This window comes from Talpa europaea (assembly GCF_964194135.1).
Source record: "Talpa europaea genome assembly, chromosome: 2".
NCBI classification, from domain to species: domain Eukaryota; kingdom Metazoa; phylum Chordata; class Mammalia; order Eulipotyphla; family Talpidae; genus Talpa; species Talpa europaea.
Window position 1 is genome coordinate 155,232,690 of NC_140068.1, and position 69,051 is coordinate 155,301,740.

General features: G+C 62.8%; 1 protein-coding gene across 3 annotated transcripts; it reads left to right on the top strand.

Moving 5' to 3' along the window:
- Positions 1 to 25,039: 25,039 nt before the first annotated feature.
- TFAP2A (transcription factor AP-2 alpha) lies at positions 25,040 to 44,442 on the top strand (the record flags this gene model as incomplete). 3 transcript variants are annotated; one of them, XM_084228272.1, is made up of 7 exons in its annotated part: positions 25,040 to 25,072; positions 32,795 to 33,229; positions 36,269 to 36,320; positions 38,089 to 38,320; positions 39,939 to 40,057; positions 41,813 to 41,954; positions 43,601 to 44,442. In XM_084228272.1, the coding sequence occupies 7 exons, from the start codon at positions 25,040 to 25,042 to the stop codon at positions 43,887 to 43,889; spliced, it is 1,302 nt and encodes a 433-aa protein (XP_084084398.1). In that variant the 3' UTR covers positions 43,890 to 44,442. The 3 variants fall into 3 exon arrangements, with proteins under 3 accessions (XP_084084398.1, XP_084084397.1, XP_084084399.1); XM_084228271.1 differs by lacking the exon at positions 25,040 to 25,072 and adding an exon at positions 28,897 to 28,947; XM_084228273.1 differs by lacking the exon at positions 25,040 to 25,072 and adding an exon at positions 31,750 to 31,776.
- Between the last annotated feature and the right edge of the window lie 24,609 nt (positions 44,443 to 69,051).

Here is a 69,051-nt window from a genome sequence, read left to right on the forward strand (position 1 = left end):
GGGCTTGGAGGTGCAAGGCACCCACGAGAGAGGCCCGGACCCCTCGTGAGGCGTGCAGGCTTGACACCGGGCGGCGCTCGGGACCGCTGAGCACGAGAGGGGAGACCCCACCCCCCCACCTCTCTCCCAAGCTCACAGGGGATGTGGGAGGCAGGTCCTCCCCCAGTCTCACCCCCAGGGGCTCCTCCTGACAGCCCTGGGGTCATCCCCACACCCTCAGAGGAGTGCTTTGTCTCACACGCTGATAAGCAAAGTGAAGACTCAGCTCGGAAGGAATGTGCCAGGCTAAGGGGGGTTCTGCGAAACAGCCTTCCACTCACACACACCCCCTGGGCACACCCCCCGGGGAGCGAGGGGGGGGGCCCCACCCTGGCCGGCACGACGACTCTTTTAGGGGGACTGACTGTCCCTTCCAGAGGTTTCGAGGGAAGGAACAAGGTGCTGAAAATCCCGCTTCCCCGATGACACTTAAGCCCCAGACACTGGGATTCCTCCTCCTCCCCCAATCAGAGTGGACTCCTCCAGGCGCCCTCTCCGGCTCGAGCCCCCGGCTTCCCCTGCGCACCCCCACGCACCCCACGTCCAGTCCGGGCCCCCCCTCGCTTCCTCCACCCCACACTCCATGCAGCGCTCGAGAGTGGGTCATGGTGTCCCTGCCAGGCTGCAGGCCCCCCCCCCCACCCCGGCCCAGCCCCGGCGCCCACAGCTGTTCGTTGGCACTTGGCGCCCTGAGAGCTTGTTGAGTGTAAGATTCCAGGGCTGTGATGCGGAGCCTGGGGGCCACAGATATCAGCGGCATTTAAATATCTCTGCATAAGTCTGTCCCCTTAGCATGTGCCTTGGACAGATAAAGCAGTATTTGTCTTGTTCCAATGGTAATTTGGGGGCCTCCCTGGTGGCACAAGGGGTTAAGATGCAACCTATGAAGCTATCTGCAGCCACTGCAGCACGAGTTCAATCCCCAGCCAGGGAGCAACCCACATGGAGCAGCAGACCTCTCCTGTTTCCCTGCTGCTCCCCTCAGCAGTGTGTTTCAGCCAGTCTGCCTGTTCTGCTCCCCACTCTGTCTCTGGTGAGTCCTCTTACCCCCTGAACCTCTCGCCTGTACCCCAGCTCTTGCATGCATAAATAAATAAATCTTAAAAAAAAGAGTAGTTCGGTCTTCTCAGATGCATAACCGCTTGCAATTTGGCTGAAACTGGATGCGTGTCATCAAGGCAGGGTGCAAACCCAGAGCTCCCAGCAAACCTGGATGCCGCAGACTCTGGTGACAAGGGTGACGGAGCAGGGTCACCCAGGTGACCTGCACGCCCTCTGGTGGGGACGCTGGTGCTGTGCAAGGGGCTCACCAGGTGACCAGCACGCCCCCTGGTGAGGATACTGGTGATGTGCAAGGGGTCAGGGTACCTCTCATGCACTGCACCTCCGGTCTGCGCCCCAGTTCTTGTATGCATGCATAAATAAATCTCTAAAAAATAAAATAAAACTGCTCTGAAAGAAGTCTCAGAAGCAAAGTTTCCACCTCTCCTCCTATGTGATTTCTTATGAAATTATTTATCTATATCTATTTTTTAAAAAGATTTATTTATTCATGCATGCAAGAGCTGGGGTACAGGCCAGAGGTGCGGGGGTGGTGAAAGGATTCACCGGAGACAGAGTGGGGAGCAGAACACGCAGACCGATGAAATACACTGCTGAGGGGAGCAGTGGAGAGTCAGGAGAGGTCTGCTGTGCCATTTGGGTAGCTCCCTGGCCAGGGATTGAACTCGTGTTGTAGAAGCTTCTCTAAGCACAGCGGGTCGGAGACAGGACACACATCCCACAGGCAAGAAGCCAGGGCTGGGCCCTGGCTTCTGACAGGAAGGGGAGGACACAGGAGCCAATGTGACCTCTGGGGAGGGACGCCCTGTATCTGGAGGGACCTCCTCGTCTCTTTAATAAATGGTTCTGGGGGCCTCCCTGGTGGTGCAAGAGGTTAAGATGCAGCACCATGAAGCTATCGTCAGCCTCCGCAGCACGAGTGACCCACAAGGTGCAGCAGACCTCTCCTGTCTCCCCGCTGCTCCCCTCAGCAGTGTACTTCAGTCAGTCTGCCTGTTCTGCTCCCTACTCTGTCTCTAGGGAATCTTCTCACCACACCTCCCGCACCTCTGGCCTGCACCCCAGCTCTTGTATACATAAATAAATACATCTTTAAAAAAAAGAAACAATAGCGTGATACAAAGGGCTGGACCACATGACCTTAATGAACACGCACAGGGCAGTACATCCCCCAAGCTGATACACATTCTCCTCAGGTGCAGAGGAGGCATTCTGCAGGATGGACCACGTGTTGGGCCACAAAACACGTATCAGCAAACTCATGAAGACTGAAATCCTATCAGGTATCTTCTCTGATCACGACGGTATCAAACCAGAAAACAACCAGCAAAAGAAAGCAGGACAACCCTCTAATACGCAGACACTTAACATGCCCCTGAATGACTTTTGGGTGTGAGGAAATCAAAGGTGAAATTACAGAAATACCTGGATGCAAATGAGAATGAGGACACACTCTACAGAAGCGACGGGGCGCAGCAAACACAGTGCTAAGGGCGGTGGAGACCGCGACACAGCCCCAGCGAGAAATGACAGAGGGCTCGAGTAGATAACCTCATCTCTTTTTTTAAAGATTTATTTATTTATGCACACAAGAGCTGGGGTGCAGGCCAGAGGTGGGGGGTGAGAGGACTCACCAGAAACAGAGCGGGGAGCAGAACAGGCAGACTGACGAAGTACACTGCTGAGGGGAGCAGCGGGGAGACAGGAGGGGTCTGCTGCGCCCTGTGGGCAGTGGGCGGGGGATTGTTCTCGAGCTGCAGAGGCTGGCAGTAGCTTCCTAGTGCTGAGACTTAACCCCTGCGCCACCAGGGAGGCCCAATAATCTTATCTCTTCCCTCAGGGAACTAGAAAGAGCTGAACAAGCAAAACAAGAGGTAGTAGAAGGAAGGAAACAATCAAAATCAGAGCGGAAATAAGCGAAACAGCAATCGAAAAGGCAGTCCAAAGGCTTCATGAAACTAAATAAAACAGTCAAGCCTCTAGCTTGGCTCGCAAAGAGAAAGGGAGAAAATGCAAATAAATAGAATCAGAAACGACAGAGGAGAAATGACCACAGACGTCTCAGGAATTCGGAGGGCCGTGATAGGCTGCCATGGACCTTCCGTGCCAGGAAGCTGAGCAACCTAGATGGGACAGTTACCAGAAAGCACAGCCTGCTGAGGCGGAACCAGGAAGAAACAGAAAAGCCGAACAGCCAATCACAAGCAAGGACGTCGAAACAGTCATGGAAAGTTTCCCGAGAAACTGAAGTCCAGGAGCAGACGAGGGTCACACAACCCAACTCTCAGCGATGACCTTCCGCCTGTCCTTCCCAAGCGCTTCCAAAATTTGGAGAAGGAGGGACTCCTGCAAACATGTTTCAGGAGGCCAACATGGCCGCGGTGCCAAACCAAAGAGATAAAAAAGGCAGTGACAGCCCAGTACTCCCGGGGAACGCACAGGCAAAAGTCCTCAACAAAACCGGAGCAAAGCCGGATGCAACCGAGCTTCAGAGGCTCAGACACGGTGGCCTCAGGTGGAGTCCCAGGTTCGCACCACTGCGGCCCGAGTGCCATCCCGGCCAGGGAGCTACCCACACGGCGCGGCAGACTCTCCTGTCTCCCCGCTGCTCCCCTCAGCAGTGGATTTCAATAGATCTGCCTGTGCTGCTCCCCGCTCTGTCTCTGGGGAGTCCTCTCACCCCCCCTACCTCTGGCCCGCACCCCAGCTCTTGTGTGCATAAATAAATCTTTAAAAAAATAAAGAAAAGAAATAAAGAAAAATAAAGGCCCAGGTAGTAGACCTGCGGTTTCTCTATCTCCGTGTAATTAGGGCCCCCCCACCCCCGCACACACCAGGGCACACTCGTGGGGACAGATGTGAGCACAGGAGCAGGACCACACGGCCTGCCGGGGGGGCGGGGAGGGGCAGGCCCAGAAAACCAGGCACAGCTGGGCCTACCTGGGCCAGGGCTCGTCCGCTGGGCCCCTGCGAACCCACCGCCTGTGGGCACAGCTGCGGCCTGTGGAGCCCGTGATTCCGCGGCGTCCTCACCGCGGGCTGAGAGCGCGCCCAGCTACCCCACAGCGCGGGGGCCGCCCAGGAAGCTGGCGGGTCTGGCTCACCTGGCGGGTCTGGCTCACCTGGTGGGTCCAGCTCACCGTGGAGGGTCCAGCTCACCGTGGCGGGTCCGGCTCACCTGGCGGGTCAGGCCAGGCGCCGGCGCCGCCGTGAGGGCCATCTGCCCGCCTCTCCGCCCGGGAAGCCTGTGGCCGCTGCTTCCAGGACCACCTCTCCTGAGGGGTTGTGCTCTCAGGCCTGACCTTCAAGCCGGCCTTTGCCGAGGCGGAAATGAGCAATCCCGCGACGGCGCGGACCTGCCCACGAGACGGGCGGGGGTGGGTGTGTGTGTGCGTGCGTGCGTGCGTGCGTGTGTGTGTGTGTGTGTGTAGCTGTGCTCGTCTTCAGGGGCCTTTCCCGGGAGGAGCCTGGCACCGGCCGCCTTCCCGGGCCTCCCCTGAGGGGACGCGGTGCCCTCGGGGCCTGAGCTCATGTGGCTTCTGAGCTCATGTGGCTTCTGACTGACTTTCAGAAAATTTTTTTTAAAATAAGTATTTGCTAATTCCTTTTTTTAAATTTATTTGTGTATTTATTTATTTATACAAGAGCTGGGGTACAGGCCAGAGATGCAGGGGATGAGGACTCCCCAGAGACAGAGTGGGGAGCAGAACAGGCAGACTGACTGACATACACTGCTGCGGGGAGCAGCGGGGAGACAGGAGAGGGCTGCCGCGCCATGCGGGTAGCTCCCTGGCCGGCTGGTGAATGGAGCTCGTGCTGCAGCGGCTGGCGACAGCTTGACAGTGCTGTGTCTTAGCCCCTTGCGCCCCCAGGGAGGCCCCGGCTTTTAGAACTCTCCACGGTTGTCTGAAGTCCGTCTGCAGTGGGGTGGCGCCAGGAATTTAAATGCTGAAGATCTGAGCGTGGCTTTTCTCTGCTGAGAGGGCAACGTGCTTCCCCCGGCGGGGACATGGTGGCCGGGACGCTCCAAGGCCACCGGCAGGAGGGGCTCATCGGCCGAGTTCCTGTAGTGCAGAAACCCACAGGCACGGCTCCTTCGGGGAAGGCCGGCCCAGCAGCCTGAGCAGCGTCACCCCGCGCTCCGCCTGCGTCTGCCCTCGCTGGGGCGGCCCGGGCACAGGGACTCCCGGGCGCCCTGGCCCCTCGCTGGGCTCGCCTCTGTGGTGGCAAAATGGCCCCCAGCAGCCCACACTGCTCACTCCCACTCTGTTTCATCCCGCAAGAGAGCAAGACTCTCCCGCGGGCGCTCCCCTCCACTCCCGGGCCCCGGCTGCTGACCCACCTGGGCCTCTACCCATCCCTGAGCCACCCTGTGGGGGCAGCGGTGGGATTTCCCGAGCTCCCGGGGGCAGTGGCTCTGCTTGACCCGTCCACACACCCGGGGAGGGAGGAGCCCACCCCGTCGCCCCGGGAAAGCCGACTCCCGGAAACCCGGGTACAGGCACGCAGCGGGGGGGACCCAAACGAGGGGAGTGAGGGGAGAGACGCCCCGCGGGCAGCTCCCAGGTCCAGCACCCATTCCCGCGTCCTCGAGGCCGCCTGCTGCCCGCCGCGCACCCTCTCCCTCAGGTCTCCTCGATGGCCGGGAGCTGAGGACACCGGCGGGCCTCACAATGGAGCCCTGGCCTGCTGCTCTGCCAAGACGGTTCTCAGGTGTATCGGGGCGCAGCTGGGCTTGCCATGACTCTGGCGGCGCAGGGGACACCGCCTGGCGCTGGTTCCCGCGCGGGGCTCCATCCTGGGAGGGCAGGGGCCTGCCTGTGGGACTTTCCACCCCTCACCTACCAACTGTCCATCACCTACCGTCCATCACCTACCTCCTGTCCATCACCTACCACCCATCACCTCCCACCCCTCACCTACCTACCGTCCATCACCTACCACCTATCACCTACCTACCGTCCATCACCTACCACCTATCACCTACCTACTGTCCATCACCTACCACCCCTCACCTACCTACTGCCCATCACCTACCTACTGTCCATCACCTACCACCCCTCACCTACCTACTGTCCATCACCTACCACCTATCACCTACCTACTGCCCATCACCTACCTACTGTCCATCACCTACCACCCCTCACCTACCTACTGCCCATCACCTACCACCTATCACCTACCTACTGTCCATCACCTACCACCCCTCACCTACCTACTGCCCATCACCTACCTACTGTCCATCACCTACCACCTATCACCTACCTACTGTCCATCACCTACCACCCCTCACCTACCTACTGCCCATCACCTACCTACTGTCCATCACCTACCTACTGTCCATCACCTACCACCCCTCACCTACCTACTGTCCATCACCTACCACCCCTCACCTACCTACTGTCCATCACCTACCACCTATCACCTACCTACTGTCCATCACCTACCACCCCTCACCTACCTACTGTCCATCACCTACCACCCCTCACCTACCTACTGTCCATCACCTACCACCTATCACCTACCTACTGTCCATCACCTACCACCTATCACCTACCTACTGTCCATCACCTACCACCCCTCACCTACCTACTGTCCATCACCTACCACCTATCACCTACCTACTGTCCATCACCTACCACCTATCACCTACCTACTGCCCATCACCTACCTCCTGTACATCACCCACCTACCGTTCATCACCTACCACCCCTCACCTACCTACTGTCCATCACCTACCACCCCTCACCTACCTACTGCCCATCACCTACCTACTGTCCATCACCTACCTACTGTCCATCACCTACCACCCCTCACCTACCTACTGCCCATCACCTACCTCCTGTACATCACCCACCTACCGTTCATCACCTACCACCCCTCACTTACCTACTGTCTATCACCTACCACCCATCACCTACCTCCTGTCCATCACCTACCTACCGTTCATCACCTACCACCCCTCACCTACCTACTATCCATCACCTACCAACTGTCCATCACCTACCACCCCTCACCTACCTACTATCCATCACCTACCAACTGTCCATCACCTACCACCCCTCACCTACCTACTGTCCATCACCTACCAACTGTCCATCACCTACCACCCCTCACTTACCTACTGTCCATCACCTACCACCCATCACCTACCTCCTGTCCATCACCTACCTACCGTTCATCACCTACCACCCCTCACCTACCTACTATCCATCACCTACCAACTGTCCATCACCTACCACCCCTCACCTACCTACTGTCCATCACCTACCAACTGTCCATCACCTACCACCCCTCACCTACCTACTGTCCATCACCTACCACCCATCACCTACCTCCTGTCCATCACCTACCTACCGTTCATCACCTACCACCCCTCACCTACCTACTATCCATCACCTACCAACTGTCCATCACCTACCACCCCTCACCTACCTACTGTCCATCACCTACCACCCATCACCTACCAACTGTCCATCACCTACCACCCATCACCTACCTACTGTCCATCACCTACCAACTGTCCATCACCTACCGTCCATCACCTACTACCCATCACCTACCTACTATCCATCACCTACCTACTGTCCATCACCTACCGTCCATCACCTACCTACTGTCCATCACCTACCACCCATCACCTACCACCCCTCACCTGCCATCTACAGACACACACAAGCGCATACACAGGTGTGCACATGCGCCACGCACACGCACACAGCAAACATGGTGAAGGACCAGCGGTTATCGCCGGCGAGGCTATGTGGGTGTCTGGACATCGTCTTCCAGCCTTTTGGATTCCTTGAGTTTCCCTCCTGGCAAGGCCGGGGGCACGGACGGCCTCACTGGAGCGTGAGGACAGGGCAGGGGGCTGAGGGGCCTTGTCTTCGGCTGTGGCACAAAAGCAGACTCCGGGCCAGTAAATACTTGTCATTAAGAAGTTCTGTACTGGGGCCTCCCTGGGCGCAGGGTTAAGTCTCAGCACTAGGGAGCAGTCTGCGGCCTCTGCCCCACGAGTTCCACCCCCGGCCAGGGAGCTGCCCACAGGGCGCGGCAGACTCTCCCATCTCCCTGCTCCCCGCAGCAGTGGGTCTCAGTGGGTCCTCCTGCTCTGTTCTGGGTCTGTGTATGTGTTCTGCATCCTCTGTGTCTGGTGAGTCCTCTCACCCCGCACCTCCGGGCTGTACCCCCGTCTCGTAGGCAGAAATAAATCTTTGAAAAAAAAAAAGAATTCTGTATTTGTCAAAAAGCAAGAAAGAAAAAAGGAAGAAAGGAAAGAAGATGGGGGAGGGAGGAGGAGGAGGGAGTAGGAAGAGGGAGGAGGGTGGTCGGGAGGAGGGAGAGGGAGGGAGGAGGGAGGAGGAGGGGGAGGGGGTGGGGTGGAGGGGAAGGAGGGAGGAGGGAGGAAAAGGGAGGAGGAGGGAGGAGAAAGTGGGAGGAGGGAAGGAGCAGGAGGAGGGAGGAGGATGGCAGGGAGGAGGGAGGGGGAGGGAGGGAGAAGGGTGAGGTAGGAGGGAGGGATGGGGCGGGATGGAGGGGGGAGGAGGAGGGAGGAGAAAGTGGGAGGACAAAGGGAGTAAGAGGAGGGAGGAGGGTGGTAGGGAGGAGGGGGGGAGGGATGGAGGGAGGGGGAGGGATGGAGGGAGGAGGAAGGAGGGAGGAAGGAGGAGGGTGAAGAGGAGGGAGGAGGGTGGGGAGGAGGGAGGGGAGGAGGGAGGAGGAGGAGGGAAGAGGAGGGGGCAGAGGAGCAGGAAGGGGGGAAGGAGGCGGGCCGGGGACGTCGAGGCAGGGGAGGAAGGTGAGGCGGGGTGGGGGGCAGGCGGGGGTCTGTGCCGAGGCCCGGCAGCGGGGGGCCGGGAGGGCCAGTGCTGAGACGGCTGAGAGCGAGGCGTCCTGGCTGGGCCGCGCGGGCGCGGAGGGGAGGCCGCGGCGTCTCCAGGAGCAGGGGGTCCCCACGGGTCCGTTCAGGGGGAAGAGGCCAGGCGGGGTCTCCTCCCAGGCTCCGCACGTGGCGGGCCCTGCCACCCCCCCAGAAGGAGCCGGTGGGACCCCAAGGCGCGCACGCCAGGCCCTGTCCCGGAGCCCGTCCCGGAGCCCGCCAGGACCGGCTCTGACAGCCGCCACAGCCCGCGCCAGTGTCGCCGGGGCGCCCCCTGGGGAGGTCCTTGGGGCTGGCCCTGCCCGCGGCTCCGGCCGCTCCACCGAGGCTGCCGCGGGCCCTGCAGCCAGCCAGGCTCCGGGCCACCCCGCACCGCAGCCGGGGAAAGCGTGCGGCCCCCGTGTCTCCGGTGCTCAGCCGCGGCGCCCCAGCGGCGCTGGCGGGACAGCGGGGTCCAGCGGGGGACTCCCCCAAGCCACTGGGCGTGCAGGAGCCGAGGCGGACGGGCCCCGGGTCACAGACGGTCAGCGCGGGCCAGACCCTGGGCAGACGTGCCCGCGCCGGGCCAGCGGGGCCTCGGTCTGCTCGTGCGCCCACGGCCAGCGGCGCCCCCTGAGCCGTTCCTGGGGTCCCCCCCACCCCTCCTCCCGGACGCTGCGCGGGTGGCCAGGTGAGGGCCGCGGCTTCGGGGGACACGCGCCCGGGCCAACCAGACCCCGGTCCCTCAGACCGCCGGGGTCTGCACGAGGAGGGCGCGGCTGAGAGACTGTGCCCGGAGGCCGCGTCCTCTGTCCCGCGGGTCCTGGGCCAGCGCAGGCGAGCAGGCGGGGGATCCGGGGCTCCAGGCCCTGGCGCCTTCCATCCCGCAGCCGCCTGCTCCCAGCCCCAGCAGCGGCCCCTGACCGGCCGGCCGGGGCACAGCCCGGACTGAGCCCCAGGCCTGCGGGCTGCAGGTCAGGCGCTGGGCTGGGGCTCTCCCCTCCCTTCCCTTCCTCTCTCCTCCCTTCCCTCCCCCCCTTCCCTTCCCCTCCCCTTCCCTCCCCTCCCGCCCGCCATCCCTCAGGGTCTGGCCCGGACGGACGGTGCTCCACGATCTGGTCTGCAGGTCGCCCTTCTCGACCTGCCCCCTTTCCGTGGAGGGCCGTGTCCCCTGCGGCCTCCCCAGGTCCGCCCGGCCCTGCCTGGCTAACCTCCGCCCTGAGGCTCTCGGGCCTGCGCTCCCCGGCCTTCCACCCCTCGCGGGGCTTGTGGCGGACGTCAGGCCCCTGTCCAGGCGCGGAAGGACAGGCTTCTCCCGCGTGCCCGCATGCTCAGGCGCCGGCGAGCAGGGGCGCAGGCCAGTGCAGACAGCGTCCGGCTGCCACCAGACAGCCTGACCCTGCAGGCAGTGGGGGTGCTGGTCAGCTGGGGGCCCCTCCGGTCTTCCCAGGCCCCCAGCTCCCCAGGCCCTTCGTCCTCTCCCCGCGGCTTCACCCCCAGGGGTGAGTGCGGAACCCCCAGCCCGGGGCTTCCCCTCCGCATCTGACTCTGGAGGGGGCCGAAGGGGGGCCCGTGTGGCTGCAGCTCAGGGAGCTTAGCTCACGCCTTTCTGAACGGCCGCACGCTCAACTGCTCAACCCCAAAGACGCCCGCGGGTACGCCCCGCTGCCGGCCCCTCTCTCCGTGCCCTCCACCCCCTGATCTCCGCCAGGAGCCCATTTCTCCATATTCCACACGGCTCCGAACAAACGCATGTTAGTCCTTCATGCCCCGGTCTCCAGCCTTCGCTAGTACGTTTTTAGCCAGTCACGTTGGCTCCTAAGCGAGGAGGGAAACGGGGGTGGGAGGAGGAGGAGGGAGGAGGAGGAGGAGGGAGGAGGAGGCACAGCACCTGCTCTCCCCGCTCCCTCCTTTCCGCAGCCGGGAAGAGTGCTTGGTGGCTGGAGCCGGAGCAGCTTCCTCAGGCCATGGCACCACCCGCGCAGGATGGCAGAGCCAGAGGGGCGGGAAGCCAGGCCGAGCCTCAGGGGTCCCCTCACAAGCCACGACCTGCGCGTATCTGAGTCCAGCTCTAGGCCCAGGGGCTTCCCTGTAGGTGACACGACACCGCCATGCGCCAGCCCGCGTCTCACCACCAGCGTCACCTCCCACGGTAAAGCCGGAGGTGCCGAGTCCACCCACGAGTCACGCCCTGGCCACCCCACCCTTAGGACGCGTGGCCACGGCGGACGCCCGGGGAGGGTTCTGGGGCACCACATGCTCATCTGGGTGAATGTCGGGGCAGCCATGCCATCTTACTGTGCATGGACCCCGCGGGTTTTGCCCCCACGGCAGCTTTTCTCTGCCAGTCTGAGCCGGAATCTGTCCCAGGAGCCAGCGGCGGGGCCGGCTCCTTCCCAACTGTCCCCACCAGGCGCCTGGGCCAGCGCGCTGGCTCGTGGACTCCGTGGGCAGAACAGCAGAGGCGGTGGCTGAGAAATGCAGCCCGAGCGAGTACTAAGGAGGGGTTTAGAGTCCCTCGACGCCCGCGTTGCTCCGCGTCACAGTCCCAGAAGGACAGAGCCAGCTCCCACGCTGGAGTCTTTGCGTATCTCCTAGAAAACCGCTCGTGGGGTTACATGGAGAAAAAGCACCCCGTGTCACACTCGTAGAAAGAAAAGGCTGAGGGCCTCCCTGGTGGCGCAAGGGGTTAAGCACCGCACTGTGAAGCTGTCCGCAGCCTCTGCAGCAGGAGTTTGATTGCTGGCCGGCCAGGGAGCTACCCACACGGCGCAGCAGACCTCTCCTGTCTCCCCGCTGCTCCCCGCAGCAGTGTCTTAGGTCCATTTGCCAACTCTGCTCCCCACTCTGTCTCTGGGGAGTCCTCTCACCCCCTGCACCTCTGGCCTGTACCCCAGCTCTTGTGTGCATAAATAAATAAATCTTTTAAAGAGAGAGAGAGAGAGAGAGAGAGAGAGAGAGAGAGAGAGAGAGAGAGAGAGAGAGAGAGAGAGAGAGAGAGAGAGAGAGAGAGAGAAGGCTGAGCTGGCAGCTGGGCCAACCCGCCAGGGATGGACACCAGGGATGGACACTGGCCAGGGACGGATGCGGGGTCCAGCAGGCGCGCTGCACACACTGCCCAGTAGATGGCAGTGTCGGCCAACATTTTCCTTTCAGAGACATTCAGGCCCCTAAGTCACCGGGACAGCAACTTGGGCATCTCGCAGGGGCATCTCCTCTTACTGCTTGTGCTCACCTGTAAGAATAAAAAGCCTTGGGGTCTCCCTGGTGGCGCAAGGGGTTAAGATGCTACCTATGAAGCTGTCCGCAGCCTCTGCAGCGCGATTCGAGCCCTGGCCAGGGAGCTACCCACGTGGCGCAGCAGACCTGTCCTGTCTCGCCCGCTGCTCCCCTCAGCAGTGTATCTCAGTGGATCCGCCTGTTCTGCTCCCCGCTCTGTCTCTGGTGAATCCTCTCACCCCTGCATCTCTGGCCTGCACCCCAACTCTTGTGTGCATACATAAATACATCTTGAAAAAAAAGAAAAGAAAAAGAACAGAAAGCCTTTGAGTGGAGACCACAACAGCTGCTTGAGAACTCAGGGCCAGGTGCACTGTGAGCGCTGAGGCGCCTCCTGCTGTGGACTGGGTGGGGTGCGGGGTGCCCAGGGGGGTCGTGTGCTGTAGTCCTGGCCTCCACCGAGTGCATTTGGATCTGGGGTCTTTCGGGAGATAATTAAGGTCAAGCAAGATCACAGGGGACCCTGAGCCACCCAGACCGGTGCGTCGGGGTCTGTCTCCCTCCCTCCTGACAGGGCGGGCGTGCCTTGTCTCTATTCCAGGAAGAACAGCGGCGAGCCCGGGCTGCGGCTCCTGGAGGCCCGCCCCCCTCCGGTGTCCACTCAGCCCCCCGCCCCAGGCCTCTGTCCTGCTGGCGTCACCTGGCGGGCAGAGGTCACGCCGCCTAAACACCCGTCACACACCCTCTCGGGCTCTGCCCCGCTCGCAGAGTGGACGCAGGTGTCCTGTTTCTTACCTGTAACCCCTACCCCAGCGCAAGCCCCACAGGGCGGGGATCCTCCTTGTCCTCTCTGTTCTAGTCCCAGCCCCAGAAGAGTCTGTGCGGGGGCGGAAGCCAGAGCTTGCTGCCTCCCTCCCTGCAGGGTCAGCGGGCCGGCACCCCCCAGAGGACCCGGGCCAGCGTGAAAAGTGCCCAGAGGGGCAGTTCCCGGGGCTACCGAGAAACACCCGCAGCCGGCCGCAGAGATGCGGGAGTCGGGCGGTGCCTGCACTTGCTGTCCACGTGGACAGTCTCCGTCCAGGGAAGGGCAGGCCGCATCCCATCTCCCGACCCCTGGCCACAGCTGGACCCAGGACTCCTGCGCAGTCAAAGCCACGCTCCGTATTCCCAGCTCTCAGGATCGCGGCGCCCGTGGGGAGCAAGGCCACGCTGCTTCTAGAAGACAGGACGGCAGCCCCTCCCCGGAGGTTATGACCTGGGGTCCCCTGCGGGCCCGGAGCCGCCCCAGGACAAGCCGCATGGGCTCCGCAGCCAAATGCTGTGGCTGGGCGGGCTCCTGGGGCGCCTCGGCGGGAGGGGGGCAGCGCCCCTGCACGGGCACCAGCCTTTAGCAGACGTTCAGAAAGTGAGGGCTGTGAGTTCACCGAGGAGAGAATTCTCAATATCTCTGGTGAAAACAAAGACATAATCCCCAAAATTAAAATTAAAAATATTTCTGGTAAAGATATAGCCCTACATCTGATGATATTCATCAATGTGGGATGACAAGAGCTTATATTTTGTGTCTTCATCGAAGAAGAGATTGTAAATTTATTTCATCCAGGCTGTTCAGAGAATCACTGAATGATTTAAAATCACTGAATGATCTAATCACTGAACGATTTCAGAAGTTGGGACATAGATACAAAGACTAGACAGAAGGGGAGACCTGGTGGCCTAGGGGTTGAGGCTCAGGCTATCTCTGCTGCAGCCTGGGTTCGATCCCCGGCTAGCCAGGGAGCTACCCACATGGCACAGCAGACCTATTCTGCCTTGCCCGCTGCTCCCCTCAGCAGTGGATTTCAGTAGATCTGCCTGTTCTGCTCCCCACTCTGTCTCTGGTGAATCCTCTCGCCCCTGTACCTCTGGCCAGTACCCCAGCTCTTGTATGCATAAATAAATAAAAATAAATCTTCTTTCAAAAGAGAATTATCAGTGTATCTGCTAGATGTTTTGGCACACAGGCAGCTACAGGGTCAGTTACTTCAGCACATCCTGGGGCAACTTCCTTCTTCCCATCCACTATACCTGACATGCAGGGGCTTTCCTCATGCTCACAAGGTGGCTGCAGCAGCAACGGACATCACCTTCTACTCCCACAGGGTCACAACTTAAACCTGCAAGAGCAGATAAGGACAGGAGTTCACCTTCCATCCCTGAGAATGAGTTCAACTAGCCCAGGTACCCCACACCACCCAGATTCCATCTTGTAAGGCTAGAAATTTCATCGCGAGCTGATCCCAAGCCCATCGCGAGAGAGGGAGCGGCATCATCGTCCTTGGTGTAGACAGTAGCTCCCAGCAGGCCTGCTCGCTGACTGGCATCTTGCTAGACTCCTGTGTGCCGCTCCTGGGGCTTCTGCATGCTCGGGGGCTCCTTGCAGGACGCCATCAACAGTGAGCACAGAGTTTGTGGTTTGTCAAGATGACGGGGCGGGGGGGCTCTCTGGTGGTGCAAGGGGTTAAGACGCAGCACTATGTAGCTGTCTGCAGCCTCTGCAGCACGAATTCCATCCCCGCCAGGGAGCTACCAACCATATGGTGCAGTAGATCTGCCTGTTCTGCTCCCCACTCTGTCTCTGGGAAGTCCTCTCACCCCCCACACCTCTGGCCTGTTCCCCAGCTCTTGTGTGCATAATAAATATTTTTTTAAAGATTTATTTATTTATTTATTTATTTATACAAGAACTGGGGTACAGGCCAGAGGTGCAGGAGGGTGAGAGCATTCCCCAGAGACAGAGTGGGGAGCAGAACAGGCAGACTGATGAAGTGCACTGCTGAGGGGAGCAGCGGGCGGCAGGAGAGGCCTGTGCGCCATGTGGGACTCTCGCCGGTGGCCGGGGATTGAACCAGCGCTGCAGAGGCTGTGGGCAGCTTCACAGCGTGGTGATGAACCGCCTGCGCCACAAGGGGAGGCCCATAAATAAATCTTAAAAAAAAAAAAAGATGACAGGGGACCGAGGGGGCATTCCAGGGATGAGGCCGGAAAGCCAGGCATTGTGTGGGCGGATCTCCAACCCGAGACAGCCAGAAACAGGGTGACTCGGTGGTCCTCCCTCTTCTGTCATCCTCAGTGAGAAGAATCGCACAAGAGGGCTGCCTGGGCCACAGGGACAGCCTGCCCCATGGGCTCCCCACCCTGCCTCTTGCCTGTGGGGTGTTTGTTTCTGGAGTCTCTTGGTGTCTCAACCCAGGAGCGGACCCACACCTTTGAGGCTCAGTTTTCTGCAGGGACACATGGGGGCAGCATAGGCTTAAGAAAAGCTCCGGTTGTGCCGGGCACAGGCTGTTTGCAGGCGGAAAGCGTTTGGAAAGGGCCCTGGGGGAGGCTTAATTCCATACAGGTCACCTAAGACGCCCAAGTCCTTCCTTAGAAATAGGGAGACACCTTCTCCCGACGTGTGCTCATGCTCAGCCACAACTTCCTATGGAAAGAGGGTCAATGTGGATTCCACTCCTAGGGATCTACCCAAAGGACACAGAAACATTAATTCTAAAGGGCACCTGCACCCCTATGTTTACAGCAGCACTGTTTACAATAGCGAAGCTTTGGAAACAACCCAAATGCCCAAAAATAGATGACTGGATCAAGAAGATGTGGTCCATATACACCGTGGAATATTACTCAGCATTCAAAAAAGATAAGCACATGCCATTTGCAGCAACATGGATGGAACTGGAAGGATCATGCTCAGTGAAATAAGCCAGAAAGAAAAAGAAAAATACCGGATGGTCTCATTTATAGGACAAATGTAGAGGATCCAAATAAGGAATCAGGGGAGAAAAACTTTTTATAATAAAGTAAAAACCAAAATCAGCAGGATCTATAAACCAGAGACATTCTGCAGGGTGGGAGGAAGGAGTAGGATCAAAACAGGGGAGGGATGAGCACAAGGGACCCTGGTGATGGTCACAGGTGAAGGGGGTGGTGGGAATTCCACGGGGACTATAACGGAAACACTCAGACGGCGGCCTCGCGTCCGGGCTCTCACAGCCCTCGGCGGAGGAGGCTGTCATTTGCGGGAAACAGCCCCCGTGAAAGTCAGCGCAGGCCGAGAGCTATTTCTCCGGCTTCTTGCGGAAGGGGTGTCTGTGATGTGCGCCGGCCATGACACAGCCACACTGAATGCACCCCGTAAGGCCGAGGGCTGCGTAGGCTCCCCGGATACAGCCAAGTTCTGTCACTTGGGTCTTAACCAAGAGCACAGTCCACGGCACAGTTTGTGGGTTGGCTCAGTCCTGAGCAGGTGGCTGCCCACCTGGGCAGACGTCCAGTCTCCAGACACCAACTTCCTATGGAAGTGGTGCTGGCACAGTATTCACACCTGTGCGGACCAGGAGGCACACCTGCACTGGACGCGGAATACACACCTATGTGGACCAGGAGACACGCCTGTGCTGCACGCGGAATGCACACCTATGTGCTCAGGAGACACGCCTGTGCTGGACGCGGAATGCACACCTATGGGCTCAGGAGACACGCCTGTGCTGCACGCGGAATGCACTCCTATGGGCTCAGGAGACACGCCTGTGCTGGACGCGGAATGCACACCTATGGGCTCAGGAGACACGCCTGTGCTGCACGCGGAATGCACACCTATGGGCTCAGGAGACACGCCTGTGCTGCACGCGGAATGCACTCCTATGGGCTCAGGAGACACGCCTGTGCTGCACGCGGAATGCACTCCTATGGGCTCAGGAGACACGCCTGTGCTGCACGCGGAATGCACACCTATGGGCTCAGGAGACACGCCTGTGCTGCACGCGGAATGCACTCCTATGGGTTCAGGAGACACACCCGTGTGGACCGGAATACACACCCCTACTGGACTCAATGTACACACCTGTACAAGGCTGAGGAGGGGCATTTACAGCTCTAAAATCCTGCCATTCTGGGTTCTTCCTCAGGATTCCTGAGGGAAGACACTGAGCCCCAGGTTTTTCCCTGGTGGCAATGCCGGGCACCAAACCGCCAAGGTCAAGGAAGTCCATTTGTTTGCAGAGGCTTTGCTTTGTTAGCTTTTCTGTCTAACAGCAATAGCAAAACAAACAAAAACATGTTTTAAAATCTTGCTAATGGCCTCAGGTTCGGGGGTAAGCATGTGAACCCAGCACGGATGTGTAAACTGGATGTCGGGTTTTCACATTTCTGCTCACCTGAGTTTTAGGTCCTGAGCGCTCCAGCGTGAAAGGAGAAAACGCGTCTCTAAACTGAGTGTTCACCTTTGCTCAGTGCACCGGAGGGTCCTCGGAGGGTTCTCGCCAGCAACTTGCTTGTGTTTAAATTGTAAGAGAAGCAGCCACTGAGGGCAGCCGGGCGCTGCGGGGCGCCGGGACAACGTGCCCGCGAAGGCGCCGCAGCACAGGGAAGCGGGTTTTCCACACTCAGCAACGAAGCCTCCCGGCTGAGAACCACAGCTCGCCTCACACCCTGCGAAGCTGCTCTTTGACAAAGTGGTTCTCCAAGGGGTGAATCGAGTCAGAAAGGAAACTGTGGTCGTTCTGGGTTCGTTTTCAAGGGCTTTCCAAGAAAGCGCTTCCTTTCCTGGCCCTCGGCACCTCCTGCCAAGGAAAACAGTGGCTCCTCACACCCCCACCCGGACGGCGCCGGCCTCCCCAAGGGTGTGGCCTGTGCTCGGAGCGGCTCAGAGGGGCCGCCTGGGATCCGGACAGAGGAAGAGGTGGCGCCTCAGAGCAGGTCCCGCCTCTTCAGGGCCTCCCCGCCCGCGTGCCAGCAGAGGCCGGGCTGACGGAAACGCCCGAAACGCGCGCCCTGGCTGCGGCCTCCCCGAGGCCCCGGGCTGGGCTTAAGGATTGTTTTGTTTTTTGGAGAAACGATGCCAACTTCTCCCCCAAAAGTCTGGCCTGGAAAGCGAGCTCCCCGACGGGGGACGCGGCTGGGCAGCGGGGGGCCGGCCTGGGTGTGCCATCGCCCTGGCTCACCTGGCGCCGCCTCCTCGCGCGCCCCCTCGCTGCGGCGGCCTCGCGCGCACAGGCGGGCGCTGCAAGGTGAGGGATCCCAGGAGACGGAAACCGGGGTTCGCAGGGCCTGCTGAAGCTGCGGAGGCGGGAGTGGCCGCAGCAGTGCGGGGTGCAGGCGCGCCCGGCTGAGCGCGCGCCGGGAGGCGGGAGAGGCGCGGCGAGCCCTGCCCGCTTCTCCAGGGGCGGCCTCACCTCGCGGTTCTGGGCGGAGGGGGCACCCCCGGGAGGCCTGGGAGCGGCCGGGACCACCTGTTGGCGCGGAGCCAGCGGGGGGGACGTCGGACGCATCCCCCACCCCGACGCCACGGCCTCCCACGACCCGGCGCGGCGAGCGCAGGCTCCGAGGCGCCCCCCGCAGCCTTCAGGGGGGCCGCTGGCCCCCCAGCCTCCAAGTTCCGAACGGACTGAGCTGCGGGGCCCGCCCAGACGGCGCGCGCGCCCCCTCCCCGCCCGGCCCGCGAGCTCGGGGCGGCGGGGGAGCCCGGCAGCGCCGGCGGGGGCCCGCGGAGCTCCACGGCCCGGGGGGGAAACAATCGCCGCCCGGGTGGGGGGACCTGGCCCTCCAGGCACCCCCTCCTCCAGGCCTCAAGCCCCGGGCGAGCCCGAGGGGGGACCGCCCCAGACCGGTCCAGGCTGTCCCGCGCGCCCCACCCAGCACCCCGCGGTCGGGTCGCTGCCGCCTGACTCCCCACACCTCTGCCCTGCTGCCCCCCAACTGCAGCCTCGCCCGGGGGAGAGGGCGTCGAGCGGCGGGCGACCGGGCCAGTGCGGCTCTGCAGCCAGCGCCTGGGGTTGGGGGCGAGGCGGGGGCGGGGGAAGAGCCGGCCCGGCCGCAGGCGCTGTTTTGGGACCTGGGATCTGAGAACAGGCCCGAGCGGCGCCCACAGAAGGGTCTCGAGTCGGGAGGCAGAGGGCGGAGTGAAGGGTGCCGCTGGCCCCACTGGGCCTGGCGCCGTCGGGGCAGCTATGAACTCAGCAGACACACCTGCACTGGACGCGGAATGCACACCTGTGGGCTCAGGAGACACACCTGTATTACACTTGGAATGCACACCTATGGGCTCAGGAGACACACCTGTATTACACGTGGAATGCACACCTATGGGCTCAGGAGACACACCAGTACTGGTCGCGGAATGCACACCTGTGGGCTCAGGAGACACACCTGTATTACACTTGGAATGCACACCTATGGGCTCAGGAGACACACCAGTACTGGACGCGGAATGCACACCTATGGCTCAGGAGACACGCCTGTACTGGACTCGGAATGCACACCTATGGCTCAGGAGACACACCTGTACTGGACTCGGAATGCACACCTATGGGCTCAGGAGACACACCTGTACTGGACTCGGAATGCACACCTATGGGCTCAGGAGACACACCTGTACTGGACTCGGAATGCACACCTATGGGCTCAGGAGACACACCTATACTGGACGCGGAATGCACACCTATGGGCTCAGGAGACACCTATACTGGACGTGGAATGCACACCTATGGGCTCAGGAGACACACCTATACTGGACGCGGAATGCACACCTATGGGCTCAGGAGATACACCTGTGCTGGATTTGGAATGCACACCTATGGGCTCAGGAGACACGCCTGTACTGGACGCAGAATGCACACCTGTGGGCTCAGGAGACACACCTGTGCTGGACTCGGAATGCACACCTATGGGCTCAGGAGACACACCTGTACTGGATGCAGAATGCACACCTGTGGGCTCAGGAGACACACCTGTACTGGACGCGCAAGGCACACCTATGGGCTCAGGAGACACGCCTGTACTGGACTCCGAATGCACACCTATAGGCATAGGTTTGCCGGCACTTGTGCACCTGCACCGGGGTGTGCGCGCTTGTTCGGCTGGAGTCAAACTCGCACCTGAGTCGGGTCATTCACTTACAGGGAGGTTGGGTGAGAGCTTTTGCACTTCGCCAAACCCTCCCAGGTTCCCCAAAAGGTGGCGGGGTACCACTGGGGAATGCAGCTTCTCCTGAGGCTGAAGGGGAAGAGAAGCTGGTCCGGCCAGTGAGGGCACAGCAGTTGGCAGCCGCTTCCAGTGGGCCGGGCGCTCTGAGGCTTTCCAGAGAGGGCGTGTGGCCCCGAGTCTGCTCTTCTCACAAGCTCCCGGCCGGTCATCTTGCTGGTCCGCCATCCACTCTGGCCACAGCATTGAGTCTCAAACTTAGCTGCACATCACATCACCTGAGGGGACACGCTAGAGCCTCGTGGGTCCTCACCCACTCTGATTGGGTGATTTGGGGGTCACTTGCACACTTTTAAAGAAACTCTTTAGCTGATTCTTACGGGCAGCAGGGTTTGGACACAGCCTAGTCCATCCCCGTCTGCAGACCCTTTCCAGGGGACGGGCCACTCCCTCTCCCACCCTGCTCCGGGGGATCCTGCTAGCTGCCAGTCTTTGCAAAGGACCCCCCCACACCACCACCCTGGCCATTTCACCTTGCGTCAACCCCAAGGAGTTACAAAGGATGAGTCAGAGCCCCCTCCAGCTTATAAATGCAAATGACAGTTTGGCATTGCTCATTGGGTCTGCCCCAAAGGGGCAAGCGGGTGACCCCTGGCAACTCCCCGCCAGCAGATGCCTTGGGGAGCCCCCTCACCACTGACTTCCCAGGCGGGGCGCTTGCGTCCACACTCACCGCCCAGGGAAGAAATCTCTCTGTAGGCCGGGAGAGTGGGGGGGGGGTGCCCAGGATAACTGGGGTACAAGCCTGATCTGGTTCTAGATGGAGAGTTATGAACCTGGGGGGAGGCAGAGGGGAGCAGGGGGCGGGAGTGCGTTCTCAAGGCCCTTCCTAAGGGCTACGTGAGGCCCCACACTCCAGGGACTCCGGCTTCCCTGCCCCCCTTTGGCTTCCCTGCCCCCCTTCGGAGGAGCAGGTGGGGTGGAGAAGGCTGGGTGCCCGACGGTGTTGCCTGTAACTTCCCAGCACTTCAGCTTCCCCCTCCTGGTCCTTTTTCAGGGGGCGTCTGAGTGTCCTCAGGCCTGCAACAGGTGCTGGGCTAGGGGGCGTGTGCAGGGCATTTAGGGGGGCAAAGCCCTCCTCCCCTGCTCAGGCATTTGTGAGCTCTGTCCTGGGGCCCGAGCTGGCCTTGCTGGGAAAAGGGGCCTCCCAGTTCCCAAGCCCTGGGCCTTCCCAGCTCCGCCCCTGGGGGCCGGGGAGGGTGTGAACCACAAGCAGCCAGGCAGTGGGAGCGCGGATGGGCCGCTTCCCAGCCCCACAGGAGTCGGGGCTTCCCTGCCCAGCCCAGGCTCAGGCGGGCCAGGCCTCACCCCAGCTGCCCACTCCGCTGACCCAGGCCTGGGGGCGCTGTCCCGGGGGGCTCCCCCGGGAGAGCTGGGTGCGCCTCCACGTCCCTGCGCCAGCCTGCGCGGAGCTCCGCTAGGGTTCCCCTGGGGCAGATTACTTTATGACAGGGTGTGATAAGTGGTGATTTTGTTCCTCTTTTGATGGCAGGATTGCTTTGTAAACAGAAGCGCGAACTCGTGGCGATAGTGGTTCCGCACCAGTGCACCGCGGCCCTGGCACGGCGGGCGGGAGGCCCGAGCACCTGCCGGGCACGGGAAGACGCGGGAGAGCTGAGGGCGTGCCGGCGGCTCGTGCTCCTGCGGCCTCCGGGCAGCGCGGGGTCAAGGCCTCTGGGCCTCGGAGCTTTGGCACCCTCTGCTCCAAGCACTCGAGATAAGGTGCGCCCCGGGGCACAGGCAGGCGCAGTCAGGGCCGCCGGTTCCCTCCTGCTCTCTCCCGGGCTCCTAGAGTAGAGGCCAGGGCCGCCAGGTCGCCCTACTCCTTTCCCTGCCCCGCCCGGGAGTGGTCAGCTCAGCTCCCCTGCCTCCCCCAGAGCCCAACCATCCCCGTCCCTACTCCAGCCCCGGGGCCCACTTCATATCCCCAGGACCCCAAGAAAGCCCTGATGTGGGGTTAGATTCCCTCAGGTACACAGGTGGGTACGTGAGCCTCTGTGGGGGCGGGGGTGCGAGTGAGGGGTCACCAACCTTCCCCAGGGCCCCAGAGGCCTCCCAGGAAAGCAAAGCCGAGGCCACCCCCCCAGTGGACACCGCTGCAGTGAACACGCGCCGGGATCTGCCTGATTTCCAGGTGCCTTCGAGGCTGGTGCCCGGCCCTGGGGGAGGGAGCTCTGGGGGTGAAGGTGCCCAAGTGGGGTTTCCCCAGCCTAAGGGAAGGTTGTTCCAACTGCAGCTTTGGAGCCCAGGGAGCTGGGCGGGCCAGCGTCCCCCAAGGGGCCGGTCACCCCTACCAGGTCGCCTGCTCCCGCTGGGTTTGGTGGCCCACACGGAGCCCCACAGCTGCGCAGGGTCCTGGAGGGGGCCCTGTCCGGGCAGGTGGCGGCAGGGCAGGGCCAGGAGGAGCTGCGCTCTGCCTGACCCCCTGTTCCCAGCCTCGCGGGAAGGTCTGTGTTCTCTGGACCTCTAGAAGCCCCAGGCGGCAGACCCGGAGACCTAGTGGCGGGGAGGGTGACCCAGGGCAGAGGGGTGGCCTGGGGCCTGTTCTGATGCCACGGGGCTGGCTCACTGGGGGCCTGGCCGGCTGGAGGGAGGAGAGACCCTCCTCCTGCCCCTCAGGCCCCCGGGGCAGCCCCAGGCTGGTGGGAGCCTGGGAGGAGCAGGGGTGGGGCTGAGGCCCTGGAGTGTAGGGGGCAGAGCACACCTGGGCGCGTGGAGCTTGGAGGGTGTGGGGAAGGGCAGTGACCACAGTGTTCAGGGGTGTCCCAGAGAAGGCCGGGGAGCTGAACCCCTCCTGGAGCTGGGAGGGGAGGAGGAGCCTGGACAGCCTCTGAGGCCGGGCAGGGGCCAGGCGACGGGCTGGCTGGCTGCGCACACGCCCTCCCGGTGGGCCCGTCACCCACTGTCACCGAGGAGGAACCAAGCGAGGCCGCGCTCAGCCCCCAGCCCCGGGGCAGGAGCCCACACGGCGAGGGCGGCTGAGTTTGGGCCCAAGGGTCTCCCTCAGAAGCTAAATTCGAACTCCCGCTGCCCCTCGATCCCTGGGTCTGCCCCCCACCCCACCCCGCCGGGCCCAAGCTCCAAACACACCCAGGGCCCTGGCGCCCCGGCCCGCTGCGGGGCCTCCGAAGGCGCTGGCCTGTCTGCCCGGTGACCAGCCCGGGGCGCGCGCGGCCTCCCTCCCCAGCAGCCGGGCGGGAGAGCGCTCGAGCCCCCGACCCACCCCCCCGGGCCCCCCGCGGACCCCCGCCACCCCGGGTCCGGCGCGGGCGCGGGGGCGAGCAGAAGGCGCGCGGCCGGGGGAGCGCGCAGCGCCTGTGGCCGGAGCGCCGGGAGCCGCGGGCGAGTCCTGCGCTCGCCGTGGACTTTGAAGAATTCGGTTTCGCCACTCTGTTTCGACAGTCTGGAAAGAACCGGGGCGAGCGAGTGTGGACGCTGACGGGTTAAAAACGCCGCACTTGGAATTATTTAGAATTCCTGCCAGAACAACAGAACGCCCACAAGCAGAACCCAGACTTGCCGAACAGGGTTCTGAGGCAGGTCCAGGGCAGTTTCAGCCCAGCAGGGGCATCGGCGCGGGGCCGGCTGCAGCGCGGGGCGCACGGGGGCGCGTGGGGGCGCAGCGGGGGCGCACGGGGGCGCACGGGGGCGCGGGCTGAGGGTTCGGCGCGGGCGCCCCGTCTCCACTCCCCGGCACGCAGCTGACCTTTCACACACATTCGCCCGCGCGTCGGAGGCGATTGGAAACCGGTTTTTTGTTCCTCTCGGGCCCCGCGAGCGACCGCAGCCCGGGGGTCTCCGGACGGGCGCGGCGCCAGGCGGGGCCCTGGGCCGGCGGGTCTCTGGGCGGCGGGCGGGGGCCCGGCGGGGCCCGGGGCGGGGCGCCCCACCTCGCCTCGCGGCCTGCACGCAGGTGTGGCTCCCGACGGAGGTGTGCGCCTCCGAGCCCCAAATCCCGCGGCTTCCTCCAAAGCTGCCTTCTAATTAGAAGCAGCGGTGAAGTCACTGCAGTGATGTTATCTGTCCTGGGAAAGCAAACCCCGGCCCCAGCCCCGACGCCCCCATTCTCCTCGGAAAAGTTTTTCGTGGGCAAGATAAAGAGCGGGGCGCCCCCGCGGTGGGGGCGGGGCGGGGGCGAGCGTGCCAGCGTGCGGTTTGGGGCGCTCTGCGGTGGAGGAGACGCCCCCGAGAAGCCAAAATGAAACCGAATCGCGAAGGGGCGCAGCTCCCGAGCCGCACTTTGATCTGGGGTGCGAGGCCCGAGCGGCCCGGGGGGCGCAGACCCGGGTCCGCGGGCCGGCGGGGAGGCAGGGCGGGGCCCCGCGCGCGCACCCCGGCGTAGAACCTCGGCGGCCGGCCGCGGCCGGGCCCTCCCCACCCCCCACCCCCCCGGGCGGACAAGCTCCCGGCCCCGAAGTTCGGAGGAGGGGGTGCCCGGGCAGCGCCTACGACGCCCCCAATGCCCGAGCGCGGAAACACACCCACCCCCGCGCGCCCCGCGCGCCCCGCGCCCCCGGCCGGCCGTGCGCCCCGGCGCGGGGCCCGGGCCCGAGCGGGCGGCGGGCGGGGGCCGCGGGCAGCGGGGGCCGAGGGCGAGCGCGCCCGGCTGTAAATCCATCACGTCCCGGGGCGGCGCGGCGCGCGCGGGGCCGGGGCTGGCGGAGCGAATTCCTGGGCCAGCGCGCATGCGTCGGCAGGTAGCAGCCCAGCTCTTTATGACCAGGTGAGATGTTGGCGAGCAGGTAAAAAAGGAGGCTCTGCCCGAGCGAGTCCAGGGAGCGGGCCGGCCAGCCCCGCGGCCCCTGCCCGGCGGGGACCCGTCGCCAGGAGCGCCGAGCCGCGATGTCCTTACTCGCCAAAATGGGGGACTGGCAGGTACGGGGGGGTGCGCGGGCCGGGCCGGGTGGGCGGGGGTGGAGCGGGGGAGGGGGCGGGAGGGGCCGGCGGAGGGGGAGCGCGGGCCGGGGCCGGGGCGCCGCGGCGGGGCGCGCCCTCGGCCCGGGAGAGGCCCCCGCGGAGGGAGGCGGCGCGGGCGGGGGCCGGGCGCGGGGGCCACGCGGGGCGCGGGCGGGCCGGGCGCCGGGACTGTCCGGCGCGGGCTCCACAGGTGGCCCGGGTGGGGGGGCTCGACGTGAGGTTCGCGCCCGCGCCGCCCCCCGCCGGGGCAGAAGCGGGGCGGATGACGAGCCGGGGTGGGGGAGGGCCCGGCAGGGTGCGGCGCGGGAGGAGGGATCCCGCTGCTGCTGCCGCGCGGCGTGGACGCCTGGGCTGTGCGCGCGGGGGGGGGGGGGCTGGTGCACCTGTCTCTCTTTGTGTCCCCTGCTTTGGGGGACCTAGGGGGCGCGGGGGCAGAAAGGGACTCCGAGGGGCCGGTCCTGGTGTGGAGCCTGTTCTTTGGGGAAATCCTTACAAGAGTTTGCACAAAGTTTAGCTTCCCGCCTGCTGGGCGGGTGAAGCCTCGGCGGCCCTCTTGGGGTGCGGATGGGGGAGAAGCGTCCTGGTGGCCATGAGGCGCCGGGTCTAGAAGGTGCAGAAGCCTGTGCCTGCCGCGCTGGGCGCTCCTAGGCCCCGGGCACCACCAGGCCACTGGGCCCCAGATCCCTGAGCCCGGACCCCACCGGCGGGGGAGATTGTCTCCCCGCTTCTTCCAAGTCTCTCACCCGCTTTCCTAAAGGAACTGGGGCTCCGGCCAGGGGGGTGAGGGTCGCAGCCTCAGTGGCTGCTTGGATGGTGGCAAGCGGTGGGGGGCATTTTCCACCGGGCCTGCGGGCCTGGTTAGGAGGATGGTGGCCGAGGCCAGAGGAAGGGGCAGGCCCTGCTCCCGGGGCCGGCTCGGCTCCATTCAACAGTGAGCCACTCCGAGGAAAGGTCAGACTCCCTCTCGCCGCTCCCTGCCGTTTCCCTTCCTTGGGATGCCTGGTGGGGAACGGTGACCTCTCCTGTCCCTGCCCCCGAGGACCCACCTAGCCCAACTCCATGCGCACAGTCGCAGCAAGGTGTGGTCTGGGGCTGCAAATCCCGGGGCAAACTCGAGCCCCAGCCGGCCCTCCCTAGCCTGCGGGCCTGGGGCCTAATGCAGTCTTTTCTCTGGGGTCTGGCCGGGGCTGGGGTGCGAGCGCTTTGCTGCCGAGGGCCCGGCAGTGAGAGGCCGGCAGGCGGCCTGGGCCCCGGGCCTGGGTTCCCGGCCGTGAGGCCAGGGCAGGAGAGGCCTGGGCCTACCTCCCAAGGGCGCGGGGTTCGGTGCTGGCTGAAGCCTGGCTCTCCAGTTGGGCTGGAGCCTGGGGGGCCGGGAGCTTAGCCCGAGGCTCCTGGGCCCCAGGATGAAAACAAGAGCAGAGAATGGAGTCTCCCGGCTCCTCGGGTGTCTCTTTGTCTCCCCGGGTGTCTCTGTCTCTTGCGAGTGTACTTGTTCACTCCCTCACCCCAGGCCCCTCCTCGGGCCTAGTCACCCCAACTCCTAGCTCCAAGCCTGGCACTGCTGCTGCCTGAGCCTGCGGTGGGAGCCCCGGCAGGCAGGGAAGCGCCTGGCCCGGTAATGACGCTCTCGCGGCGAGGCTCGGAGGCTCCGTGGGGACCCGGCCTTTGCTCAGCGCCTAGCATGGCCCAGGTGCCGCCCCGGTGCCCTGGGAGGACACTACTCCTGCCCAGCAGCCCGTGGGCGGGGAGCTGCCCTGGGTATGCCGGGCCGGCGGAGAGGATGGAGGCCCAGACGCCTCCCTCAATCCACAAGCAGAAAGAAAGCGAAACTCCCAGTCCCCAGCGCGCCATGGCGTTGCCTGCGGGCCTGCAGCTCGGCTCCCAGGCCTCGTCTGGCCTGCAGCCCTTGCGCTCCACGCAGCCGCCGCCCTAAGGTGCCGGTGCTCCTGCTGACGTCCCCCAGCGTCCAGCTGCTGGCCAGTGGCAGCCCCGCCGGGCGCGAGGTGCAGCCGGGAAGCTGCCCCTTTTCTGGGTGGGCCGTGGCGTGGCCAGCGCCAGGCTGTGTTCCACCCAGGGCTGTGCTCTGTTCAGGTGGGGGAAGCAGTGCAGGGGCGCCTGCTACTATAGGCTCCTTCTAGCCCTTGGGGGGGGGGGCTATGGCCTACTGTCCCTGGAGTGGGGGATTCGCTGTGGTATGGGAGAAAGGCCCTCCAGAACCTTCCGAGGCAGTGGCCTCTGGCCTTCCTCCACCTGTTAGGGGCGCTGGGATCAGCAACTGCCTCTTCCCTGCCGAGGTACTGACACACTGTGGAAACTTGGGGGGCGGGGGTGGGTTGGGGGGGCGGGCTGCAGATCTGTGAGGAGGGTCCAGGAGGGCTCAGGGGCGCTTACTGAAGGGACTCTGAGCAGGAGCGGCACCGACCCCAGTTGGGGAGTTGGGGCGCTCAAGAGGGAGAAAGACAGAAACTTTTTCATGGACGAAATGAGAAAGTTCAGCCCGAGAAATCGATTCGCTCTACTGCGGAGGATCACAGTCTGCTTTTCTCTTTTCTTTCTTACTTAAAAAATTCGCTGCAACAGAAGAGAAAGCGGTGAAGTCCCAGCGGGGCAGCAGGCCCTGTGCAGCGCCGGCCCATGCCTGCCCGGAGGACGGTGGCCCAGGCCCACGGCTCCCGCCGGCCGGGCCCTGCACCCGGGGCGCCCGCCTCAGAAACATCACCAAATCATGAAGGGCCTCGCCCTGTTTTAATTAAAAAGGGGGATCTTGGGAAAACGGAGCAGATGAGCACAGCGAAGAGTTGGTTCCCAGCGATTTATTTGGATGCACGCGCGAGGGCGTCCGCAAGTGCAGGCTCCCAGGTCGGAGCCACCGTGTCTCCGCAGGCGTCCTGTGGGGCTCAGGGCGCGCCTCGAGCGAGCAGCCGAGCGGCCGGGGCCCAGACTCGGGTCCTGCCTCCCCCACACCCCCGAGAGCCCATGTGACCCCTGGCGCTGCCAGGCACCTCTTCTGGGTACACTTTTTATTTTACGCGCGGCAATTAAACGATCGCAAACCCGGAGCCGTTTAGCAAAATCTCCAACCAGGGGGCGAGGCGCGAAACCCATAAACCTCCCCAGGCGCGAGGCGCGAGGCCCGAGGTGGCGCGCGGCAGGCGGAGGCGATCTGTTGTTGCGCAAAGATCCCGGCGTGACCTCGCCACTCTGGGGTCCGCGAAGGGGACCCTTGCGAAGGACCCCCGCGCGGCCGAGGGGACGGCGCGCGCAGCGGCCGCGGGGGCGTCCGAGGGGTGCGGGGCGCCGGGCAGGAGCGGCCGCGCGGGGCGCGCCCGGCGAGGGGGTCTCGCGCGCGGAGGGGCCGGCGGCGGGTGGGCCGGGGCGGGGGCGCGTCGGGGCGCTCGGGCGGGCTCGCGCTGTGGGAGCGCGTCGCGGCTGGGGAGGCCTTTATACCCGGGTTGGAGAGGCCGGCGGCGCCGCGCGGAGCTGGCGAGCAATTGGGCTATTGTTGATATGCTAATGAGGCGATTAGGCTGTCGGTGAAGAGCAGGAAAAGGGAAAAGTTTCTGCCATTAGAGGGAGATCTCCGAGCGCGCACCGGAGCTCCGCGCCGCCCGCCGCCGCCGGCCCCTCGCCCTCCTCCTCCTCCCCCCGTGCTCCCCTCGCCCCCCTCCGCCTCCCGCTGCCCTCCCCGCCCCCGCCCGCGCGGGCCGCCGGCGCTGGGCGCTCACCAGAGAGTCGCTCCACTCTGGTGCGAGGCGGAGGGGCCCGTCCGCGCACGCCGACCCATGAAAATGCTCTGGAAACTGACGGACAACATCAAGTACGAGGACTGCGAGGTACGCGCGGCGCCGGCCCGCACCCCGGGGCGCCGCCAGGCCCGGCCCGCCCGCTCCTCCTCCCGCGCCGGCGGCCGGGACAAAGTTTCCGCCGCGCGCCCGCCTCTCCGACTCGCCCGGGGCCGGGGCGCGGGGCCGGGGGGAGGCGGACCCCCTCTGGCCTCGCGCCCTCCGAGCCCGCGGCCCCCGTCCCCGCCCAGCCTCGCCGAGTCTGGCCGCGCCCGCGCGGGTGGGCGGCGGTGGGCGGCGAGTGGGCGCCCGCGCGCCCCGGGTCTCCCCGCCGGGCTCGGGCCGCCTCCCGGGGCGGCGAGACGGGAGCGAGAAGCCCCTTCCCTTCCCGGCGTCGCCCCGGCCCTCACACCCCTTCCCTGGCTCTCCGTGCGCCCCGCTCCCCAGTCTGGAAAGAAAAGGCGCTTCTGTGCGCCGGGGCTGCGCTTGCCCCGGGCCGCCTCTCCCGGCAGAGGCGCGGGGCCGGCTGCGGCGCCCGCGCGCGATCCCCCAAGTTCTGAGCGACTTCTCCCCGCGGGAGCCGCGGGCGGCGGGGGGCGGGGGCGCTTCCCGCGCGCGCAGCGGGGTCTCCAGGCCTCGGCGCTGGGCTGCGGCGCGCCCGGGGCCGGCCGCGGGCGGTGGCGGCGCCGCCTCGGAGCCGCCTGGAAGCCCGGCTTCTGCGCAGCTCGGCCGGCGGCGCCGCTGGAGCCCGCGCGGCCGCCCCGAGGCCTCGGCAGGGCGGGCGCCGCGGCCCTCGAGCGCGCACAGCCGCCGCGGCGAGGGCTGAGCCACGGGCCGGGGGCGCCGGGATCACCTCGATAAATCGGTGGCTTCTGCGACGCCGTGTTTTTCTCGCTTTCTGGCTCCGGCGCGGGGAGCGGCTGTCGCGGAGACGCCTGGGGCGCGGCGGCGGGACTGGTCTCCGCTGGAAACCGGGGCCCGGGCCTCTGTGGCGGCTGCCTCGCGCCCTCCGGTCCCCTCCGGACTCCCGCCTCGCGCTGTTCCCGGGCCCTCCCCTCTCGCCCCCCCGTGGGTCCGGGGTGCCAACCCGCCGCCACGGCGCTTCTCCGGGTGCCCGCGGCGCGCGGCGCCGTGTGGAGACCCCTCCGGAGCCCGGTCGCTTTGTTTTCGGGCCGTGCGGGGGGCTGGCGAGCAGACGCCGGGCTGGGTCTCCCCGGCGAACTGTTCTGGGCCCGGCCCGGGCTCCGGCCGGCCGGGTGGGCGCAGCCCTGGCGAGCGGGTCTGTGCCTCGGCGCTCCGGGCGCCCACGGGGCCGAGAGGCGAAGCGCAGCGCTCGCACCCCCGAGCGGACGGTCCCCCCGAGGCGTGAGCGCGCGCGGGGCCAGGGACGGCGAGAAAATGAGGGAGCGGCGCGGCCCGGGCGGCTTCGGCAACTTTGGCGGCGGCGGCGCGCCCGGGCAGGGGCTCGGGTGTCTCGCAGCCCGGGTGCTGCAGGGACACGCAGGGGCCGGGGCCGCTTGTTCCGACAGCCCGGCGGGCGGACCGGCCCGGCGGCTGCGTGGGGCGGGGGCGGGGGGGGGCCGGGGCGGCCCAGCCAGTCCGACAGGTTTGCGCCCCGAGCCGGAGCCGGAGCCGGAGCCCCCCGGCGGCGCCCGAGCTGGGCCGCTCGCGTCTCCGCGCGCCCCGCGCCGCGCCGCGCCCTCCCCGCGCCCGCTGCAGAGCCCGAGCGGCCGCCGGCGGAGCGTCCGAACCCGCGTCCCGGGGCGGCTCGAGCGGCGGCCGCGGCCAAGGCCGGCGGCGCGGGCGGGCGGGCGGGCGGCGGGTCCCGGCGGGGCGCGCGGCCGCGGGGGAGCAGCGCGGGGCCCGCCGGATCGCGAGCGCCAGGCGCGGCGGCGGAGCCGGGGAGCCCGGAGCCCGGAGCCCGGCGGAGCGCGGCGCCCGGCGGCCCCCACGGCGAGCCGAGGTCCGCCCGGCCGCGCAGGACTGATTGTCCTCGCCGCGCGCTCCCCTCCCCCGCGGCCCCCTCCGGCGCGCCCCCTCCCCCTCCCGCCGGCGCCCTCCCCCGCCCGCCCCGCTCGGCGCGGCCCCCCCGCGCTCCCCGCCGCCGGCCCCGCGCCCGCGCCTACACTTTCCTCCTCGCGCGCTCGCAGACACACTCCCGCCGCCGCCGGCCTCGCCGCGCGCCCGCTCCGCTGCCTGCGCACTCCGGCCGCGCCGCCGCCCGGAACATGTGGCCCCGGCCCGGCGGCTCGCCAGACGCCGCGCCCCGGCCCCCCGCGCGCTCGCCCGCCCGCGCCCGCGCCCTCGCCCGCTTTGTGTCTCCGGCGCCCGCGCTGCCCGCCGCCGGGCTGCTGCCCTGAGCGCCGGCCGGGACTGCACCGAGCGCCGCCCGCGCCTCGCGCCGGGTCTCCAGGCGTCCTGCCCCGCAGCGCCGGGCGCGCTGACCGCCCGCCCCGCCCGCCGCCCGCAGCCCCGCGCCGCCGCCGCCGAGGACCGAGGGACACGCGGACCCGGGACCCGCGCGCACCGGCGCCCACCCGCGCGCGCACTTTCTCCTTCTTTCGGTGTTTGGGGTTTTGCATTTTACAAGGACCGTCGGGACCGCCCGGCCGCGGCAGGACAGCCCCGCGGGTCGCCCCGGCGGACGGCGCCGCCCGAGTCGGGGCTGCGGCGCGGATGGACCGGAGCGCGGCCCCCGCGCACGGGGCAGCGGCTGCGCCCTGACCGGAGTCCTGGGTGGCGCGGGGCTCGCGGCCCCTTTTGTGCGGGGCGCGCTCGGGCGGCGGGGCGCCGGGGCTCGGCGGGCTTGCTCGGCTTTTTCCACCCTGACTCGTTGCCCCCGACTCCTCGCAGATGTTGGTGCACAGTTTCTCGGCCATGGTGAGTCCCGCCCTCCCGCTCCCGCGGAAATTCCGCCCCGGAGAGCCGGTGCCGGGCGCCCCCGAGGCCTCGGGCTCCGCGCCGGGGCGTCCCCGGCACCCCCTTCCGCGAGCGTCCCGCTCGCCCGCTCTCCTCTCGCGCGCCCCGGTCGGTGCTTCGCCCCCGGCCCCGGCCCCGGCCCCCGCTCGGCCGCGCAGTCCCACCTCGCTGCAGCCGCCACCCGCGTCCTCGCGCCCGGCCCCGGCTCGGCGGCGCCCCATCCGCGCGCGGGCCACGCGGGGGGCGTGCGCCTCCCTCGCCCGCCGGCCGGAGCCCGCGCCTCCCGGGGTCCCCTCCGCGCTCCCGCGTGGCCCGCGGACGGCAGGGGAGGCGCAGGCAGGCGGGCAGGCTTCGCTTCTGCCCCGGAGCCGGGGCGCGAGGCGCGGGGGGCCTCCGCCCGGGGCGCGCCCCTCCGTTTCCAAGCCTGTGAGGGCGAATTTCCTATTGCAACCCGGCCTTGGCGGCCGCCGGCCCACCCGGTGCCGGAAAAGGCTCGTGCCGCGGCCGCGGAGCAGGCAGCGCCGCCTCCCCCTGCAGCCGCCCCGAGGCCGGCGGCCTCCCGGCTGCCCGCCCCGCACACCCTCCTGGCGCGGGGCTCGCCCGCCTCGCGCGCTCCTGGCTGCACAGGAACCGGGCAGGGCAGACGCGAGCGCGGCGCCCGCAGCGGCGAGTCGCGGGGGCGCGAAGGGGCCGCTCCGCGCCTTCCCCTGTGCTAGGAATTCGCGCTTTGCAGGAGGGAGGTTGCTCGCCGCGGCCCGCGCGCTGCGCCGGAGGCCGGTGCTGGTCCCCCCTTGCGGAGAAAGGCCCGGGGCGCGCGTCTTAGCCGCTCGCCGTCCGCCTCCCCTGCGTCTGGGGGTGCGCCCGGGCCACTTCGGGGTGCGCCCCGACGCTAGCGGCTGGGGCCGGGGCGGGAGTGTCGGCGCCCGGCGGGGCGGACGGCGAGCCTGACCGCGCGCGCTTCTCCCTCGCTCTCTTGCAGGACCGTCACGACGGCACCAGCAACGGGACGGCGCGGTTGCCCCAGCTGGGCACTGTAGGTCAATCTCCCTACACGAGCGCCCCGCCGCTGTCCCACACCCCCAATGCCGACTTCCAGCCCCCCTACTTCCCCCCGCCCTACCAGCCTATCTACCCCCAGTCACAAGATCCTTACTCCCACGTCAACGACCCCTACAGCCTGAACCCCCTGCACGCGCAGCCGCAGCCGCAGCACCCGGGCTGGCCCGGCCAGAGGCAGAGCCAAGAGTCCGGGCTCCTGCACCCTCACCGGGGGCTGCCGCACCAGCTGTCCGGCCTGGACCCGCGCAGGGACTACCGGCGGCACGAGGACCTCCTGCACGGCCCGCACGGGCTCGGCTCGGGGCTCGGGGACCTCCCGATCCACTCCTTACCTCACGCCATCGAGGACGTCCCGGTAAGCGCCGCGCGCGCGCGGGGACCCCACCCGCCCGGGACGCGGGACGGGGCTCTGGGCGCCGGGGTGCGCCCTGGCATCTGCTGCCTCGGGATGTCCTCTGACTTGCGGGGAGCGCGCTCTGGGAGCCCGCGGAGAGGGCCGAATTCCGCTGCGAGAGAGTAGTTGAGGGTTCGCCCCTAGAACAAAGGGGCCGGGCGCCCCGGCAGACAATGCCCGCGCGCGGGGCGTCCCCGCCAGGCCGCGGGCTTCGCTCCACCGGGACACGACTCGCTGCGCCGCGGGGCCTGGCCGGGGGGCTTCTCCCTGCGCGTGTGTGTGGGGGGCGCGGGCGCGGGGATCCTAAATCCAGCCGAGCTCGTGCCTTGGCGAGTCAAGAGGAAGCTGAAAAGACCCACTCGGGCGTTATTGTTACCGGACTTTTCGAGGACGAGGGATTTCTGAAAGTTCTGGGAAGGCCGGCCCCGAGGAGAGAATTAGAAGTGGCAATCCGGGCAGAGGGACTGAAAACGCAGCTGTCTCCCTTCCTGGGGTGCTGAGTGGTGACCTCGTAAATCACCGGCCGGGTTCCCAGTGCCTACCAGAACCTGCTGTCCCCCGTAGTAAATTAAACGTCGCGCGACTGTTGGGGAATTCCTTATTTGAGTTCTAATTCAGTTATCAATAACTGCAGCTTGAGATGATTTCGCCACGAGCATGGTATTAGCGCACGTATTATTTACGGCGCACGCCGGGCTATTGATAATTTGAAAATACTTTCTGAAATTAAATTTAAACCAGCATCTCGATGTCAGTTCTACATATTTATGGTTTCCTCACAACCTTCCAGAGATGGAATTAGAACAAGCCAATGATTTCATTAAAGCTGGAAAGGGCCTGTTAATGCTGCTTTTCTTTCGAGAGGAAATGTATCTGGATGTGATTTTTGCTAAAATGCTATTTCAAATTACTGCATCAAATATTGTAGCAATATGTCCTTTGACAGTTTAATGATGACTGCATTAGATTGCAAAGAAAATGGTCAGATGAACTTACCTGCTTGCTCGGTGAATTTAAAGCATTATTTAAGTTCCACAGGAAAATAGAAAATTTATTACAACTCTCATTTGACCCAGTTAATCACTGAAATTTGTTGGCTGTTTCCTAGCCTTGCATGGACAGGAGGGAAGTGAGCAGGAGAGAGCTGCTGCGGGGCTGAGCAGGCGTGTGTGTGTGTGTGTGTGTGTGTGTGTGTGTGTCCGTCCATACATGCTTCTAGAAACCGATGCTAAAAAAATGTCTTTCTTGGGAAGGGAGAGAGGAGAGGCCCCGTGGCGTAGTAGAGACTAATGAAAAGCCAAAACTGGAAGTTAGGAGCGTTTCGGCTGCCCTCGCCTAGGACGCTGCCCCTGCTCCGAGCCGCCCCGTGGAAATCTTTGAATGGTGACACGCCGCGGCAGCAGGCTTTGGGCTCGGCTGTGCGCGAGAGCTGCTGGACTTAGCACGAGCCTTCCAGAGGGACTGGTGTGAATGCTTAGCACCCGCGTAGTCACTCTTTGTGGCCAAATTAGCCTGTAGGAGAAATTAACCAAAAGATCAAATAAAAAAACCAGGAAGCCCCGTGGCCGCTCCTCCCCCACCCTTTAAGCAAAAAAATTCTTTCAAAGGAATTTGGGTCAGGAAAAGGGTTGTTTTCAATTTCCCCACTGCTGCAACTGTGAGCCTTTAATAAGAACGACTGCTAAATGTTTAAGAAAATCAAATCGATGGTGAAAATTATTTAATCATTAATATCTCAGTGGGGTTTTAAACTTAACAGTCCTCCCTGTATGGACAAGGGCTAGAAATAACAGGAATAAAAGTATCCTGCTACACTACATTTACTTTATGGGTTTAGGGTGCGTACATAAAGGGATCATATTTCCCCATATAGTTAAAACACAAGAACTGCAGCAGTAGTCATTTCTGAACATTTCTCAATTTAATTATACTTAAATCCAGAAGCACTTTAGGCAAGTTACAAATGAGAGCATTGAGTATAATAAAACCTGTAATAAAGCAACTTAGTACCATCCACCCGGAATCATTGCGATCACGCGCAATTAACAGGAGCATAAATCCAAGACAGAATGGAAAATGTTGGAATCAGTATTATTGTTGGACAAAGACTAGAGAAGGAAGTAATAGTTTTTTAAATGGTAATGCCTGTGTTTGGTAACGATTGTGAAACCTTCTATCTCAGCAGCCCTGGCGCTAATTTGTAAACACAGCCAGACATTATATTGCCTGTCAGTTTCTGCATTAGAAAACATGATTTCATTTTACTTTCTAATCACGTTTGGACTCTAGCACACATGTATACCCATCCATCTGTAAAGAGAGAGGGAGGGAGGGAGAGAGAGAGAGAGAGAGAATGAGAGAGAGAATGAAAGAATGAGAGAGAGAGAGAGAGAGAGAGAGAGACTGGACAGCCGGCAAACTGCCTGAAAGGTGTTTTGCTTTTGATGGCTCTCGTGCTCCCGCCTGATGCCCAGCTTGGGCAGTGTGGTCTTGGGAGACAGCCTCCGTGCCCGCCCGCGTCAGTGAAGGTGTGCGTGTGCCTCGCCCGCGGCCGAGCTGCCTGCAGTGCTTCCCGGGGTGGCCGGCTCCCGCCGCCTCTGCTGCTTCTATTGTGTTTCTCTGGCTTCTGCAGCGTCCGAAGCCGCCGAGGCGCCAGGCTAAAGCTAGGTGCATTTTTTAAAGGTTGAGCTGCCTGAGAAAGATTAGGTGCTCCGAAAGTAGATTTAATTTCCAAAGAAAGTTTTTATTCCCTCCCCCCACCCCCTGCAAACGCGGATGCTGGGCTGGGGGTTGGGGGGGGGAGGTGGAACCGGCCTGGGCTGCTCAGCGAAACCCCCTCCAGTCGCAAAGCCGGGTTCCAGGAGGCTAGATGAGATGTTTATATATAAATGTCAGCAGGGAGGGGCCTTCCCTGCGGCCCCTCCCCTCCCCCACCCTGCTTGGACTATTCCTTTTGTTTTGATCCCACACTTACATCCATGTGTACCTTTTTTGTTTCAGCATGTGGAAGACCCGGGTATTAACATCCCAGATCAAACTGTAATTAAGAAAGGTAAGCCATTTCCTTCTGCATTCCAAGCGTGTCCTTACAGGCAGGCTGCTATTTAAAAGAACTTGCAGAGTTGTATTTATTTTTTTCAAATAGGATTTCCTAAAGGCTCAGAATTAGCAAATAGACGGTCACAGACCAACCCTGCTAAAACGCTCGGCTTTCAGGACGTCCGTGATGGCAACAGACTAGCTTTGTTCTGAGTCTCCATTTGACCGTTCAGTTTAGTGGTCTCTGGACAAACGTGAAATATGTGCTAGTTGAACTGACTTGGAAGAGGCGTTTCAATTTGGAGATGGTTTCATAGGTTGGTTCAGCCATTGTGTGAGGGGCCGCGAGTGTTCAGAAGTGTACAGTGTTGAAATTGTGCAAATAATTGAATGTTACTGTGAGGGTGGATGAGAAAAGACAGCAGTCCTTAGCAGGGGGGGGGGGGGCCCTTGCATGTCCTCCAATTTAATTTCTCATTAGCTGTTTAAGGGTTTTAAAACTTTGTAAATTAGGTTAACAAAAATTTGGCTTTTGGTTAAAATTAGCATCTTAAAGATGTCAGAATTATTAGCATAATTGTTCTGAGCAATGGTTAGGAAAGTGTCAAGTGGCTTGGGTGGACCTGGAATTTGCATTGTGTGGGGAGAAGTAAAGTTTCCTGCACCCGCTGCGGCCCACAGCGTCTCGCTCCCTCTGGCCGGGGCAGTGTCGTGCCGGGGCGCCGGGCACCGCCAGGGGACAGCGCTCTCGGAGTGCTCTCATTTCTAACCCCAATCAGCATATTGTTAGCGAGTTGAAAGTTTCATTTTTGCATCTGTGAAGTCTTTGTCACGTCAAATTAGATGTGCAAGGGATAAATCTTGAGAGATGCGCTTTCCAAGTCGACATGATAATTGGCTCTTTTATTAGTAATCTCTCAAGAGTTCGTTTAACTCCTATTGTCTCTATTAGCCTCCCCAGAGCTATTAATGTCACAAGTGATCTATCCAAAACCTTAGTGCCCCCACCTCCCCATCCGTCTAGAATATCCCATTAAAGGGGGAGGAGCGGGTGGTGAGGGCCCGGCCTGTCTCCACGTGGAGCTTCACCGAGAGGCGCTCGCCCGCCCGGCTGGGCCCGGGGCGCGGTCACCCACGGGCGCGCACCCTCTGGGGTCTGGGCTGGCCTCTCCCCTCTAAGGATGGCGGGTCCAACAATAAGGCGCTTTGGGATTTTAACCAGGGAGGCCGCACCCCCGGCCCACGCCCGACCCCCCACGGACCGCCTAACCGCAGCAGGGCCATTAAGCACCGGCTCCTCCGGGCGCCCCGCGGCCGGGCCTGCCCCTCTCCCGCGCCCCGGCCGGGCCTGCGGCGGGTTCCGAGTCTCCCCGGCCCAGCGAGCACGGGGCCGGGGTGCGGGCTGCCCCCGCGCCCCGCTTTCCCACGGGGCCCCCCAGGCGCACACGTCCTCTGCCCTCAGCCCCCCAAACTGCTGCAGCGAGCCCTGCCTCGTGCTCCCCAAACTCCCGCAACTGCTCCTGTTGCTCCTGCAAGGGGGACCCCTGCCCCGCGCCCTGCGCCCCGGCTCCCGCGGGCTGCTGAGCGCCGGGGGACCCCGCAGCAGCACCTGCAGCCCCAGAGCCTGGGCCGGGGGTCCCGGCGGCCGCGGCGGGGGGCGCGCGGGGGCGCCGGCCGGGAACGGGGGCTCCCGCCGGGGGCGCCGGGGAGGGGGGCCGGGAGGGGGTCGGGGGGGCCGGGGGGGCCGGGGGGCCCGCGCCCACGCGCCCGTGTCTCCGCAGGCCCCGTGTCCCTGTCCAAGGCCAGCGGCAACGCCGTGTCCGCCCTCCCCATCAACAAGGACAGCCTGTTCGGCGGCGTGGTGAACCCCAACGAGGTGTTCTGTTCAGTTCCGGGTCGCCTGTCGCTGCTCAGCTCCACCTCCAAGTACAAGGTCACGGTGGCGGAAGTGCAGCGGCGCCTGTCCCCGCCCGAGTGCCTCAACGCGTCGCTGCTGGGCGGCGTGCTGCGGAGGTGAGGCCCCGCCCCCCGGCCCCGCCCCGGCCCCGCCCCGGCCCCGCCCCCGCCCGCCGCGCCTGCGCCGCCCGCCCGCCCGCCGCGCCGGGGCGGGGCCTCCCCGGGGCGGGGCCCCGCGCGCCTGCGCGCTGCCCCCCCCGCGCCGCCGCCCCGCCCCCGCGCGCGCACGCGCAGCTCGCCCCGGGCGCACCTGCCCCGCCGGTCGCCGCCCGCTGGGCCCGCGAGTGGGGCGTCCCTCCGCGGGGACCCCCGAGCCGCCGCCGCCCCTCTCCCGGCCCGCCTGCCCGGGCGCCCCCTCACCTGCGCGGGCTCCAGCTGGGCGGCCCGGCGCGGCTCCGGCCCGCGGGCTCCGGTGGGCGGCGCCGGGGGCGGGGCGCGGCGGCCCAGGTGCGGCACCTGCGGGCCACGTGCGGCCCGCGAGGCGCCGCCCAGGTGTGCCCTTTCCTGAGGAAGAGGGGTGGGGGCCTCGCTCCGCGGACAGGGCCTGGCGGCTGCGTGTGGGGCCCCGCGGCCTCTCTGCGGGAACCCCCCTGAGCAGCCCCCCGCCCCCCCCCGCGGTCACTCGCCGGCCGCCCCCCCCCCAGGTCACCTTCCCTGACACCCCGAGGCCGCCCCTGCTGCTCCCCGGCTCCCAGCCCCGTGTGGGAGCCTGTTGACCCGGGGCTAGAACCCGGCCCGCACAGCCACAGAGCCCTGCAGCAGGGAATAAAATCTGAAATTAATTAATTTGCTGTTTTATTTAAGCAATTTGCCTTAACCCCTTCCCGATTCTGGGCGTCTATTTAGACGTCTGTGTAGACCCGCCTGCACTGTCTCTGCCACGGGGGGGGGAGGGGGGGTTCAGAGGCTGATGGCAGCCCCTGACACTTCCAGTCAGGCTGGTGACAGGCGTGTAAACACTTGGCGAAATGAATTTCCCGCCGGGGCCCACGCCCGAGCGGGAACGCGAGATGATGATGACTTTGGTTACTCCGCACAACCTCACAGCAGACCTTGCAAAGAATTTAAAGACCCCACTGGGATTTGTGTAATTGTAACAACAGGGAAAATATACAGTAATCAGTTGAACTCAAAAATACCTCAAACCCCAGAGATGGGAGATGTGTGTGTCTGTTTGTGGTTCTTGCGAGAGCTGGGAAATCAAAACCTTCCAACCTGCCACAGTAATAAGCAGGCACAGTGCAGGGCCGCTTGACAGGGCTTTATCTCCCAGGGCCCTCTGGCATTCCCGGGTTTCCCTCCCGGAATTCTTTTTTAAAGATTTACTTGTTTATGCATACAAGAGCTGGGGTACAGGCCAGAGATGTGGGGGGTGAGAAGCTTCACTAGAGAGAGAGCGGGGAACAGAACAGGCAGACTGACGAAATACGCTGCTGAGGGGAGCAGCGGGGGAGACAGGAGAGGTCTGCCGCGCCATGTGGGTCAGCTCCCTGGCCGGCTGGGGATCGAACTCGCGCTGCAGCAGCTGTGGCTAGCTTCACAGGTTGCGTCTGAACACCACGCGCCAGCAGGGAGGCCCTTTGCTTCCTCATTTTTAAAAGCACATTTTAGGACGCCGTCAGGAGGACAGCCTGGTGTTTTCTAACCCCCTTTCTTGAATATATTTGCGAAACAGGGCGAAGTCTAAAAATGGAGGAAGATCTTTAAGAGAAAAACTGGACAAGATAGGATTAAATCTGCCGGCAGGGAGACGCAAAGCTGCCAACGTCACCCTGCTCACCTCGCTAGTAGAGGGTAAGCGGATAAGAAGGGACGGTCTCCTGGGAAAATGGGCACCCCTTAGTGACCAGAAGTTCGGAAGTATGTGGTGGCAAAGGGGCAGTTTGTTCCCCCACCCCCCAGTACGACAGGGTGGGAGCAGAATTCTTGCAAGTCGAAAAACGGTTTGCATAACAGTACTCCTGTCTTCTCTTTTCCCTCGCCACAAAATTACACCTCCCCAGCCCAGTTCTGAGCTAAACAGCATGAGCATTTAAGAAGTTCCTATTCTCCAAGTTCCTGTTCCTTTAAAGAGCTCAGCAGTAAATCACTTAAGCTATTCTGACATCTGCGTTTGAGAAATGCGTGACCATTACTTCCTGAATTAATTTGGGAATCTTTGACCTGCATCCTGATTTAAGACCATCCTGAAAGCTCAGGGTTAGACGCCCTTTAGGTCTTTGTTTTCCAAACATATGCTGTCTTATCACTCATTTAATTGTTTTTCTCTGCTGGAGGAGAAGGAACAGAAAGCCATTTTAAACTTTGGGTGGTTTGGGAAAGAAAAAAAGAAATACAAGCATCGCAAAAAGTTGCTGCTGGGGGTTTTGCACACACGCCAGCAGCCGTCCGAGCCCCTCAGAACAAAAGCTAGCCCCGTCTTGGCTCCCTGCTCTAGACTCAGCCACTAGGTCCCTGCTTCTTTTGCATTCTAAATGGGTCTAAGATTGGGTGTGTGCGAATGAACTCAGCTCTTCTGGTGTCCTCCTTTGTGTCCTGTTGGAAATCTCTTAAACTAATGGGGGCGGGGTGGGGGGGTGGGGTGTGTGTGGAAATGCACATTCTCAGGCAGCCCTTACAGCTGCCACTGTATTTATATTTAAAGAAGGCATCTTACCTGTCTTGGGGGACATTCGTTACACTGGGTTTCAGCTCTAACTTTGTAAATTCCGGAAAGCGTGCAGCTGCCCAGGGTTCCTGCTGTGAAGACCGTGACAGAGGAACTGCTAGATGCTAAGAAATTGTCCAGTGCTGGACAGGCCAGCTCAGTAGCACTGCAGACAGCCTGGCAGGGGCAGGGAGCCCGCAAGTGTGACCCCCAGAAGAAGGAAAGGCAGAGCAGGCAGCCTGTGACTTAGGGCGCACGCAGCGCGAGGCGAGCGGGGCTGGGTTGAGCCCTGCCGGGGAGGCCGCTTCTGGAGAACTGTTATTGTTTGTGATCCGCTCCATTTTATGGAAACAGGCTTGCGGAGAGGGCTTTGATGCTGTAATTGGCGCATGCGTTCTTCCGGCTGGAGCTAATGGCAGGAAGCCCTGCAGTAAAAACCAACTGGTTCAGGAAATTAAAACCAAAGATTCGAAAATCAACAACACAGACAGACTCAGTGGACTGACCCTCAAATCCTCCTGGTTAATCGGTTTGGATGAACAGATAATTACATGCGATCAAGTTAAAATGTGAACGCCCCGTCCTCCCCAGGCAGGAGCGCCCAGGGCAATCATGAATATCATTTGTGCTGCCCCGTGAGGTGTGAGGTTGCCACGCCAGAAGCATTTTTAAAGAGAAGTTGGGGAAATGGCCGGGGGTGGGGGAGGGGACAGGCCATTGTGGTTTCCTGGCCCTGTGGATGGACCAGTAGCCATTTTCCTGGGTAAATGCAGCCACGGGCCGGGCCGGGGGAGGAACTCCGCCTGGAAGCAGAACCCGGTGCCCATCCCCTCCCGCCCCCGCCCGAAGTGTGCTGACTCCAGCTCTCCTCTCTCTCCTGCCCGCTGCCCCCTCTCTGCCAGGCGAAGCTGTCCACCTGGCCAGGGACTTCGGGTACGTGTGCGAAACCGAATTTCCTGCCAAAGCAGTAGCTGAATTTCTCAACCGACAGCATTCCGATCCCAATGAGCAAGTGACAAGAAAGAACATGCTCCTGGCTACAAAGTAAGGCGGGGCCCTCGCGGGGCCTCCTGCCCGGTCCAGGCAGGGCCGCCTTCCGCCCTGGGCCTCTCCCCGTTGTCGTAAACCCTGAAGCCACAGCCCCGCCATCCCCTTTCCCGGCAGGGCCGGGGAGCCTGTGAGGGGGTGTCTGTCTCTGCCCCCATCTCCTCGGTTCTTGAACAGGCCGGGCTGGCCAAGGGGGTCGAGGATCCTGTGTGAGGCCCTGGCTGCAGGGCCTTCTGGGGCCTTGTGCTCACCCTAATCAGTGGCGTGACCTGTGGGGATGTTCAGGGAAGGGTCAGCAAGTGGGCTGCCCGGCGTGCGAGGCCCAGGCTGTCCCGGCTTCCCTTAACCCCTGAGCTGGGGCCTTACCTTCCTCCTGTCCCCTTGGAGGGGTCACCTGCACATGTTCACGCACATGCACGCACACACACGCACAGCACAGGCGAGTGTGGGGGCCACAAGTTCGAGCCACGGGCGAGAAGTCAAAGTGGTCTCAAAACGGGCCACGTCTGCTAGGTCCCGCGGGTGCCGGCCCAGCGGGCCTCTCCAGGCAGTGTGAGCAAAAAAGCGACTGTTTTGCTATGTTTCCTGGGAATTAAAGGTGTGGATGGAACCCCTTAATTATCGAAGTTGGGGTTAAAGGAGGGTGTGGGGCCAGCCGGGCAGAGGCCGATGCTCACGGGCCTGGGGACGACCAGGCCTTTGGGGCCGGGCTAACCAGGGCTCCCCCTAGGGAGGGCTGCCCCCAAGGAGAGCTCCCTCAGCCAGCACCCCCACTCACCCCTCGGGCCTTCCCAGACTCAGGTCCAGCTTCTAGAATGTGGGCCATCTCGGTTGGCCTGCCTGCAGCTTCCTGGGTGTACCCACACGCACAGTCTGCCTGGAGGATTTTCCTTTATTTCCGCTGTGCGAGGAGAGAGGTGGAAAGGGGCCTCTCTTCTCCCCCACCCCCCTCGCGAATTACCCCAAGGAGCGGGTCTTCCGCACCTTTCGTTAAAAGTCAGGAGGACTCTGTCTCTGGTGAATCCTCTCACTCCCCGCAGCTCTGGCCTGGACCCCAGTTCTTGTGTACACAAATAAAACTTTTTTTTTTTTTAAGATTTATTATTTATGCAAGAACTGGGGTCCAGGCCAGAGGCACGGGAGGGTGAGAGGATGCACCAGAGACAGAGCAGGGAGCAGAACAGGCAGACGGACTGAAATACACTGCTGAGGGGAGCAGCGGACGAGACGGGAGAGGGTCTGCCTGCCATGTGGGTAGCTCCGTGGCCAGACGGGAATCGAACCCGCGCTGCAGAGGCTGCAGACAGCTTCACAGCGACGTGCTCAAGCCGCCGCGCCACCGGGGAGGCCCAATAAATAAATCTTTTAAAAAAAGGGAAGTCGGGAGGAGGCCTACCTGATGGGTGCAGAAGACCCAGGGCCTGCCCGCTCTCTCTGGAGAAGCCGCCGTAGGACAGTGAGGCCTGCAGGACGGGGGGGCTCCTGCCCCTCTGCTGTCCGGCCCTAAGGCCTGGGGTTGCTGGTGTGAGTGGGAGGAGGGCTAGAAGGGGCCGGGGCCGGGTGTGTGAGGGGGCAGGCAGCTGGGGAAGTGGGTGCCGGGGTGCCCAGGGCCTCACCCCTCTCTCTGCCCCCTTGTGCTGCAGACAGATCTGCAAAGAGTTCACGGACCTGCTGGCCCAGGACCGGTCCCCCCTGGGCAACTCCAGGCCCAACCCCATCCTGGAGCCCGGCATCCAGAGCTGCTTGACCCACTTCAACCTCATCTCCCACGGCTTCGGCAGCCCCGCCGTGTGCGCGGCGGTCACGGCCCTGCAGAACTATCTCACCGAGGCCCTCAAAGCCATGGACAAGATGTACCTCAGCAACAACCCCAGCGGCCACGCGGACAGCAGCACCAAAAGCAGCGACAAGGAGGAGAAACACAGAAAGTGAGGCCACCCGCCGCCGCGCACCCCCACCCCGGGGTGACGGCTCGGACCACCCGCCGCTGCCGCTGCCGCCGCTGCCCAGCCGGGGACTGTCTCCCGTGGGCCGCCCCGACTCGGCCTGCCTCGACCTCCCCATCCACACCCGCACCCTGTGGCCCTCACGTGGAGCCTGGGAGACAGAACAGGCCGTGGAGCCCGCCCGGGAAAGCTCGGTCCGCGCTCGTGAACCTTTTTCTAAAACACGGAAACAAAACCGCGACGGCGTCAAAAAAAAAATAATTAAAAAATGTTTTTCTTAAAAAAAAAAGGACGTAAAAATAATAATAAAAAAAAGACAGGCGCTTCACAGAGTCACCACCTCCCTCCGCGCTCCAGACCGCAGCCGTCGAGGCCGGGCGCCCGGGCGAGCGCGGGGGACAGGGCGGGGGACAGGCCCGCGCCCGGGAGCCCCTCCAGGTAAAGCCGCGACTCGAACTTTCTCTGGCGACACGATTCACAGTCTCATAAGGGAATCAGTGTTCACGTCTCTGTATATATTTATTTATGTGTAATTTAATGGGAATTGTAAATATGGTGAGTCTGTTTGAAGCCTTTTTTTTATTTATCTGGTGATCTTGTTTACCTCTGGCTTAGTGGGTTGGACCTTCCTCTTAGTTCTTCATGTGCTTCCAGGTACTTCTTTAGAAAGCCAAGGTCGGGGGATTTGTTTTTCCTTTGGGATTCACGAGTTTCGCCCTGTCGTAGCATGTAAACATGACGCACAGCCGAACACACGGAAAAAAAAAAAAAAGGAAAATAAAATTTTATATATAATTAGTATGACACTTAGCTTGTCATTGGACTGGAAGGGGAAAAAAAGTGGTATTTGACCCTGGAAAGGTTTTTAAACTTGAGTGGTTTGATGACCCTTCTGTGTATTGTGGGGAGAAAAAGTTTATTTTATCCCACTGCCCTCCAGAAAACCATTATTTGAGCAATAAATAGTCTTGTCTCTAAAACAAGGGTCAGGGGTCGCTCCCCCCGGCCCCGTCTCTCTCTCTGCGTCTCCCTGTCTTTCTCTGTGTGTGTCTCTCTGTCTCTCTCTCTCTCTCTCTGCCTCTCTCTTTTTGTTCAGAGACCTTGCAGCGTTTGGGACCACCTGGTATTCTGTATTTTCACTGTGGCGTTGTGCTGGCAATAGTTTCCATGCCTGTCAATGTATCATAGTCCTTTGTTGCCCAGATAAATAAATATTTGATACGCTTTATGTCGATTTTTTTTATTCAGTGGCTGTCTTTGCCCAGGCGTATTTTTGTTCTTGGCAGTATTTTTATTCAGTATGGTTACAGTAATTGAGTTTAACTTTCCCTGGGCAATTGCTCCTTGCAATAAGCAGCTGAACCCATTGTTCCCCTCAAGTATAATAAAAACTTACTTTCAACTTGGAGTTCAGAGCAGGGTATCATTTAGATATTCCACTGAGTCTGTATTCAGACAAATGACACAATAAAACCCAATGTATTCTTTTGGATAAAAGATTGTACTGCGAAAGGAATGACATGCTATCTTTTCCTTACTAGAAACATTAATTTTATTGTTAAAAATAAAGTTTTATTTTATTTATGTTGATCCTTTAGGTTTTTGTTTGTGTTTTGGAAACCAAAATATATATATTAATCAACAAAACAAAAAAGCTCAGGCCCGAGCCTTCTGGAGGGCGAGGAAGCTACTGAGCACAGCACAGACCCACCCCCTGCCCCCCACGACCCCTTTGGAATCTGCCTGTCGGTCTCGGAGCAGAGCTGAGGGCTGCGCTGCTGATTAGCACAAAGGAACTCCGGCCTCCACCTTCAGCCTTCGGCCCCCTGGGTGGCGGAGACACGCGGGAAGCAGCCCCAGCCAGCCCCTGCGCTGGGCCAGAGACCGCGGTCGAGGCCGATGCACGTGGAGGGGCGCGGGCAGCCCGTGTGTCCGTGGGTGCTACTGTTTTGTTCAGCCAGGAATTCGCTGCTCTGTGAGCTCAGCAGCTCTGGGGAGCAGAGGGGCGCAGGCATTCTCTGGATTCCCTGCATCTTTGTGCCCCCTCCCATGCCCTGGGGGCCCTCCTCGGACCTTCTGGAAACACAGCCGGGCCTGTGGGGTGGGGGCCCGACCCCCCTTCGGTCTCCGCAGGGCTGGGGGAAGGAAGCACTTCCTGCCCTGGCAGGGGGATGGCGGCGAAGCCCGCGCTGTGGAAGCCTGGAGGGGCTGCAGGGCGGTGGTCAGCTGGGGCCCCGGAAGAGCCAGGGTGGAGGTGGCCGGCTGGGGCGGCCCTCCCGGTGACATCCCGCGGCCCGGCGGAGAGTGAGCCCCAGACAGGCGGCCACCGGCGCGGCTGCTGCCCGGGTCTGCTCGGGGAAGGCGCTGTAAAATCAATCTCCGCAGACCAATGAGAGCCGGTGGAGTCTAAATTCTATTTTCCAAAGCCAGAGAATTCATAACCATGTTTTTTTTTTTTAATTCAAATGGAAAGTGTATCCTCAGAACGCAAGGCGGCAATTGTTTTTTAAAGCGGTTATTTATTATTTCCTAGAGAGACTGGTTAACTGTAACGTGGATGTAACAAAATAATGAGGCGAATGAACCCTAACTGTACATACTCTTGACAGAAATGAAATGCACACAGCTCCGGAGCAGGTGTAGTGAGGCATGGGCGGCAGGCAGTTTTTCTTGGCTACATCTCAGATTGTGTGGGGATCCTCACCTCGGGCGCAATCGCTGCCATCCACAGCCTCCACGCTGCTCCTTCTCCGACGACACATAAATACTCATTGGAAAACGAAAACAATCTTATGAAACACCATTCATTCATATCTGGATTTACAGACGCTGGTTTTCTCGGACGCCCCCACCCCAAGCTAATCCTCCATCCCGAGGCCGGCAGAGGCCCCGCGGCCGGAATCTCCCGAGGTCACAATCGACAAAGGTTCCCGGCGCAGAGGAGGCCCGTGCGGAGCCGGCGCTGGACAGCTGCAGGATCCCGGGGGCAGCTCGGCTTTTCCTCGGCCCCTTTCAAACAGCAGCGCCGAGCTGAGGCGCGGGGGGATCACGCAGAGGTTATTGTGGAAAATGATTGTTAGGGCCGGGGTCCGGGCTGGGTGGGCTTGGCTCTCCCTGCGGAGGCCCCGGCGTGTCTCCAAGGTGGAGCTGCTGACCTGCTGGGCGCGGTTCTCCGGGACCTCACCCCGCGGAGATGCACCCCGCGAAAGGGAGGGCACGGGGCTGCGCTCATCACCACCCTCCAGGTGGCCATCCTCACCCTCCCCGGTCCCCCGCACCCTTTACAAAGCACCGAGCCACCCCTTGCTCCCCAAATCGAATATGAATATCATTTGGGCTCTTGATGGAACTACCGTCAGCGCTGCCGTGCCCCGCAGCTGAACTAATATTTAAAATAGAAGGGATTTGACATTTGAGAAGTCAGTGGCTCGAAATACCCAGTTGTACTTAGCTAATTCAGTCCTTAACCTCTGGTTTCAAATAAATCAATTACAGTCGATTCCACTTCAGTTCAGAAGTGCACAGGGTTTTAGTTAATTGAATACATTTGATTCACTCGCTAGGAATATGCATTTATCAAAATTCCAAATTTAATGTGTATTTCTTGACCGCTCAGGTGACGCTGGGCTGCACAGGCAGACCCGGCCTGCCCTGGTTCCCCCGAATCCTGCTGAAAACCGAAACTTCGCCACTTTCCGGGAGCCCACCTCGCCCGACTCCTCTCCCAGCCCCAAGGCCACCCGACGAGGGGGAGGGGCGTCCCCCGCCGAGGAAAAGCCCCCGCGTGTGGTCATCACCGTGGGGGAGGTTTAAATAGGTTAAGCACAGCGCTGGATTCATTACGTTTTAAATACGGATTGACCTGAAATCTTGAAAAGCCCGGCTTCGGGTGCAGCTGAACCTGGCGGTGACTGCCAGGGGGGACAGTCTCGTGGCCTTAAAGCTGCACATCCCTCTTCTGGAGCCGTCCGGCCTGCGGCCTCGGGCTCAGGGGCGCAGCTCCAGGGCCTGCCCGGGGCGCACTGGCCTCCGTGTGCCCAGACCAGCTTGTGCTTGAAGCAGACACCGGCCGGGGCCGCTTCTGTCTTTATTGTTCCTCGCATCCCACGCGCCCCCCTCGCTGCAAAGGAAGGGGTTCCCAGCGTCACTATCCATCACCGGGCTGCCTAACGCGTCCAGGAATAATCGAGTTAGGGGACGGCAGGAAGCCAGCAGCTGCCTCATCCCCAGCGCTCGGTGATGGGGGGGGGGCTTGGAGAAAGGGGCTCTGAAAACGGGGTCAACTCAGCGGCGGTGGAGAGGCAGAGAGCGCAGCAGAAGGAGAGGTTTCCGCCGAGTGGCAGGTGCAAAGGGGCAGGGGTGCCAGGCAGAGCCCTGCCGCGTGTCCGTTCACTCCTTGCACCGCCCGGGCCGGGCGCTGGAGGGACGTCCCTGCCGCTGGCACTACGTGGGGAGAAGCGGCACGAGCCCCGCCCCCACACATGCCAGCCGGACCCAAGTCAATGGCCCCTCACATCCACCCCCGAGCGGGGACGGAGCTCCCACGCCCCGGCTGCACCTCCGAGGATGCTCGGGGACATTTTCCCTGGGAAATGCCGCGAACAGTTCTGGTTTCTGTTAGACTCGCATGCTGCCATCTCTCAGGTATGCCACCTCCGCGCCCGCTAGTGCCCCTCCCGTGGCCCTCGTGGGAAGGCCCGGCCGGTAGCTGCAAACATCCCTCGCCAAGTTCCCGTGAGTCAGAACTGGGGGCCTCCCTGGGGATCAGTCTCCCTCCAGAGGTGGGGGTGGTGGGGGACTGACCCACGGGGAGGGGCCCTGGGCAGAGCCCCACACTCTTCCTGGCGAGGCAGCAGAGGCCCGGAATCAGCTGTGCCCACGCGGACAGAGACGCCTCACCCGGGCAGAGCAGCCGTGGGCGAAGCTGCCCCTGGGGAGTCACCGCCTTCCCCTCCAGGCCGGCGGGTGGGTGGGCAAGCGTGCAGCCTATTGGGATGGAAAGCTGCCCCTTTCTCTAGGGGAAGCCCCCACGGGGGAGTACTCAGCTCTTTAGGGTCATGACTGGGAAAAAAAAAAAAAAAGGAAAGGCAGGAAGAAAAGAGGTTTTAGGCTGAAATGGGGAGCCCGGGAGCTCAACTGGAAGTATGTCCGCGGGCAAGACTTTCTTTTTCATCTCCAGTGGCCGGCCAGGGAGCTACCCACACGGCGCGGCAGACCTCTCCCGTCTCCCCGCTCCCCTCAGCAGTGGATCTCAGTGGATCCGTTCTGCTCCCCCCTCTGTCTCTGGGGCGTCCTCTCACCCCCACACCGCTGGCCCGCACCGCACCCCGGCTCTTGTGTGCATAAATAAATACGTCTTTAAAAAACAAAAACAAAACGAGCAATGGTTCGTGGCCTGGCAGGAGAAGGGGGCGCCCAGGGGGAAGACCCCAACATGCTGGGTGCTCCTGGCGCCCAGACCCGGCCAAGGGCTGTCTCTGGGTGCTCTGGGCACTCACAGGGGTCTCCCCCTCCGCCTGCCCTGTTTCTCCTCTGCGCCTCCCTCCCCGCCTCTTCTCTGCAGTGGCCCCTGGACTGCCCACCCTGCGGCGCTGCCCACCCTGCAGGCAGCTGGCTGTGGGGACACTGCAGGGGGAGGCCGTCTCCCTGCAGCGGCCAGCCGGGTGCTCCGCGCCCGCCCGCACCCCTCGGAGGACACGCAGCTCAGCTCCCGGGGCGCGGGACACTGTCCCACGAACGCCTCTGCATGTCCCTGGAGCTGGCAGCCCCCAGCCAGGGCCCCCTGTGTGCCGGCCAGAGTGGACCCCTTGCTGGCCTCGGCCTGGAGCGCCCCAGGCAGGCGGGGGTGGGGTCCCCGGTGCGCTTTCCGCACCACACCGACTAGCTTGGGGGCGAGCCCCACAGGCGGCCCCAGGGCCTGCGCCTCCCTGGGCGGGTGGGAGCGGGAACTGGGCAGGACTGGGGGGCCAGCCGCTCCCCACCCCACCGCCCAGCCGCCGCCGACTAGGGCCCCCCACTTCTCTCCCCACAGGCTACCTGCCGCCCCCCAGGCCAGAGCTCGAGGGGGGGGTGTGGGGGTGTGTGGCGGGGGCGGGACCCTCCCAGCCCCTTGCCTGGCCGGTCAGCCCTGAGTGTCACACGCCTACCAGGAGCCCCAGCAGCCAAGTGGGGGAGCCCTGAGGACGCCCTTTGGGTCTCTGCACCCCACTCTCCCTGGGGGCCCACCGAGATAAATGCCCTGGGGGCTCCTTTCCAAGCCCAGCGTTGGCACCTCTGGGCCCCTCCTCCCTCCCCCTCCCTCCCCCTCCCTCCCCCTCCTCCCTCCTCCCTCCCCCCTTCCCTCCTCCCTCCGGTCTCCCTCTCCCCTCCCCTCCTCCCCACCCCGTCTCTGCTGGGCTCCCCTCTCCATCTCCCCCCCCACTCTCCCCTCCCCTCCCCCTCCTCTCTCCCCTCCCCTCCCCCTCCTCTCTCCCCTTCCTCAGAGGCGAGGGCGGGGGGAGCGGGGGCCGGGGCGCTCGCGGCCGTCGGGGGCCCCATTCCGGGGCGCAGCCGGGGGCGCCGCGCGGGCCGGACACGGGCTTCTCCCGCTGATGGGGCGGGAACTGCGCGCTGTCCGGGCGGGCTCTGTCCCGCTGGCCCGCCCCCTCCCGCTGTGGGGCGGCTCCTCGCCCCCCCCTCCACCCCCCAACCCCCCCCAGCCCAGGACAGAGGGACGGTGACAGGGGACGGGGGACGGGGGATGGGGGATGGGAGACAGAGGGACGAGGGACAGAGGGATGGGGGACAGGGGATGGGGGACAGGGGACGGGCATGGGAGACAGAGGGACAGAGGGATGGGGGACAGGGGATGGGGGATAGGGGATGGGGGACAGGGGATGGGGGTCAGAGGGACAGAGTGATGGGGACAGGGGACAGAGGGATGAGGACGGGGATGGGGGATGGGAGACAGAGGGACAGAGGGATGGGGACAGGGGATGGGGGACAGGGGATGGGGACAGGGGACGGGGACAGGGGACGGGGACAGAGGGACGGGGCACGGGGGGGGGGGGGAACAGAGGGATGGGTGGGGGAGGGTGGGCTGGGGGACAGGCGGCGGGAGGAGAGGCGCGGGCCAGGGCGAGGGAAGGGCGAGGGAGGCGCCGGAGGCCAGGACACTGGGGAAAGACTGGAGGCAGCGCCCAGGCGGGCCTGGGCCGGAGCCGGAGGTGCCAGGCGGCCTCAGCGGGGGAGGGGACAGGTCGCCCCCCCCCCACCAGCCGGGAGTCATCTGTTCCTTGGAACCAGCGGAACCAGCGCGCTGGTGCCTCTGGGGTGTAGGGGCGGGAGGCCGCGGGGGCAGGCCTGCTGGGGGGGGTGTCCCGGGGCCCTGTCCGCGTGGGCCCCTGCACCTGCGGGTCTGCGGGGAGGGCCCCTCAGAGACTGGGGTGCGCGCCGGCCCTGCCTGGGGAGGGAAGCCTGCGGGGGCAGGAGCAGGAGGACGGGGAGCAGGGGAGACCCCGGCAGCGGATCTAAAGTGTTTCCCGAAGCTCCAGAAAAGCACAAGGAAGCCGGCGGCAGAGGAGGACGCGCAGGTTGGCTCCGCGTGGCAATCGCTATGCACATCCACGCGGGCCGGGCCGGGACTTCCATGCTCGGCGCCGGTTTAGCAAATGGGGCCGTCAGAGTAAGGAAGAGTTTCCTTCAGACCCACCGAGGCCCGTCCAGGGGCTTTTCCTTCCGCAACAGGGCGCCCCGCGATGGCAGATGGCCGAGGGGGAGCCGGGGGTGGGGGGGGAGCGGGGCTTGGCCCCTGACCCCCAGGCAGGCGCTGTGCCCGCGCAGGGCCTTCCCAGCCCGCAGACCAGCCCAGCCGACAGCCTCCACATGGGTGGGGTGGAATCCGGCCCCCTCCAGCCCCGCGGAGGCCCCAACTCCTGTTCTCTCGAGATGGGGGGGTTGGGGTTATTGGCCTCAGGGACCAGGGGGGTGGGCAAGCTGCGAGTCCTCTTAGCGGTTCGGGCTAGGCCGGGTCTCCCCAGCCTTGGGAGGAGGTTGTCCAGGCCGTCCCAGTTCTGGGCTCAGAGGCTACTCTCTGGGCCGAGCCGATTGCTCTGACCCCAAACCCTGAAGATGAGGCGGGAGCCTTCGAAACTTCAAGCTTGAGCCCCGTCAGGAGCAAGGAGAGGAGGGGGTTTTTCATTTTTTTTAAATCCGTTTGCTCAGATACGATCTTTTCATGATCATAGGACGAGAGAAAGACGGGCCGCAGCAGAATTCCCTGACCTGTCCTCACCCCTTCCCAAGATGGACGGGCTCAGGAGGAAGCAGCGTCTCGGTCTCAGAGGAGAGAAAGCACAAAGTGCAGCCATGATGGTGAGACAGGGCAAGCTAGGGTTATTAGGCAGTTTTAGGGCTCCATAGGGGAGGCCATGCCCAGCAGTGCTGGGGCGCTCCCCCCCCAGTTTCCGCCTGCACCCTCATAGCCAGTGGAATGGAAGGGCCTGAGAATGGCTTCCAAGGATGGAAACTGTTTTCTGGAATGTCGTGGAACCGGGTGTGAGGAAGCGTCTTCCATTCCAGATGGTGGGTGGGGAAGATCCCCAGGGGGCTGGGGGCTTTCTGTCCGGGGGCTCTCTGGCCTCTGGGGTCCGCTGGGACTGGGGGAGGTGGGGAGAGCCACTGGGAGGGCAGCTGGATTCCCTGGGGGGCTGCAACACCACCCTGGGGGAAAGTTCTGGTGAGGACAACAGTCAGTGCTTCATAAAGGGCTCATTCTTAGGGGACCTTCTCCCTCAAACCTTCACGCCCGCCCACCACCCTGCTCACTGCCCCGCTCACTGCCGTCTCACCGGAACAGGCAGGGAGCAGCTTGCTGGTTTGACTCCAAGAAGCCTGAGGGGGCCTTGAGGTGTCTGGGGGACCCCCCCCCCTCCCCCCGCAGGCTCGAGCACAGCCAGCTTCCCGGGTGCAGGGCTGAGCCAGGGCGCATCCACCTGCTGCTTTCAGAAGGGCTCTTTCTGGGGAGGGGGGAGCTGGCTGCCTGGGGAGGGTCCCAGACGCCCGGGCTGTTCCGGCAGCAAGAGGCCCGTGGAGACCCCTGCGGCCGGGCGAGGCCGCCAGACGCCAGGGCCACTCAGGAACATGCCAGTCCACGGGCCCGGGCCTGCAGAAGGTCCGTCCGAGGGCCGCAGGGCTGGGAGCATCCTCTGGCCCGTGCCCTCTCCGTGAGCCTCTTGGCTGCGCGTGGTGTGTCTGTGTCTGTGCCTGTCCCTGCTTTGCTGAGAAGCCCTCAGAACCTTCTCCTCGGCGGGGATTCCACCACAGCCCTCGCGGACTCGCCTTATGAAAACCAGACTTCTCTCGAGACTGGTCTTCTGGCAGCAATTAGTCTGACTTTTCTCTAACAAAATTCTCTGTAATGCCATTCAAAACACAGGCCGGCAAGTGTGTGGCAGGGATGGGGCTGTGTGTGGGTGGGGATGGGGGCGGTGGGTGGGGGAAGGCTCCCCAGAAGGCCAGCGAGGGCTGGGGTGGGAAAAACACCCCAACTTTTCTTGCCACGGTGACTTGGGGGGCTGTGACGTGTCTAATTAGGCCTCAGGTTGGGGTCTTATCGAGACAGCTGGGTATCTTGGGCTTTGCCCCCCATGAAGAGCCTCCATCAGCCCAGGCCTCTCTTCCTGCCACGGAGCTGCTCCACCCAGTTGCCCGAAGCAGGTCCCCCCAGCCTGGGCGAGCGGAAGAAAGCCCGCCCGGTGGGCGCTGGGTGGACAAGGAGGGGTCCCGCCTCGGAGAGGAGCAGAGAGGACGCAGGTCCCACCTCCAGCCCGCGGGGGGCTGCCCCCCTGGCTCTGACAAGGCACCAACACACCCCGAGCGCCCCCCGGCCCTCCTCCCCGGCACGCATTTAAAACCCCAACCCCACAACACACAACAAACAAGAGCCCTATTCATGCAGCCTGCAAAGCCACCTTCTTCTCCCACTTATGCAAATGCCAAATTGAATCAACCGGCGGGAGCCTCAGCCCCTCGCTGAAATCCCACAGAAAAAAAGTTGAGCGCGCCAAGGAAATTGATTCCAACAGCTCATGTTCAGTGGGTGTGGATGTCTGCGCGGCTGAAGGTGGAGACACAAATACATCTTGTTAAAGCTGCGGCCGCCGCATTGAGAGGCAACCCCCGCTGCAGGCGCCCCCCTTCCTGGGGAGATAAGAATTTTTGAGCCTCAGCGATGCGGCGGGCGCTGGGGGCCGCCAGGGCCGGGCGGTGGGGGGCGGCCTTCCTCTCCCCACCCGCGCCCTGGCTCTCCCGCCCCGGGGAGGACCCCGGGTCGGAAGGGCGCAGGCCAGAGGCCACCTCCAGGGAAGGGGTCAGCTCCCCCCGCGGCCTGAAGGGTCTCGCGGGCCGCCCGGAGCCCGCGGGGAGAGGCGCGCGCGCCCCTGCGCGTGCAGACCCGGGGCGCCAGGGCCCCCCCCCCCCAGCTCCGGCCCGTTCCCGGATCCGGGGACACCCGGGCGCGCCTGCTCGCTAGGCCTCGGGAGCCAGGCAGGCCGCGGGGACCCCGATTTCCTGCATGCAGCCGCCGAGGCTAGAAGGCTCGCTCCGCCTTCAGGAGGGCAAAGCGGGGACCGCGCCTTCTGGGGCCCGAGGCGGCGGCCCAGGTACGGCGCCCAGGCCAGCCCGGGACAATGCGGGCGGGAGGCCGCGCTCGCCCGCCTCCAGCGCCCCTGGAACATCATCCACAGAGAGAAAAGAGGAGCCGGTCTCCCCGCACGCCCGACGCATCGCTCCGCGCAGAACGACCTCACTTTAATAAAGATTTAAGACGCGAAATCTGCGGTGCCGCGGACGGAGGCTTCTTTGTCTTGGAAACGATTTGGGTTTTCCCGGGCGGGAATCTGGGGGGGCGGCTGGAACCCCGCGCGGCGGGCGTCACCGCGGCGCGATGGCACAGTCGGGGCGCGCCCGCGCGGAACCCCGGAGCGCCCCGGCCGGCCCGTGCCGCGGGGCGCGGGCGCCAGCAGGGCCGGGAGCGCGGCGAGCGTCTGCCATTTGCCCCGAATCCCAAATTTTCACGGCTTAGGGAAGAAAAGGAAGCGCTGATGTCTGGCTCAATTAATAAACATGGTGATTTCACACCCGGGCAAGGACATCATTTCCCCCGCGCGCGCCCGGCGCCGGCACAAAGGGTCAGGGCGCAGCTGCGCGCAGCCGGGCCAGGACGGAGTCGCCGCGGCCCCCGCGCCCGGCCCCGCGCGCCCCGGGGCGCTGCCTGGCTGCGGGCGAGGCCGGGGCGGCCCCCGATAAAGGACTTACCGCGGCGCGGGCCCGCGCGCCCCAGACCCGGCATCAGCGCGCAGACGGGGCGCCCGCCGGGCCCGCCCCGCCCGGGACTTGCAAAATGAAAGATAAAACGCGGCCCGGCCTCCCCCACCCCGGCTCCGCGGGCTCCCCCGGCCCCTCCCGGGGCCGCTCCCGAGGCCCGCGGGCGCCCCGGACGCGCACGAGCTGGTATTGTCCGCGCCCCGGCCCGGCCCGGCCCGGCCCGGCCCGCCGCGGCGGCCGCGCGTCTCGGGACAGTTGCGCGTGATGAATTCCTGGTGTCAACACGGGGAGCCGGAGCCGGGAGACAAGATATTAGCTTCAATCTCATAATCTCTTAATCACATTACACTTTAAGGAGCGTGTGTAATTTCAGCCGCCAATGATTTATTTAAGCATTTGCGGCACAATTACTCGTCGCCCGCGCGAAGGGCGGCTGGAGCATTGTTCGCCGGCCACAGACGCTGCCATCGGCCCCGGAGAACCTCCCTCTCGCGGCCCACCCAGGTCCCGCCTCGGCATCAAGATTCATCTGTGCGCCCAGCCGCCCGGGCCCCAGCGCCAGAAAGAAGGTGCCCGGGGGCAAATCCCCAGCCTCGAGGGGGCCGCGGTCTCCCCTGCTGGGGCTTTAGATTTTCAAGCAGATCTTCAAAGCTGAAGTAAAAGCCCGTTAAATAGCCACATGCAAATGGGCCGGGCCTGGCGCACAAAGCCCAGCTCACATAAAACAAAAGCGTGATGGATGGCAGCCCCGCGCGGTGTGGGGGGATTTCTTGGGGCCACTGTCCCAGGTGCCGGGGATGGAGAGGGGTGTGCAGCTTCCACCGGAGAGGGTGGCCGAGGCAGGGCCGGCCGCCGGCGCGGGGCGTGGGTCTGTGCAGCGGGGAGAGCGTTAGGGCACATCCTCTTGCCGGGGACTCTGGCACAGGGTTGGGGACAATGGGTGCCCCTGCCAGAGTCCTCCTCCCTGCCGGCCGGGGCGCCCCGCTTCCCTCCCGCGGGCTGGGGTCTTGCTGCCTGCCTGGCCTGCCTGCTCCCGACTGCTCTGGAGAGGCCGGGGTGGGTCCAGGGAGGTGCTGGCTGCCTGGGTTTTTGTGCTGGCACGTTGGGGGTGCCCAGGCTGGTGGGCCCTGGCAGGATGGGGTGGGCCCTAGCAGGAGGCTGGGCTGGGGGAACCTAGGTGGGGGCCACCTGGGGAGGAGGCGTACAAGGACAGGAGGGTGGGGGTGGGGCTTGCGGGTATCTCAGGTGGGAGCCAGGAAAGGAAGATTTAAAAGCAGCAGCATCGCTGGCCCACCCCGTGCTTCCTCTGCCCACCTCGCAGCCGCAGGGAGAATCTCTCTCCCCGTCTCTAGCCCCCGCCTCTCGGCTCCTGCTCCTCCCGCCCCTGAGTGCACCCACAGAAAGGGGAGCCCCAGCAGTCCTGCTCACAAGAGTAGCCCTGCCTGGGGCCTCAGCCTCCTGTCTTTTGGGGCGTGGGTGGACAGAGTCCATGTGAAGAGTCAGATTTCCCAAGCTGGGGATCCTTGCGCCGCCCCCCTCAGGCTGGGGGGTTCATAACGGCCGCGACAGAGTAATGACACCTCAGGAAACAATGACCACCCCCCACCTCTGGGCCCGGAAGAGGCAGGCGGGTTGGGAGCTGCAGGCCTTGCGGGAGGTCGGTGTGGCCACCCCAGGCCTACACGCACCCCAGGCCTACACGCGCCCCCAGAGCCCACAGCGCGCCCGGGCTCTCTTTGCCCCACGGCCTGTGGACTCCAGAGCACTCAGTTTGTCCTGGAGCCTGCTGGGGCCGGTCTAGGGGGCCTGGGGGGGCCATGTGGCATCTGCTGGGGCAGCCAAGACTGACCTCACTGCACCCGGTGCATCCCATTCTGGGGCGCATGCTGGGCCTCAGGGCAGAAGAGGCTGCACTGTTGGGACACGGAGGCCAGGCCCCGGGGCTGGAAGCTCTGGGAGGCTTTCAGAAGGCTGAGCCAGCGCTTTTGGGGTCTCCTCACTCCCACGGCCCCCAGCCCCGGACTTCCTGGGGCAGCACTGTCACCAAGGTCTAAGTAAGGGCTTGAGTTGGGGCCGCCGAGCAGCCATCAGGGAAGAGCGAGCTGGACACGGTCCTCCAGCATCCGCTGAGGTCCAGAGCCCGGGAGGGGCCCCAGCACCACCCTCCATCCTGGGGGAGCCCCGGAGCACCCTCTTAGCCCAGCACGCTCTTAGGCCTGCAGACGCCTGAGCTGCGCCCTGGGCCTGGGTTTTGCTGCTCAGGACTTGGGGGCGGCTGCCTGGCGGGAGCCACGGCTCCCTCCGCGCGGGATGGACAGTCAGACTTGACCAGGAGGGAGGAGGCCTCGGTGACCCAGAGCGGCCTCCAGGCCCCGGGCCGAGAGCCGCGGGCGCTCAGTCTAGCGCCATCTACAGGCTCGAGAGCCCCACGGAGTGGACGGCCCTTCACCCCCAGGGCTGGGAGGACAAAGGACCTATAAAAAAAAAATCCAACAAAAAAAAAAATATCAGCTTGACCCCCAAAAGAACACTGTTTAATGAGGTGGAAAATTCTTCCACACAAATTGCTTTTTCTACTACTTTATGAGAGTTCATAAATGTTAATGAAACCCAGTTACCAAAAAGTACCATCCATCACTGCCGCCGAGGGGCGGGGCGGACACGGTCACCATGATGACCGCAGCCCCGCCACCGGGCCTGGGGGCCGCTCTGTCCGTCTCTACCTGCCCGGTGGCCGCTGGACAGGGGCACCAGCACCCCAAGGTGGAGCAGGGCGGGGGCTGGGGTAGCTGGTACTTGGGAGTGAACAGAAAGTGGGGGGCTCCCGCGTTCTTTCCTTTTGCCCCGAAATGCTTGCCGTTGGCCGAGTGTCCTGGAAGCTCAGCAGAAAAAAGAGGCTGATGGACAAGCGCAGGGGGCGGAGCTGGGCACCAGGCCAGGCCTTCCTCTCCCCAGGCCTTTGAGCTTCTCCCTGGTGCCTATTCTGGTTCCCCCGCCAGCACCCATGGAGCTGGCGCGTGGTGGGCACTCAGTGGGTGCACAAGAGCAGGACATCAGACAGCAGCGCGGGGTCCTCCCTTACACCTGACGCAGACCGAGAAGCTGCAGCACCCGGCCCTGATCATGTACAAACTTTCCTTGACTTGGGGGGAGCAGCCGGCAACCTCCCCTAGACTCCCTGCCCTGGTGAGCTGCCCTTGGACTTGGGATGTCCGGCAGGTGGGCTGTTCACCACGCTGGCCTGGCCGGCAGCCTCCACCCTTTCCAGCTTTGGGGAAACGAGTGGCTTTCAATGTCTGCATTCCTGTTATTATTATTTTAAAGATTTATTTACAGAGGTGTGGGGGGTGAGAGGATTCACCAGAGACAGAGCGGGAACAGAACAGGCGGATCGACTGAAGTCCACTGCTAAGGGCAGCAGCGGGGAGACAGGAGAGGTCTGCTGCACCACGTGGGTAGCTCCCTGGCTGGCTGGGGATTGAATTTATACCACAGAGGTTGTGGACAGTTTCATAGAGCTGAGACTAACCTCTGCGCCTCCATGGATCCGAGAGGCGCCTCCTGTGCGAGCCGTACCTTCTTATTTCCTTGGGGGCGAGGGCAGAGCACCTCTGGACCTCAGGGCCTGCCCCCGCAAGGGGACGGGGTGCTGCTAGGTTGGTGTTGTGTCTGAAAGGGCCTGAAAATTTGGTCCCAGGTGATTTGGGATTAAGTGGGTATGTGAGGCCTCCAAGCCACTCTTTCCCCCATGGTTTGCGACATCGGAGAACTCGCTGGGGGGTCCCTGGAGCCCCGCCTGTGCAGAAGACGCTCCTCACCTCCGCCTGAACCTGCAGCATGCAGCTGGAGGACTCTGGGCTGGGGTGGCGGCCGCCCTTGGGGGGACGCAGGGGCCAGGAGGACGCCGCACGCCGGACTCAGGCTGCCGAGGGGCTCCCGGGGACTCTGTTAAGTGTCAGATCCAGTGTTTCAAATATTTAACTATCCCCTGATTCTTCCCAAGTGCCAGGGAGGAGAATGTGTGCGCGGCTGGTGCAGTCGCTGAAGAAACACTTCTGCTAGCAAAACCGCCATTCCAGACGGTGCTCAAGGCAGATCTGAAAGGGGTTGCAGAGAGAAGGGAGAACAAATCTCTGCGAGGCTGCTGTGGGGCGGCACAGACGCCCCCTTCCTACCAGAACAAAGCCTGAAATCAGTAAGATCGGGCCCAGGCCCCTGACCCAAAGCCCCGGCACTCGGCACAGGGCCGCGCCGAGCAGCTGCGGCTGCAGAAGGCCTCCGTGTTCTGTGCAGGCTGAGTGGCCTCGAGGCTGTGGGGGGGACAGCCATGTGCGGACATGACTGCCACCCCATCCCCGGCTCTCCCTGCAGCCCCCGCTGAGCCAGGACTATGATCCTGGTAAGGCAGGACCGTGCTCCCTGGAAGGCGGGACTCCTGCTTTCGAGGGAGCACGGTCCTGCCTTTGAGGGAGCACAGTCCTGCCTTTGAGGGAGCACAGTCCTGCTGTCAGGGGGAAAGGCTGTCCTGAGCTAATCCCATACAGGCTTGGTGGACTCCACCCCACTCCAGACCAAAGCCATCAAGACACGGGAAAGACAAATCCCGTCACCACCAAAGGGAGGGTGGCTGGGACCTGAGGGTGGAGTTAAGCATCCAGGTTGGGTGTAAAAACCAAACACCTGGGCCTTGCGGGGCTCACTCTCCCGCTCACCTCCTGGCTTCCCGGCTCCTGGCTCGCGGCCAGCGCTCAGAGCGCCATTTGGGATTCCAGATCGGCCGGTCAGGTAGGACCATTGGGATTCCAGATCGGGGGATCGGGTAGGATGCATTTAAAACTTTGTCTCCCACTTTTCTCCCTGAGCTGTACATTTCCTCATTTGCCTTTCCCTTGTAAATAAACCTTTTATTAACCTTCTGTGTGCGCCTGCAGCAGAGCATTGGTAAGTCCTTTTAAGCGGGCGGGTGAGGACCCACAGTCAGGCACCCCGTTTTGTATCAGGGCTGCCCTATAACACTGCCTTCGAGGGAGCACAGTCCTGAGTGGAGGATTCTTGGAGGAGGTGATCTCGTTGGTTTGACTGAAGGTAGAACGGGGTCCGGTGAGGCTGGCTGGGGGGTGGGGGCCTGTGGTTTCAGAGCCAGGCCTGACATCCACAGCCTGGGCAGGTCTGTCATGGCCACACCACAGCAGCACCCATGACTGTGCCGAAATCCTCAGGGAGACCAGAGTCGGGAGGTGGGGAGCACACCCCGGCACCCCCTGACGCCACGCATGCAGGGCGAGGCAGCGGAGGGCTCCCCAGGCATCGGGGTCACCTTGGCCACAGAACCAGCCTCCTTCCTGACACTGCACGGCTGACCCCAGAGGGGACCCGCTCCCAGGGGCCACCCGCTGCACCCACAGCGAGATCCCCGGCGTCGGCCTGCCATCCCCGCCACCCTACACGGCACAGAGAGGGCTTCTCGGGCCCCTGAAGTCGGAGGGGTCCAGGCTCTTTTGTGGCGCTGGGCGGGGGGTGCGAGGAGAGGGGCGGAGGGTCCAGACCCTGTCCGGCTGGACCTGCTTTAGCGCAGATAAAAATAACACGTCGCAGGGCTGGAAGGGCCCCCGCCTGGTTCCCACGCAGCCGGAGAGAAGGGCTGTGCGCCATACAGGCTCCCCAGTGCGAGGCGCCCCAGAACTAGCTGCCGGCAAAGCAGGAACCTCCGTGATTAAGTGGAAGACTGGACCTTGGTGGTCAGCCGCAGCAGCCAGAGCGCGGAGGCAGATGGACAGACCTGGGCCTCGCCTGCGCCTGCCCTGGGCGCCCACGGGCAGTGCCCGAGGCCAGGGTCCCAGGGTCCCCCTGCGGGGCCCAGCCCGCCCCTTCCCAGCTTGGCCCCGTCCTGGATCCCCCCAACATGACCTTCCCCACGACCTTCCCCGCCTGGCTGCTGACGGCAGGAAGTGGCCCCTGGGGTCTCGCCTCGAGGGCACCAAGGCACAAGGGGCCCGAGTGTCCCTGGCAGAGGGGCCGGGACTCCATGTCTCCTCGGGACAGTGAGGAGGCTCTCTGGCCGCCGAGGTGCAGGTTGGCAGGGCTCGGCCCGCTGGGGGCCTGACTCCTGGCCTGTCCTGGGCTCCCCCCACACTGCAGGAGGCGCCCCAAGCTGTGGGCTGGGGGAGGATGAGGACCGCGGAGGACGAGATCATTTTTTCAAAGGAAGTTCTCAATGAAAAGTAATTAAACCCTGACAGGGCCTGCAGATGTCAAAATACAGATTTCTCCAGTGATCCATCTTGCGCCACCGGGAGGGGGGCAGGGCTGTCTTTGTCCGGCGGCCGGCCTGGGTCAGCGGCCGGGGCCTGGACACGGGCCGCCTGCCCCTCCCCCGCGCCCGCCCGGGGAAGTGCTCCCAGATCCTGGAGATTGGGCTCCTGCCCAGCAATTAACTTGTCTTAAGGTGCATTCTGGCCTCCCAGGGCCCGCTGGCCCGGTGTTTGCCCTGCCGGCTCAATTGTCTCCCATTATTATTCAAGCAGCGCCCCTCAGCAGCAAACCCATTGACCGTTCAATCAGGGCCCCAGCCGCTGCGGGATAATTAAAAGTTCCCAACCTCCTGCCCCAAGGCCAGGGAGAGCCAGTCTGAGAGGAGCCACCGCCCCGCTGCTGGGGCCAATCGATCAGCTGATTAACCCTTCCCGTGATGGGGAGAGCTGATTGCATCTCCAGTAAAGACCTCAGCGGGGCCTGGGCCCCACCAGGCCGGGGGTGCAGGCCTCGGGCGACCCCTCCGAGTGAGGGAGGCGGGGCCAGCCTCTCCTCGCCACGTCCCCCGCCCCCAGGCTCCCCCTGCCTGTTTCTGATTTGATTTCTGCAGAGAAAGACTCTGCTGGGGCTGGGAAAGATGGGCGGTCTTTGCACAGCCCTGTCCCTAATGTGAAGTCACGCCCTTCCCAGCCCTTCCTAAGTGGCGCTCTCCGGGGAGACTGGCTGGTGCTGCTGATTTGCAGGGGGTGGGAAGCTGCCAGGGCCAGGGCGGTGGCTGCTGAGCCATCCCTGCCATCCCCGCCAAGGATGCCTGGACTGGCCAGCAGGTCCACTGGGGTGTGGGTGGGGCGCCACCCACAGGGAGAGGCTCAGGGCCTGGCTCCAGGCTTATCGGCCTATCTGTGCACAGGGGGAACTGCCTTTTGCAAATTTTATCTTTTACCTCAGCCTCTGTCTCCCCTCCCGGGAGGCCCCAGCCATCAAAGGCAGGTGGCTCTGGGAGGCTGAGGGTCAGGCTAGGATAGGAGTCAAAGGTGCTGTGCCAGGTGGGGGTGGGGAGGGGGGCAATTGTTCCAGAAGGCTCCAGGCTTGTCCCCATTTCCAGGTCTGAGCCCAGCCCACCTCATGGTGAGGCTGAGGGTGGGTGGCTGGTTGGAGGACCCGGCAGGACCCTGGTATGACACGTCTCTGGGGAGGGAACAGAAAGCACTGTCCCCTGGGCTCCCTGGTGGCGCAGGGGTTAGTCAGAGCTATCAAGCTACTACCAGCCACTGCATCAGTTCAATCCCCGGCCAGGGAGCTCCCCACATGTCGCAGCAGACCTCTCCTGTCTCCCCGCTGCTCCCCTCAGCAGTGGAGTTCAGGGGATCCACCTGTTCTGCTCCCCACTCTGTCTCTGGGGAATCCTCTCAACCGCTGCATCTCTGGCCTGCACCCCAGCTCCCGTGTGCATAAATAAATAAATCTTAACAAAAAAGCATTTCTGAAACCAAGTGGAATTTGTGAAACTCAAGTGTCCACCTCCTGAATGATGCTGGAAGGAAATCAATAGGTTTGCTGCTGAGGAGTCGGCAGGAGGACCCTGGCTCTGGGAACACAGCCATGGTCTCGGCAGCCCCTGCTCACGCGACACTGCAAGATAGGTGAGCAACGTTGTGCAAATGTCCGTTGGTCTGCGAGGCATCTACAGTCTGACGGCTATTGTAGATGTTGCCTAATCTCAATACCAACAAAGCTACTTGTAATTTAAAATGGTTTGAATAAAGAATTTCCACTTGCAATGACTTTTCTATGGATGTTTCCTCCCACCCCCCACCCCCTGCCCTGATATCTTAAAGCAGCTTCCTGATTGGGATGACTTGGGAGGTTAGTTTTTGGATCTTGGAATGTGATCACCATTAATCATATGGAAAAATCTGAGTGGGGCCTTCCTGGTGGCGCAAGGGGCTAAGTCTCAGCTCTATGAAGCTAACAGCAGCCCCTGAAGCATGAGTTCGATCCCCAGCCAGGGAGCTACCCACATGGCACAGCAGACCTCTCCTGACTCCCCGCTGCTCCCCTCAGCAGTGGATTTCAGGGGATCCGCCTGTTCTGCTCCCCACTCTGTCTCTGGTGAATCCTCCAACCCCTGCACCTCTGGCCTGCACCCCAGCTCTTGTGTGCATAAATAAATAAATCTTAAAAAAAAAAAGATTTCTGGGCACAGAGAGGAAAGATGGAATAAGTGGGTCTTAGAGGAAAAGCAGGAAGGCCCGCTGACTCCTGGGCTGGGGTAAAATCGTCTGACCCCGGGTCGTTCATGGTCTGTGGTCTAACGAAAACTCCACTGGCGCAGCTCTATGGTTTGGAGACGATTGTTGAGAAATCCCACCGGGGAAGTGTTTTTTATGTATGATTTTGCATTATTCCGTTGTCTCTGCTGTCATCGAGGGACCCATAACCACACGCCACAGAAGCAGAAGAGCAGCCACACCCCTGAGGCAGGCTGAGCATCCGCTGGACGCAGCAGGTCATGGAGGGAGTCTGTCTCCTGACGCGCAGGTGGCCGATCCCCCCGGCGGAGCCGAGACCCCCCCCTTAGGCCACCTTGCAGCGGCCTCTTGATTTCACTACTTGTTCTTTTCTCAAGAGGCTGATAAGCCCCCACACTTCTCGGCGTGTTGCGTGAAGACGACTGACTCTCTCGCCAGGACTCTGCACGCGAAGCATTTCTGAGTGCCGCTCAGGCAGAACCGAAGGCTAGCAAAGCGGGGTGGACTTCGGAGGCGTCCTTTCTGTATACCCCTGCGTCTCAGCTGCCAAGATCTAGCAGTGAGAACACTCAGGCCCCTCTCTCCTCGCACCTGAGGTGGAAACCTTGGTGGCCGGCAGTAACGCGCAGGGTCTGGCAGTGGCGCATGGGGGGGCTTCCTGGGAGGCGGCTGTGCTCCCCAGTATATTAGCGACACCCCTAGGGAGGCATTTTTAAGACAGGGGTGCAGACACAAGTGCAGCGAGACTGAGCTGTTCTCTCGACTTCTGGAGCTTTTTGCGAAGAGCTCCAGAGATCACACACCGCCCAGCTTCTGAGCTCACTTCCCACGGGGGTCTGCGCAGCCACAGGAGTGGGGCTCGGGGCCCATGGGGCACAGAGGCGGGCCGGCGAGCGGACAGGGCACACCTGCCGTGGACGCCATGGCTCAGCTATGCGTCCCGGAGCTCAGCCTGGGGAGTTGCAGAGAAAGCGCGTCGGGCTGCACACAGACCACAGCCTTGGCCCACCGTCTCCGCCTGCTTGGAAATTCCTAATGAGCAAACCCAAGTGCTTAACAGTAAAATATGGCCGCGGCTCCTTTGGAGGCTCCATTTAACAACCCTCTATTGATTTTTCCTTGTCATTTTGTTTCCATGAGCATTTCTGGCGTCTTAATTAGTAGCCTTTTAGAGAGAGATTTAACATTCTCGCGACTGGAGGATTTGGCTTCCCCTACACCGTTTCTCAGGGGAGAGAAAGTTCCAGACTTGCCCTTGGAGCTGGGGGGGAGGCGCAGATGCACGCGGTGGACACGACCCTCGGCCCTGGCCGGCCCAGCGCCATGAAGCGGGAACAGCGCTGGGGCCCGCGGGACAGTCCCCGGCCCGCTGGCCGCTCGCTCCGTAGCGGGGTGCGCTGCTCACCCCATGTTCCTTATTAAACCGAAGTATTTTATTTAATGGGCATGACTCATGCAAGGTGTTCCCATAAATCATCGGCTGGTTTACAAACTCAATAACTGGGCTTCCTGCTATAACGAGGCTGCGCACACCTTAAATTATTAACACGCCAGGCCCGAAGCGGGGCTTTGATGATGATGATATAAACACTGTGAGGACCGGCCTCGCCCTCAGCCGGAGACCGCGGCCCTAATGACCCCGCGCCGCGGGGGGAGTGACAGCCGAGACGATAAAGAGCAGGGGGAACTGAAATCTAAGATTTAATTTTATGAGGCGCTTTAAACGCCCCTTCCCCCACTTCTGTTTCCTTTCTGCTTTTCCTCTGGGTGGCGGTGGGGTCCCCCCCACCACCCCGGCCCTGCTCTGGGGGGGCTGACCCCCGGCCCGGGCACGAAGAAAGTGGGCGAGGGTGCATGCGGCAGAGGCTCTGCAGCCGTGTCCGCCTCTGGCGCGGGAGGGACGCGGGCCAGGAGGCGGGGGACAGCGATGACGCCTGGAAAAGTCGCAGTTTTCACGTCTGCACGTAATAAAAAGGGGAGCGCACCCAGGGCCGCTCTGGCCTGTCTGCTGCGGCGAGTGGGAGGCCAGGCCAGCTGGCGGCCCCCCAACTACGCTGGGCTTCACCGAGCCCCATTATGCAGGTGTCCGGCGCAGGGAGGGGAGCGGGAAGGTGGATTAAAAGTTTTTAAACACACCCCGAGAATCCAGCGCCCCGGCGAGAGCTCACAGCCCCCCGGGGCTGGGGGTTTCACTCCCCGGAGCCGCCAGGAGGGTGGAGGGCCCAGCCAGGCTCTGCAAATGCCGCAGCCCAAAGCCGCCTTCCTCTGGTCCTGGGCTGCGGGGCTGCGGGGTTGGCTTGGACGCCCCTTCCCGCAAAGGCCCGTCACATCTGCTCTTTATTTATGGAATCCCAGAGTGTTTGACTTGGAAACGGCCTGTGCGTCACAGCTGTGAGGCCTCGAGCCCAAGAGGGAGAGAGCCGGCCGACATCCTCTCCGGGCCTGTGGGGCTCCTGGAGTTGGGGCCCAAAGCTGTGTCCCAATGGGCCCCCCCGGTGTCACCTCTAAAGTGTGGTCGGGAAGGGGACGTGACACAGGTCCCTACCCGGCCCTGAGAGCTCCAGCCAGGTTTCCTCCCACGCAGGGGTTACGGTGTGGGGGTGGGGACGGCTGGTGGCATCTTTCCCTTTTATTGACAAGCTCCCTAGGGTTTTTAGGGTCCTCTAGTTAGGGTCACTCCCTGAGCACCTGCAGGCGTGTGCCCCTCAGCTTGGGAACATCACTGAATGAATGATGGCTATTATTGGGGTACCCTGCTCCTCCTGGGGATCCATGTCAGTGCAAGCCTGAGGGGTCCGGCCTCTGAAGGTCTGGAACATTCAGCGGCTGAGCACACGATGCCGGGCTTTAGGGCCTTCAGGCCGTCAGCCTTTGGACCACACTGCCCGAGTCCGACCCTTGGAGCTAGGGAACAGGCAGCCTCTGGTGGGGTGAGTGGAGACCACCGGCCATAGCTGCCAGAGGACCGGGGTCTTTGCTGAGCGCTGCCACCTAACATGCCAGGCAGGCCGTCCGCGAGACAGGACAATCTCTTTTCCGTTGCCATCACCAGAGAAACTGAGGCAGCAGGGCCTCCCTGGTGGCTAAGCAAGGGGTTAAGCAGAGCACTGTGAAGCTGTCTGCGGCCACCGCAGCACGAGCTCTATCCCCAGCCAGGGAGATACCCGCATGGCGCAGCAGACCTCTCCTGTCTCCCCGCTGCTCCCCTCAGCAGTGTTTTCAGTCCGTCTGCCTGTTCTGCTCCCTACTCTGTCTCTGGGGAGTCCTCTCGCCCCCCCACACCTCTGGCCTGTACCCCAGCTCTTATATGCATAAATAAATAAATCTTTTTTTTAAAAAAAGAAACTGAGGCAGCAGAGCTAAAGCCTTCTGTTGCGAGGATGCTGCTAACTCTGGGTCGAGTGAGTTATTGGCCCATGGTGGGTGCTCCCGGGCACAGTGGGGTGACCCAGCAGGCTCTGCCCCTCAGTCCGGCCCGCGGCCCCTGGGGACTCCATCCTGACCCATGCGGCAGCCTCTACCCAAGTGCTGCTTGTTCTCCACAGCGTAGTTTTCACGCTCGTCCCGCATTTACCCACGGACGGTCGAGCCGCCATAGAACTTGCTTCTGAGCTGCTGCCGGTGAAAGCGAAGACAGGAAGACTTCCACTCCCACCTTCCTGCCACTTGGCGACATTTACGGGATTAACTACATTATTCAATGTATTTCTTAAGAATTAAATTAATTATAATGCATTTGGATTCCCTGAGCTTTCTCACAATTAATTTGTGCTATTGAGTTATCAAATACCCTTTCTTGAGGGATTAGCTCATTCCTGATGTTTTGCGCTGATGTCCCAAGAAGTAATTTTGGACTGAAAAAAAAAAAAGAAAGGATCCTTTTTTTTTGCAAGGATTTGTTTTTAATCTCCAAAGGAATCTCGTAGCACTGGAATAAAAACTACAAAGTGGCCGATCCCTTAATTCTGATCACCCAATCATGGAAATTAGTGTAAAGAGCCGGGAAGGAAACTCTCTCCTCTTTTTATCTCTGGTTTTTTCTTTTTCGGTTTTTTTTTTTTTTTTTTTTTTTTTCATTCTAAGCACCAAGACACTGCTTCTGTGAAATTCGTGCTTCCGGGGTCAGTTCAGAGCTATTAGATTCAATTTTCAAAAATTGTGCTTTTAAATACTTTGTTTCAGGTGATCAGATATTCCTAGAAAAGCCTGGATTTTAAAAATATCTTGGTTGGAGTTTTAAAAATGTTTTCTCTGGGCCTCCCTGGTGGTGCAAGGGGTTAAGATGCAGCACCATAAAGCTGTCCGCAGCCTCTGCAGCACGAGTTTGATCCCCGGCCAGGGAGCTACCCACATGGTGTGGCAGACCCCTCCTGTCTCCCTGCTGCTCCCCTCAGCAGTGTGTTTCAGTCAGTCTGCCTGTTCTGCTCCCCACTCTGTCTCTGGTGAATCCTCTCACCCCCAGCATCACTGGCCTGTACCCCAGCTCTTGTGTGCATAAATAAATACATCTTAAAAAAAAAAATGCTTGCCCTAGTGCCAGCTTCCTTGCAGGACGGAGCCAGGCCCCCTGTGGCCCATCACCCAGGCTGGTGAAGGTTTGTTGGCTCCTTTTCAAACAGGCCCCTGGAATGGGGACTGAGATTAAGTCCAGGGCTCCCCTGGTGGCGCAGTGGTTGAGCGCTGGACTGCAAAGCTGCCCGCGGCCTCTGCAGCGCCAGTTCAATCCCCGGCTGCTCCCCGGCCACCAGAGGAGGGTCCCACATGGCGCGCAGACCTCTCGTGCCGCCCGCTGCTCCCCTCAGCAGTGTCCTTCGGTCCTTCTGCCTGCTCTGCTCCCCGCTCTGGCTCTGGTGAATTCTCTCACCCTCCCGCGCTTCGGACTGTACCCAGTGCTTGTATAAATAAATAAATAAATCCTTAAAAAAAAGTTAAGTCCAAAGTCAGAACTCTCACACACATCAGCCTCTCTTGGTCGCCGGCCAAGGCCTCCAGGCGAGAGACCAGGGACCGGCTCTCAGCTGAGCGCCTGTGAAATCACGGCCCGGCCTCACCCAGCGAGAAGCTTAGAAAGTTGGCCTGTGAGTGGGGGGTGAAGCAGACGTGTTTCCGGAGAGCTGGGTTTCTACTGTGAGAACGGCGGTGCTATTAGAATGTGGCAGGATGTTGGGGCGCACCTGGGCTGGAAAAGGAAGACTCTTTTTTGATTTCTGGAAAGAGCTTCAAGCTGCCCTCACCTGGGTCCCGCGTCCTGTCTCTTGGGCCCCATGTCATGGGCCACGCCTCCTGGCTCCCGTGGTCACTCTGTCTGCCCGCCTCGGAGCTGACCGCCTCGCCATCACG